We start from the raw sequence: 72,089 nt of genomic DNA, 5'->3' as shown, positions 1-72,089 counted from the left end.
GAACATAGGGATTATTATGCCACACAGTCCTAGAACAAAACAATGCATCACCCGTTGTAAGCCATTTCATTGGCTATACTTATTTTCTTACCGCGTTCACTTCGAATTGACTTGAGTAGCTATTCACACAGTGACGAGAATGGCCATGCTTTACTGGGTCTATCCTATAGGCGATTTATATAAAAAAATATTTTAAAAAATTAAACTAATGCACGAACAATGGTTCCATGGGCGATCCCATGGAAATTGTGTCCGTCTTATTGCAAAATACATCAACATTTAATTTAACCGTGCAGATCGCTAGAACAAACCTCTGATCATATACATTTTGAAAAGTGTTGTGTGACACGGATCGCCATTGTCGCTTGGTGTCTGCTTTCTTCTTCGAAAAGAGATCGTTTCGTCTTGACTATAAAAATTTAATTTGACTAAGTTTTACGCACTACTTGAACTCATACATTTCACGTTGTAGGTGTAAGCCGTCGTTCTCAGTTTTCTGGAAGTTCGGTTTTGCGTTTCTCGGATGTGATACTATTTTTTATGGACCGAGCGAAATTTCTTTTGGCGTGAATCAGGACTCGTGGTTTTGTGGTATAAATGGAGAGCATTGATGAAAGCTCAGTTATGTCTTCGAAATTGCTGACACGGATCAAAGCTAACACTTCAGGTTTTGTGTGAGGCGATACGGTACATCATTGCCTTTTACTTCCTCAATGAAATCGTTTCATCTTATTGCAAAATTACATTTGACTAGGTTTCATACGCAGCAGGTCCCTGTATATAAGGAGAGTGTCTTAGCGTCAGAGTATTCATTCCGCTCTCAAACGATCACGAAGATGGAAGAGTCAGCACAGATCGACCTGCTGGTCAAATATTTGCTAAAAGTCATACGAAAGCATAATTCACAGGCGAAAGTGGCAACAAAATTACTCTTTTGGTCGTTGATTTGATGAGAGTCATACGAAAGTGTGTGCTAATGAAGTTTGCTATATCTGCAAAGGTAAATGGGTATTTGTCTCCAAAATACCTGCTTCGTCTAAGAAAGAGAGACAAAAGTCAAGATACCTAATATCGTTGTCAGGGGAAAGGACACTGGAATTCAGAGTGCCCTACGAGAAAAGAGAAGAAAAAAAAACAAGACGAAACAGAGAAGAGGGATTCAGAAGAAGAAGAAGAAATTGAAGATGATGAAGAACTTGTGCCAGTAAAGACATGGAAATGGAAAAATTGACAATGTGAGCCGATGCGTTGGCCCTGATGTGAAATTTCATACTACCTTCTAAAAGAGAATAGACCAGAAAGAAAACGTAAGTGTCTCTTGGTCTTGACATTGTATAATAAGGATGGCGTGTTTTGTTTTTACTCACACTTTATGAAATTGTGCTCTTTCACCTCTCTATCCCTCTGGATCATGTTTTAGTTAGAATTGAAATGGAAGGATGTTTTCCTTCACGCACGCTCTTTAGGCATGCAAGTCGGTAAACAATAGTCAGTCTATTCATCCATCATTTTGTGTCTTGATGTTTCCTAAACCACACACTGATGCCATAAAATAACGGGTTAAATGGGTTTTGTAGTGCTGGGAGTGGGGTGGGGTGGGGTGGGGTGTAGGTGTTTGGCAGAGTTGGTCATTGCAGGTGAGGGCTTAGGTGCTTTCAAAAAACTTTTTCTTCTTCACTCTGTGTTGATGGAATATAATGGGTTATTTTCTTCACTCTCTGTTGATAGTATATATATAAAGGGTTATTTCTTCACTCCGTGTGGATAGTGTATAATGGTTTTCTTCTTCCCTCTGTGGTGTGCGTGTGTGTGTGTGTGTGTGTGTGTGTGTGTGTGTGTGTGTGTGTGTTAGCGTACGTTGTGTAGATCGTATATTTGGTTGTTTTTTCTTCTTTCTCCCGAGTGTGGATAGTATATTTGGGGTTTGTATGCGTTCGCGTACGTTTGTGTGGATAGTTTATTTGGGGTTTGTATGCGTTCGCGTACGTTTGTGTGGATAGTTTATTTGGGGTTTGTATTATCTCCCTTCTGTGTTGATAGTATATTTGGATTTTGTTTTTTCCTCTTCCCTGTGTGTGTGTGTGTGTGTGTGTGTTCGCGTACGTTGTGTAGATCGTATATTTGGTTGGTTTTTTTTTCTTCCTCCCGAGTGTGGATAGTATATTTGGGGTTTGTTTTTTCCTCTTCTCTGTGTGTGTGTGTGTGTTCGCGTACGTTGTGTAGATCGTATATTTGGTTGTTTTTTTTTCTTCCTCCCGAGTGTGGATAGTATATTTGGGGTTTGTTTTTTCCTCTTCTCTGTGTGTGTGTGTGTGTGTGTGTGTGTGTGTGTGTGTGTGTTCGCGTACGTTGTGTAGATCGTATATTTGGTTGTTTTTTTTTCTTCCTCCCGAGTGTGGATAATATATTTGGGATTTGTTTTTTCCTCTTCTCTGTGTCTGTGTGTGTGTGTGTGTGTGTGTTCGCGTACGTTGTGTAGATCGTATATGTGGTTGTTTTTTTTTCTTCCTCCCGAGTGTGGATAATATATTTGGGGTTTGTTTTTTCCTCTTCTCTGTGTGTGTGTGTGTGTGTGTGTCTGCGCGCGTATGTTGTGTGTGTGTGTGTGTGTGTGTATTGGTCTCTGTTTGTCCCTATAAAACTCACTTTTCCCCTATCAGATACACTCTACCTACCTACCTACAGTAGCGCGTATTCAGGTCAACCACTTGCAACACTATAGCCATTCATCCCCTAGTGTTCAGTACAGTGACGTCACTGAGGCTGGAAATTTTGAGACTATAAATATCGACTTGGGGATTTCCACATTTTGTAGCTATACATATATACTAGAATTCATAAACAGGAACGTCACTCAAGCTGAGGCTATAAAAAGATAGTGGGATTTTCCAAAGGAAAAACCCACAAGTTGGAGCTATAAATAGATAGTGGGATTTCATAGGAATTTCAGCTGATTATAGATACATAGGTATTTATCCACGATCGTCACAGAAGTTGATATTGTAAGTAGTTACTAATTTTATCCATTTTAGTCTAAACCATTGTAACTTAATTTTCGGGGATATGTTTATTTTCCTTTAAATTCTGGGACAATTTCGTCATTTTAACGTTACTTTTAGTCACATCCATTTTGTCGTTGAGCATTTCCTTGATTATAGCTATTTATAGCATCATTACAATTATGCAAATTTTTGAACACCCCAGCAAGATTTCAGGTCTTCGTAATGCTTTATATATAAATCCCACGCTTGTACTAGTGTATGTATGTTTCTGTCTCTGTTGTGTTTGACCCTCTACCATCATTGTCCCTAGATAGTCCCACCATGTTCAATTCCCCTTGACGCTATACAGACCCACCATGTTCAATTTCCATATGTTAAATTCCCCTAGTCCCTAGATAGACCCACACTTTATTCCCCCATGTTCAATTCCCCTTGTCCCTAGACAAGCCCAAACTCTATTCCTCATGTTAATTTCCCTTGTCCCTAGACAGACCCAAACTCTATGTTAAATTCCCATTGTCCCTAAAGTGACCCACGATTTTTCTCCATGTTAAATTTCCATTGTCCCTAATCTGTCCCAGGGGTCTCTGTAATGCTAAGTCCCATTTTCCCTAATGTATCCCACTTAACTACTGACGCTATACAGGCCTAGGGTGATTAATGTTAAATTTACATAGACCCTATACCAGCCCAAGATTTTTGTCCATGTTAATTCCCATAGACCCTATATCGGCTCAGGGGTTTTGTCCATGTTAAATTTACATAGACCCTATAGTGGCCCAGGGGTGTTTTTAATGCTAATTCCCATAGACCCTATACCGTCCCACTTCACTACTGATATAGCATGCTTTAATTCGTATCTCTCTAGCGGAAATCAGCGGATAATTATTGGCACCATTACCTCTGATTACGAACTTCTTTCATGGGGTATATCTCCAGAATCTATTTTCAGACCAATGCTAGTTTTATTAGTTTATTGACCTTTCTTTTGATTAGCAAAACAAATGTGTTAACGATCCTTTGGCTAATGGTCACCACGATTGGCCCAGGTGTCGATGTGGTTCAAGGAAACTTGTAAACAACCCTGTCATGACTCTAGATCTTAAACTATGCAACAGAAAGAAGTAGGAAAAAAAAACCATCTCTAGTAAAATCAACAAATGATTTATTTCTCTAAGTTATAAAGTGAAAATTTAAGAGATACAGTATTGTGAATTAAATCCCAATTAATCCTAAAAGTCATAATATAAGTCCTAAAACAACGAATGTTCCGAATGGGTTAGAATAGTATTGGATGTCATGATGTACCACAATAATCTTGAATGTCCATATGTACCAATATTACTGACTGTCCTGATGTAATACACTGATTCCATCCAAAATGTTTTTGAATGTATTTAAAGTAATTTCAAAATAGTGCTTTAATCCAAAAGTCAATAAGCACTTTGTAATTCCAAAGATTAATGTAAATAAATAATCTCTCTCAAATAATATCCTAACACAACTGTAAATCTGACCAATGGATTCCGAAAGACTAATATAAAACAGGAATGAATAAATTTAACAAGTTTTCAGTCATATCGCTACGATGTCTGCAGTGTGGCAGTTATAAATATGTCGGCACTGGGGCATCATGTTGTTTTTGTTGTGGGGTTTAACGTCATTTTTCAGCACACGATAGGCTATGCATGGCGCCCAGTATTAATGGTGGATGAAGAACCCGGAAAAATCCCGGAAGAACCACCGACCCACGAGAAGCTACAGGCAAGCTTTCTCACCTACCCACATTAGCCGTATCCTAGACTCGAACCCACGCAGACAGAGGTGAGATGGCAGTGATCCGTAATAGAGAGCGCTTTAGACCACTCGGCCGCTCGGGGACCCCTGGGGCATCATGCTTCAGGCGTTATCACCCAGTCACATTATCCTGACACCAGGCCGACCAGCCCTAACACTAACCTCTTAATATTGAGCGCCAAGCGAGGTAGCTGCTAGTATCATTTTTATAAGTCTTTGGTAAGACTTGTCCTTGGTTCGAACCCACGGCCTCCTGAATCTGAAGCTGTAACCACTTAGTCCACCGGATCGGCCTTGTAAGCACGAATCGTTACATTTACGGAATTTTTAGTGTATATTTTACTGATACGGATATGAAATAAACTTCGGTAATGATAATTTCTTATTGACTTTCCATTTATTACATATACATATTTGTTTCTTATAAGTCTTGAAACTATTCCCCGAAATACAATTCATATTGTAATAATATTGTGCATAATTCCTACATTTATGGAAGTTGTTATCTTATGGGTTGAATATATCCAAACAAATTTAAAATGAATTGTTTTACATGCAGGTACTATTTTTATATTTAGAATTTTCTGACATTTACAGATTAAAGATGTGCCTGTTATGTAATAAATTCCCGTAAATACAGTTTGATTTATTTTCAAAGTGTACAGTTTTAGGATGGAAGATGTTCCCTTATATGTAATAAACTCCCATAATGTATTATATTTACACTGTTATGTTTACGTGAATTTATCACATTAACGGAATATCTTTAAATAGTTAATGTAAAAACGTCGATTAAGACATAATACGAAATCAACATTACACCACTACCTTTGTCGGTTGAAAGCTGAAAGGGGAAATATAATGTTAAAAATATCCATAGGTATGACATGGTGGGTAATCATTGGGACAAGGGGAAATGAACATTAGGCAGCCATTTTTGTAGCATTATGAGGCGAAGAGTAAATCCTGTGCTAAAAGTGTCCATAGGTTAGACATGTATAACAGTTGGATGTCAAGATGGTAAATGATATATTAAAATGTATATAGGTTTAACATTAAGGATACCAGTAGTGAAGGGGGGCACTTTACGGACAATGGGAATTAGCATTAAAAACACCCTTGGGGCACTTTACGGACAATGGAAAATTAACATGGAGAAAAATCGTGGGGCACTTTACGGACAAGGGGATTTAACATGGGAATAAATCGTGGGTCACTTTACGGACAAGGGAATTTAACATGGGAATAAATCGTGGGTCACTCTACGGACAAGGGGAATTTAACATGGGATTTTTTTTTTTTTAAAAAAATTTTAAAAAAAATTTTAAAATTTAAATTTAAATTTAGGCAATTCAAAGACTATCTCTTTTCGAGATATATGGCTGGCCCTGAAAAGGGCCTTTGGGTTTTATGTTAATGTATTCATTAACATAAATGGCACCGCATTGGTTTTCTTCTTGTCCTTAGGCTGCGTCTTACTGTTGGTCCGTACATCAGCACTCTTTTCAGGCATCCTTGTCTTTCGACGTAGATCCTACGTATCCACAGGCTGGTGTTTGTCCTGTGGACAACGGTCCACTTGGCTCGGACATACATGAGCATGTCCGTCCGGAACATCATGGAAGACACAAGGGTGGATGACTCAACTGTGGTCCACATCTTGAAGCGACGAGAACAGGTGAATCAATGCAGTGAACGGCGCTTATTTATAGGCGGAGGAAGGATTGAAACGGATTGAGTTCATTTACCAATCCTAACACGCGTTACAGAATTCAGTCAGCTCGCATCCAATCCGAAGAGAGCAGTCTGTGACGTCACGTAGTCAATATAGATTCGCTAGCGCTTGTGTGCAGTCAATCTATGCGACAGTGATTCAACATGACGGAAACTCAGAAAACGATCCAGTGGGGTGCACCAGCAGGGGAGACTGCCCAAGGGAACCCGGACTTACTTTCAGAAGAGGTGAATTGGGATTTTGTGGATTTTCTCTCCTCGCAAGAATTTGTTCCGGAACCTTCGTTACTTTCTTCATTACCGCAAGTGGAGAATTTTAGACAGAGACAGAAAGAAGAATTGGAGAAATTTATACAACGACAAAAGGAAGCGGAACAGACTTTTCTCCTACAGCAACAGCAACAAGAAGAAGAGGTAAGAAAAAAACAACAGCAACAACAGCAAGAAGAAGTAGCAGCAAAGAAACAAGAGGGTGAAAATCAAACGGTCACGGTACTGTTGGACATTTTAGCGGAGTTAAGAAGTCTGAAACAAATGTATCAGACTTCTTTATCACGACCGAAGAGAATACGACCTTCCCGAGCCAAACATGTCAACCCTGTGACTAAGCCTACCGTACCACCCTTAGTGATTTCAACCCAATCATTATCATCATCAACATTACGCAGTCCAGAAGTAGGCCTTGGCCGTGGCAAAGGCTTAAGGCAGTTAAAATTGATTGCTTAAACTCACCCCTACACCATGAAGAAAAAAGGCCCTTTTCAGGGCCACCCACATTTCTCGAAAAGAAATACAATTTCAATTTGCCAATAACTCAAAAAAACTCACCCATGTTACCCTTATAGTACGTGTCTGTGTATGAGTGTGTGAGTGTAGCTTCTTATTTTAAAATCACAACTCAAAGACACTTACCTTATATCATTCATTTATTCTTTTCTCCATTTTTTTACAATCCAATTCACAATTTATAACACAACACTTTAATAATAAGTTCATTAATTTCTTCTTTTCTCCTTGTTTAGTCTCTCTGTTTTTTGAATTTCTTCACCGTCACACTCTTTTCCTCTTCTTCCTCCTCGCTTTCTTCCCTTCTTCTTTTTTTCTCCTGTTTCTTTTTCTTCACCTGTCTTCTTTCTTCCTCAGAAGAATCCCTCTCTTCCTCTGAAGAATCCCTCTCTTCTTCTGAAGAATTCCTCTTTTCTTCTGACTCCTCTTGTTTCTTTTTGGGGCAATCTGGAGACCAATGTCCTTTTTCTTGACAATAATAACAGGTATCTTCACTTTTGTCTATTTTAGTCCCTGTTTTTTTTCTTTTTTGACGGTCTGGACACTCTGAAGACCAATGCCCTTTCTTCTGACAGATATAGCAAGTATCTTGACTTTTATCTCTAAAGGAAGGAGAGTAGTCCGTAGGCTGGTCTGAAGAGAATTTTCTAATGACCCCTCGCAAAGCTCTGACGAAACGTTCCATCTGGTCAGTCTCTTCCATCGTTGTGCTCGGCTTGAGAGTGAAATGAATAGTGAAAGGACAAGACACACACCCTTTTATATACGCTGGTCTGCCAGGACTATAAAGTAGTTTATGGTGTTTGAACTTGAGTCATTTGACTTTTTGCTTTCAAGATGAAACGATCCCATTCATTCGAGAAGAAAGAAGAAGAAAGTAAGAGGCAGAAACGTGATCTATCGCCTCGTACCAGGGCTGAAATCTTGGCACAAATTCATGCCAGTGATTTTGAAGAGGACATGAGTGAACCAGAATCCAAACCCTCTAAACCAAGTTCACCACCCTTTGTCAACCCTGAAAAGTACTATTCCATTCGAGAGACGGAAAAGCGCTCCTCTAGAAAATTTAGAACCACGGCTTACAAATACACGGTGAAGTTTAAAGATTTCAAGTCCGAAGTACCGTTAGAGAAAGCAGAAGTGTTCATCACTGAGGTGTGGGATTCTTTGCTCACTGCACTCAAGCGACAATGTCAACCCAAAGAAGACGATCGTTTGAGACTTTCCATACAACACGACGGTTTGAAATCCCCTGTTTGGATCGAGTTTAGCACCCCTGCAGAATTAACTGCTTCCAAAGTCATGGACAAGATTCAACACGTACAACAATCTAATGATCAGTTTGACATCACCGATGGTAAAGCCACACTGGACATGACCCACGTCTCTCCTCCTCAAGGGACAGGACGCAAAAAGATGTTATTGGTGGACGACCTTCGCAACACCAAAAAGAGTCTCGTCCGAATTAGCAACCCTCATGACCAGATGTGTTTAGCCCGTGCCATCGTGGTGGGACGAACCTATGCCAACAAGAACGACACGGTAGAATGGAAAAGAACCTGGGACACTATTCAACGTTCCCATCGAGCCAAACAAGGAAACGAAGCAGAACTCCTGTTGCAACAAGCTGGCCTGTCCAAAGACACACCCTGTGGCATTCCTGAGATGCAAAAATTGCAAGATGTCCTAGCTCCACGATATACCTTGAAAGTGCACCCTCAAGAAGTGCGCGGACCTCTATTGTTTCGAGGGCAAGACTTTAAGGACGGAAAATACATTCATGTCTATTATCACGATGAACATTTCGATACCATTACCAGTATCACCGGATTCCTGAAATACAGTTATTACTGTGAGAAATGTGACCATGGTTATAACAATCGAGAGCAACACAAGCATTGTGGATCGAAATGCACAGGATGTTTGGCCTCTTCACCCTGTCTGAGCGAAGAACCAGTGCCTTGTTCCACTTGTCTGCGCACGTTTGTCAGCCCTACCTGTTACCAACAACATCTGAAAACGCAAGGTTCACAGAAGAAATGCGCTTGTCAACTGCTGAGATTGTGCTCTACGTGTGAACAAGTCATACGTACCAATAATACCAAGGCACACGTATGTCGAGGAAAGAAAAAATGTCACATTTGTCACCACATCGTGGACTTGGAACACCAATGTTACGTGCAAAAATACCAACCCCCACCAGAGAAAGAGGACGGTCACAAGAAGAAAGGCAATTTCATCTTTTTCGATTTCGAATGCATGCAAGAAACTGGCATTCACATTCCTAATTTTTGCGTGGCTCATCGAGCGTGCGAGAAGTGCATTCAAGAACCTATCTTCAGTCATTGCCCTCACTGCAGCAAGATACCCGGAGGGCGTGAAAAAATCTTTCGGGGACCGAACACGTTAGCCGATTTTGCCCAATGGGCCTTAGACCCCGTCGACAAGACGTGGAGCCAAGAGGACATCGAACGTTACGGAGATTGTCATCGTCATGCCACGGTGATGGCTCACAATTTCTCCGGATACGATGGACAGTTTCTTCTCAGATACTATACGGAACATGGCACCGAACGTCCTAAAGTGACTTTGAACGGAGCCAAAATCATTTTCATGCAAGTGGGACAAGTGCAGTTTAAAGATTCGATGAGCTATTTGGCCATGCCTTTGAGTCGAATGCCTAAAACGTTTGGAATGACAGAAATGGCTAAAGGGTACTTTCCACACTTTTTCAATACGGAAGCCAATCAACACGCCGTTCTACCCCATTTGCCTGAGGCTCACTATTACGACCCCGACAACATGCGTACCGAACAACGAGAAGCTTTCTACGCTTGGTACCAGGCTCACGCCTCGGACCCCTTCGACTTTCAGGAAGAAATGCTAAAGTATTGTCGTTCGGACGTGGACATTTTACGACGTTGCTGTGGAAAATTTCGAGAACTGTTCATGGAACACGGAGGGGTCGATCCTTTGAAAGAAGCTTGCACCATTGCCAAAGCGTGTTCCTTAGTGTATCGACAACGATTCATGCCTGAAAAGACCGTGGCTGTCATCAGTCCTCAAACGACCCACTTTGTCAAACGTCAATACTCGGTCAAAGCCCTACGTTGGTTACATTACTTGTGCGACAAGGAAGACAAGTGGATTCAGCATGCCCGCAACGGAGGGGGCGAAAAGACCATCGGAACGTATTCGGTCGATGGCTGGGACTTAGAAAACCCCAAGATCGTGTACGAGTTTAACGGTTGCTTATTTCATGGATGTCCCGTCTGTTACCCTGACCGTGGCACTAAAAATCAGTTTTTGCAACGAACCATGGAAGACTTGTACCAGGACACTTGTCAGCGGCGCCTAAAGTTGGAACAGCAAGGATACCAAGTGGTGGAAATGTGGGAACACGAGTACGATCACCGTATGAAAACCGATCCCGAGTTTAAACGCCTTGTGGAAAGTTACCAGTTCGTGGACCCGCTGAACCCGAGGGATAGTTTGTACGGAGGAAGGACCAATGCCACCTGTTTGCTGTACCAAGCCGACGAAGAGAAAGGAGAAGAAATCAAATACTTGGACGTGTGTTCGCTGTATCCCTACGTGTGCAAATATTGTCGTTTTCCCGTAGGGCACCCACAATTGCTGACGGAACACATCGACCTGAAAAACATTCGACAATACGAAGGCTTGATCAAGTGCAAAGTTTTGCCTCCCACGAACCTCTACCATCCCGTCTTACCTCACCATTGTCAAGGCAAACTGATGTTTCCCTTGTGCCGTACTTGTGCCGAAACGTGCAACCAAGACCAACCTTGTCAGCACAGCCAGGAAGAACGGGCCTTGACGGGAACCTGGGTCAGCGTGGAATTGTTCAAAGCTCTGGACATGGGATACCAACTGTTAGAAGTGTACGAAATTTGCCACTTTCCCAAGACACAACAGTACCGCAAGGGTGACCCCACGCAGAAAGGCATTTTCGCAGACTACGTGGATGCCTTTTTGAAACTGAAGCAAGAAGCCAGCGGCTATCCTTCCTGGTGTCACACTCCCCAAGACCAAATAAAATTCAAAGAGAAATATTACGAACAAGAAGGTATCACTTTGGACCACATCGAGAAAAACGAAGGCAGGCGATCGTTTGCCAAAGTGATGTTAAATTGCTTGTGGGGTAAAATGGCACAACGACCGTGTTTACCCAAGACGGAATATTTGACAGAACCTTCCCGCTACTTCCAGATGATTCACGACAAAACCAAATACATGAAACACGTGGACGTCGTTCGAGAGAATTTGATCTTGGTCAATTACGAAGAAGATCTGGACTTTGTACAAGACGACCCTTTTGGAAATGTCATCATTGCGGCTTACGTGACAGCCCATGCTCGCTTAAAATTGTACGAAGCTTTAGAACTGTTAGAAGAACGCGTCCTGTACTTTGACACGGACAGTTGCATTTACATCCATCACCCGATTCAACATCACCCTAACATCGAAGGAGACCGTTTAGGAGCCTGGACAGACGAGCATCCCGACGATAAGATTCTAAGTTTCGTCAGTGGCGGTCCCAAAAATTACGGCTACGAATACCGGGACAAACAAGGAGAAGTGCACACGACGTGCAAAGTGAAAGGACTGACTCTGAATTATCGTACCAGTCGAGTGGTCAACTTTGGGGTATTGAAAGAAGCCTTGCAATCGGGAGAGGATGGAAACTTTAAAGTGACCACTCACCAACCGAACAAGATTGTACGTTTACCCACTCACCACATCGTCAGTCGGCCCTTGGAAAAAGTCTATCAAATCGTGTACCAGAAGCGAGTTCGACTTCCCAATCATTTCACCTTACCGTATGGACACGTTGGTATAAAACATTGGTTGTAAGAGGATAGTTACCCCACCAGAAAGATGACTTCGCCACAGCAAGAATCGAGTGAGAAACCCGATGAGAACTCCAAGTTCAAACCCTACCATTTTCCAGTCTTCTTACCTGACTATTGTGATTGTGCCCGTCGATTGGACACGTTTCAGAAATGGCCTACGGATAGGGAAGGATTACCTTCTTCGCATGTTTTAGCTAGAACAGGATTTGTCTACTTGGGACCTAAGTCAGGATTGGGATACGAGGTACAGTGTTTCGCTTGCGGACTGAAGTTACGAATGGATCTATGTATCTATAAAGATTCAGCTATTCTGGAGCATACTCGATGGTCTCCGCACTGCCCTTACCTTTCTATGGCCTTTCCACCCATTACACTACGGTACAATGTTGACGGTACCTTAGAGACGGTACCTTCCAGAACAGGACATAAAAAACTTAAAAAAGGAAAGATGTACAAGTTGGAGACTGCATTGAGACTAGTATAAAAAGGGGGCTATGGTCAAGATCGATAGTTCATTGTGACTACCAAGACCGAGCGAACAAGATGAATACTTTGAAAAAGACATCGTTTCAGTTTGGGGATTGTAAAAAAGTTGTATCTTCCTCTAGTGTGACTAATACTGGATGGATAAGACCCATGCATTGCGACGGAAAATGTCCGGAAGGAAACTGCGATTGTCCATGTGGTTACCATTGTAATTGCGTAACGGAGTTTGCAGACGAGTGCGATTGTGAGCCTTGCGATGGGACCGATGCTGTACGTTGTGACCTGAGCGATGCCGTAAAGCATCATGGGAACTTTAGTGCTCCTACCCCTGTCATGGAAAGTGATGCTGTGCGTGTCAGACCTGTGGGATGCGAAAGTGATGCTGCTCGTCCTCTTGGACATTTTACTGGGTTTCGTTTTAAAGGGGAATGTCCACCTTCACGTCTACCCCCTTACGGATGTCATCCAGCCCTGAGCAAACTCCTGTTCCTGTCACCCAACCCTCATCGAAACGAACCTGTGAAAGACGAATATTCGTTCCCTGTGCGTTTGTCGGAATACTGCGACTTTGAAAATCGTCTTCAATCGTTCAAAGGAAAATGGCCAAAGTATCTGGGAGGACCGACCCCCGAAGAATTAGCCAGAGCCGGATTTTTCTACTTGGGCGAAGGAGATAAAGTCAAGTGCTTCAGTTGCGGTGTGTCACTTCACCACTGGGAACCGCAAGATTCGGCCTTCGTTGAACATGCTCGATGGTCACCGAATTGTCATTACTTACCTTTAGTGGGACCGAGACATTGAAGTAACTTCTTACCATAATCATTTGTTCATGGATACTTTACAAGAGAACATTTGTGCTTTGCCTGTGGAGTTGAGAGAACGCATTTACCGAGAGCTGGTCAAAATACAAGTGAAACGTAAAGAACAATTGCATCCGATACGTCACCGGTGTTTGAACCACTGGTACCTGAAGGCTATACAAGGACTGATTCAATTGAAAGTGTTCCATTGGACAGACATTGATCAACGACCTTCTGGTTATAAAAAGGAATGGTTTGGTATGGACGATTGTAGTTACTACATTGTAAACGTATTGCATCGAATTCCAGAGGAAGAGTTAACGAATTACAAACTTTTTGAACACAATGTCAACTTGGTGAAAGAGGAAACTTCTGAACGAATTGTAATGTGTAGATTAGTGACTCAACGATTTAAATTCGACACTGAAGTGAAACCATGTTTGTGCAAAGAGTACATTTCTTGTGTCAGACCAAAGAGGATTTAGTATGACCTATTCATGGATACTTTACAAGAGAACATTCGTGCTTTGCCTGTGGAGTTGAGAGAACGCATTTACCGAGAGCTGGTGAAAATACAAGTGAAACGTAAAGAACAATTGCATCCGATACGTCACCAGATCTTTAACCACTGGTACTTGAATGGTATAAGAGAACTGATTCGTCAGAAATTCTTTCAATGGTCAGACATTGTTCAACACTTTGAGGTCGCTAATGATCGACATGTTCATAATTATGGTTACTTCGAGATTCACCTACAGCAATACATTGAGGAAGACAAGTTAAAGGATTACCAACATATTTTACGTGGAATCTACTTAGAGGAAGAGGAAACACCTAAACGAACTCTGACGTTTCGGTTACAGTATGCAAGATTTAGATTCCCTACTGGAGAACGAAGATCTCTGGCTAGAAAGTACGTCTATTGCATCCGAAAAAAAGAGAATATAAAAAGAGGCTGCCATGCCACGGTTTATGTCACATGTCATCCAACAGATTCCGTGGAAGGAACTCAATGACCATATTCAAACCGTGGATCATTACCATCAATTATTACAAGAACTGTATCCATTCAATTTTGGACGACAAGTGGTGTGTGTCTTAGTGACTTGTTTTTTGGGATTTCGTTTACCAGCCGATTCTTTGTGGACTCTTTACGATCAGTACTTACCACCTCCATGGCCTTAAATGGTCACGAAAAACTCCTCTTGCTCAAAGCCTTGCGTTTTCATCTGGATACTTCTCGACCTCTACGGGAAAAAAAGATTCGTCAACTTTTAGCGACCCAAGACGTGTATGACGATGTGTGTGTAGCTTGTGACTTACATCCCCATTGGACAGATGTCCGTGCCTGGAAAGAATGGGATTTTGAGGCTTGGACCCAAGAAGTGGCCCAGTATGCACGAGAGTTGTTCAAGGAAAAAAGTTACTTTTCAACCCGTGTTAGTGACGGTGCCAGAAGAACCCGTCACCCAGGACAGGACTGTCGTGGACAGACCTGAAAGACCCTTTCGGGAGGACACTTGTGTGACCTTACCCCCTGTTGAACTGGTTAGAACATTACCCAAAAGATGTGATTGTTGTACAGACACTTGTGTTTATTCCACGTTCATCGTTATCATGTGCCTTTTATCCTTGTACTTAAGCCTTTGGCTTTTATGTATTTTTGTCTTTCGTATTCATGTTTGAAAAAAAAACATTCAATAAACGTGTTCTGAAAAAGTATATAAACTCTTGTCTTGTTTGTTTTCGTGTCACAAGTGACATTTCTCACACCATGGCTACCTCTGCTGTCTCTGCTCCCTCTTCCTCTACTGTCAAAGTCATCGACGAACACTTAGATCGTGCCAGTTGGGAGGCTTTGTATCTTCGCCATCCCTTTAACATGCTCATTGCTGGACCTAGCGGTTCAGGCAAAACCGAATTCGTCAAACGTTTGATCGAACATAAACATCATTTGATCGATCGGCCCCCTCAACGGATCGTGTGGTGTTACAAAGAGTGGCAATCGGCGTACAGCCTCTTGCGTGAAAGTCAAGGCGATTCCATCGTGTTTGTGGAAGGCATTCCTAAAGAAGACGATGGCATCGTCTCTGACTCCCGTCTAACCCATTTGGTCATTTTCGACGACATGTTAGGAGAAGACGAAGAAGAAATTAAATTGTGGTTTACGCGCAAAGGGCATCACCGTAATGCCAGTGTCGTTTACATCACCCAAAATTTGTTTCAACAAAGTAAAGCCCATCGCACCATCAGTCTCAATGCGCATTACGTAGTCTTGTTTAAAAGCCCTCGAGATAAATCGCAAGTGCAAGTCTTAGCCAAACAGTTAGGAACGCCTTGGCTGACTCAGGCGTACGACGATGCCACTCAAACGCCACACGCCTATTTACTCGTCGATTTGAAACCTACGACCCCCGAGGATTTGCGATTTCGTACCCACTTGTTTCACCACTGGTGCCAAGACGGAGGGCCTGTCCTGTACACGTCTCCGTCCTCGACTTCATTTCACTCCTCCCATGAAAAAAATCTATAAAAACCTCAGACCCTTTTTCGTCTGTCTCACACAGTGTGAACATGACGTCCCTTCAGTCGCATCTTCCCGTCAAATTGATTCGTGCCTTGTATGGCATCAGTCGAGAAAAAGATCCACAAACACGAGCCCGTGTCTTAGAAGCTAGTCTCAAAGAAGTCTTACGATGGTTCACGGTGACGGCACGTCAATTACTCCAAGGAATCATTCAGATTCCTCATCAAACCCAACGCTTTTTCGATCGAAACAAAGTCGCTTTAGTCCAACTGGCCGATCCCCGCATCGACACTCAAACCAAAAAACAAATCATTTTGAAACCTGGAGGGAGCGGTACTCTAGGAGGGGTCATCATTCGCTCACTCTTAAGATGGGATCCTAATGCCCCCAAAGTTATCCCCAAGACAAAAGTCCAACGAAGCCCCAAGAAGAAAAAGAAAAAGACCAAGTCCCCAAGAAGAACTTCTCCAGTGGCGGGACCCTCCTCTTACCAGACACCACCACCATCACCCCGGAAAAAGAAAAGAAGCCCCAAGAAAAAGAAACAGAGAAAAAGTCCCCAGAAAAAGAAAAGTCCACAGAAGAAAACTAGTCGCAAGAGAGGCACTTCGGCCAGGACGCAACCTTACACTCGCAAGCCACGACCTGCCACAACGTCTCCGGCAGCCTCACGTTTGTCCACTTCTCCGTTGATGTCACCAGGAACTGAAGAGTACTTGGAGACGTTGATTACACCAAGAACTTCTCCGTTGATGACCCCCAAAAGAACTTCCCCAGTGGCAGGACCTTCCAATTTAGCGGCAGTGGCTGCTGCTCACAAAGTACCTTCTCCCAAAATCAAAGTTCAAGAAAGATCGGGCATGTTACAAAGTTTACTGGATTTGTCCAAGCAAGAACTGGCTCGATTTAGTCCGTTACGTACCCCTGCACGACGTGTCATGCCTGTCCTCAAACTGATAAAACGTAAAGACAATCAGTGGCGACGCGTTCCAGTATAAAAAAGGCCTGTGACCGAGTAGGGTATCAGTGTTTTTAGGTGCTCCTAAAGACTCAAAGATGTCACCCTCCAGAAAACCCCAAGGAAAGAAAAGAAAAGGACTACCACCACGTTTAGCCAAACATGGGGACCTGTTATCTGTCCTGTCCAAAGCTTCTCCACCCCTACGAAAAAAACTCATTCAAACAGCCTCCAAAGAGGTCATCGATACCGTGTGCGAATGTTGTTTGAACGTTTTGAAAGGCACGATCCCTTTGTCCAAACACCAGAAACAATGCTTAGGCAAACATCGTCACGTTCTTCGGAAAATGGTTCAAAAGAAAATTCCCATTCGTCAAAAAAAGAAGATGTTGGTCCAACGTGGAGGTATTTTACCTCTCTTGTTAGGCCCCATACTGAAAGGAGTCTTGGGAACCATGTTGGGAGGACTGATGGGAGCAAGATAAAAAGGCCTTCGGAAGTCCCAAGATCTCAGAATTCACCCCTGACAACCCCATGGAAGGACGAAAACTAGCTTTAGTGCCTTACAAACGATGGATGGAATACCATCGGTGGCAAGAACAACGCACCCCGCATTTACCTCCCAATCCCAATTTGAGCGAAATGTCCCAGTTACAACACGAATTGCAATCCTTGCTGGATCGCCAAGATTTGTCCGAAACAGAAAAATCGCAAAAGTACGGTCAACTCTTGCAAAGACTGCAACTCTTTCACCAGAAAGCTTTAGACGAAACAGCTTTACCCACTCTGAAAGATTTTAAGACTTTGATGAAAAGTCCAGCACCATCACCAGTACCAGTACCAGTACCACCAGTACCCGTGACCAAGACAGAAAAAGGAAAAGAAGAAGAAGAAGAAGGGTTTCAAACTCCACCAGAAAAAGTACGCAAGTTAACAACACCACCTACCTCCAGAATTGGATGGATTAAAAAGATGATGGCCACCCCTTCTTCCTCACAAGAGAAAAAGAAAGTGAAGACAGAAGTGAAGACAGAAGTGAAACAAGAACCGATATCCCCTGCTCAGACATCCTCCTCCTCTTCGACACCTATTGCTGGCCGCACACGCAAAGCCTTGCAATCCAAGAAAGTACCCCAAGAGAAAAAGAGTAGCCTCTTCCAAGAGTGGGTGCCTTATTAAGACACCAATCATCACAAAAAATGGAAAAAGTCTTAGCTAGCATTTACTACGATCCCTCGCATCCTGCAGGTTACGCAGGAGTTCAAAAATTGTATCGTGCTGCCAAAACGCGACTGAAAAGTCTCCGTTTACCTCAAGTGCAACGATGGTTACAAGAACAAGCTACCTACACTTTACACAAACCCATTCGACGCAAGTTTGCCAGAAGTCGCACCCGAGTGGAAGGTATCGATCATCAATGGCAAGCCGATTTAGCCGATGTCTCTCATTTGGCCAGCTACAATCGTGGTTACAAATATTTGTTTTGTGTCATCGACGTCTTTTCCAAATTTGCCTGGGTCGTACCCTTGACTTCCAAATCGAGCAGCGAGTTAGTGCGAGCCCTGCAACGGGTGTTGAAACAAAGCGGTCGTCGCCCTCTTCGATGGCAAACGGACAAAGGCACCGAATTTCTGAATCAAGCTTTCCAAAAAGAATTAAAGAAACGTGACATTCATTTTTTTACCACCGAGAATCCCGAAACCAAAGCCAGCATCGTGGAACGTTTTCAACGCACTTTGAAAGAACGCATGTGGAAATATTTTACGTATCACCACACTCTGAAGTACATCGACATCTTACCGCACCTGGTGCAAGCGTACAACCAATCTTACCATCGAAGCATCGGACGTGCCCCGCAAGACGTGACTCCCGACAACGAAGTGCTGGTGTTCGAGCGCCTGTTCGGTACGTCCCCGACGAGGGCTGTCCCCAAGAAAAGTGGAGAGTTGACCGTAGGAGATTGGGTGCGCATTGGCAAAACCAAACGCACTTTCGACAAAGGTTACTTACCTAACTGGACGACCGAACTGTTTCGCGTCACTGGACGAGTGCATGGCCGTCATCCTGCCGTCTATAAATTGGAAGACATGAACGGAGAAGTACTCAAAGGAACGTTTTATTTGCCCGAGTTACAACGTGTCACCAAAAAAGAAGACGACGTGTACGACATCGAAAGCATTCTCGAACGCAGAACCCGTAAAGTGGGCAAACGACGTGTCAAAGAAGTCAAAGTACGTTGGAAAGGATATCCACCCAGTTTCGATTCTTGGATCGACGCTTCGCAAGTCATCGACTATAAAAAGAAGAAGTGACCATCATGCCCTTTCACACATCAGACGCAGCTACGTCGACCAGTCCTTCTTCCCCTAGTTCTTCTGTGCAAGATTTACAAAAACAACCCTTGTGGGTGTGGTGTGGAGAACGTGTGCCTAAAACGCAAATCGTCTTTTTCTGCCAAATCTTCGTGGTGTATTGTGTCATCGGGGCAGCCATCGCCAATTTGAGTTTGCAACAAGGAGACAAACAATTGTGGACCATTTTATTGAGCAGTTGCATCGGTTACCTGCTTCCCAATCCCTCCCTGAAATTCTCCTCGAACGGGAACGTTGTGTCCAGTGCCAGTGTCAGTCACCACTCCAATAACAACCACAACCAGAACCCCATTTTGGGCGGAGACACGCCTCTGACATCCACTAATATTCCCTCGGACAGTCACAGAACTCTGGAATTATGAGTCACCAAAACCAATTTTACTTAACCTTACCCAGTGACAGTTCCATGGAGGTGTTTCCCAACAACACGTTGTGCTGTTACACGGCCAAATTACCTCAAGCCATCCCCTTAGATCACGAAGCCCATTGGGAAGTGGCTTTAGTGGAAATGATTCACCCGACCCAAGTTCACAATGTCATTCCCAATCAAAATAAATTCGATGTGGAAGTTCATGACGAGCCATTGCAAGAGTACTTGGATAAGAATGTCAAATATGACAATAAAACCTATAATGAGAAAACTAAAACGTGGACCTACCACTTTGTGATTCTCCCAGGCTATTATTTCAGTGGTCATCATTTGGTCAGCGCCATAGCCTCCAGGTTTAATGGCGTGTTTGGGAAAGCTTTTGACATTGTCAAGAACAAAAGTGTCACCCTGGAGTACCACAAAGTAGCTCGTCGCTTCTTGATGAAATTTGAGCGAAGTAAAATCGTGTCCATTGAATTTTGTCCTGAATTGTTTGACATGTTGGGCGGTAACATGGAGCTGAGGAAGAAATTAGAACAAAAAACACCACCCGAATTACCCATCATTTACGACAACGTGACTTTTGGCCAGTATTTTAATAGCCCGGTAGAACTGAACCAAGGACTGAATTTGATCTTTGTGTATTCCGATGTGGTGGAATACAACGTGGTGGGACACACCTCCGTGCCGTTACTGCGTGTCATTCCTTTCAAAGTGGATTCTGCCACGAACGCTGACGAGGAAGGTGGAAACACTTACCACGTCCACCGCGAATTTGTCCATCCTCACTATTTGCCTGTCAGCAAGTCGTATTTGGACACGGTCAACATTACTATAAAAGGAGATTTGGGACAAAATATTCCATTCACCAAAGGAAAAGTCACGGTGAAACTCCATTTTCGAAAACGGTTCTCTCACGACTCGTAAGTCATGTATCCAGTGTACCGAGGGGTGGCTCGACAGCGAGGACACGGTTTAGGAGACATGTTAAAATCGGCCTTTCGTTCGGTGGCCCCAGTGTTGAAACCGATGGTCACACGCGGATTGCACGCCTTGAAAGATGCGGCACTGACACAAGGCAAAGAATTTCTCCAAAATGTCATCATCGACAAACAAAACCCTAAAGAAGCCTTCATGAGGGCTGGCAAAAATGTCTTGCTGCAAACGGGCAAAGACATTTTAGGCCGACGAGACACACCTATAAATGCCCTGCACGCTACCGAGTCAAGCATTCAGCAAGGACAAGGCAGAAAGAGACGACGAAGAAGAAAACACCCTTTCACCAGACTTCAAGCGAGAAAGGCCAAGAAAAGAAGAACCGTTCGAGACTTAGACGTTTTCGATTATTGAAACACAGCAACAACAAAAAATGATGCACCGAGAGTCTTGCGCTTGTTCCAAGACGGAACTGGATCTGTTTGCCATGCCCCCCACCATGATGACCATGCAAGAATCCCAATGGGTGGAATTTAATCCCATCTCCTCATTGACCGATTCCGCTCCCATCGAGTTTGAAATCAAGGGGCAGCCCGAAGATTACATCGATCTGAATAGCAGTTACTTGTACTTGAAAGTCCAAGTTCTAAAAAAAGATGATAAAGGAGTAGAAGACGATGATAATATAGCTCCCGTCAACAATTTCATGCATTCCTTGTTCAGCTCAGTGGATTTGTACTTGAATAACAAACTGGTCAGCAGCAGCATGGATACATACCCTTACCGTGCCTACCTGGAAAATCTCTTGACGTACGGAACAGATGCCAAGACAAGTCATCTCAATGCCTGTGTGCTGTGGGTAGATGACGAAGCGAAGAAGTTGGACACAACAGATGGAAGCAATCCCGGCTTTGAGGCAAGAGAAGAGAAAATCTTAGACAAGAGGAGTTTAGAACTGATGGATCGTTTGCATTTGGACATGTGGTTGCAAGAGAAATATTTGCTGAACGGGGTGAATGTCCGCTTGAGACTGAACCGTAGCAGTACCACTTTCCATTTGCAGGCTGCTGATCTTGCTAAGGCTCCTAAAAGCATAATCCAAGAAGCCAAACTCTACGTACGACGCGTAGAAGTGTTACCTAAAGTGGCAAACGAAATCAGTCAGACGTTGAGCAGAACGACCGCCAAGTATCCCATCCGACGCGTGGAAGTGAAAACGTTCACCATTCCCGCTAACCTGCAATCCATAACCCAAGATCATCTGTTTCAAGGACAGTTACCCAAGCGTTTAATCCTTGGTATGGTCGATAATGCAGCCTTCAACGGAGCTATCGCTCAAAATCCTTTCAACTTTCAACACTTCGGTGTGAAGAAAATCGAAGTCAGTCGTGATGGCAAGACCTTGTGTACCCGACCTTTCGAACCTGACTTTACTGACAAGAACAAAAATTACTTGAGATCGTACTTGTCCCTGTACGAAGCCACGGGTCAGTTAGGAACCAACACCAGTCACGGCATTGAGTATGACGATTATGCAGAAGGCTATGCTTTGTGGGCTTTCGATTTCACTCCAGACCAAGGCAGCGACGAGGGACATTTCCACCCTATAAAATCTGGCCAGATTCGTGTGGAACTTCAGTTTGCAGATAAACTAACAAAGACAGTGAACGTCATCCTGTATGCAGAATTCGATAATACCATAGAAATCAACAGTTTGAGAGAAGTCATTCTAGATTATTAGAAAGCCATGGAAGACTGTTATCCCTCTTTACCTAGTGGAGAAACTTTGGAGATGGAATGTAAGGAGACCGTGGAAGGAGAAGAATCTCAAGACAAAGACGAAGAAGTTTTGATGAAGTCGAGATGGCCAGAACAAGAAGCCCATTTAGTCTCCTGTTTTGCCAAACACTTGGTCGACAAAATGACGGAATTGATCAAGAAAAATTGCTATGGATGTCAAAACGATCATCCCAGTCAAATTCAACACGATAAATGCCTGATGTTAAGTCAAGAAGAAAAATTGGACGAGTATCTGGACGAAGCTTGGAGTCTCATCTCGAACGAAGACGTGTTGCACCAGTGGTATAAAGACTTGCGTGAACATTCTTGTCCACCATTAACCACTCAAGAGATCCATCGTATCGAAGCTCTCCTGAATCAGAGTGAGGAAACAGAACGAATAACCGTTTATTCCTCAGACATTTTCAAGCAAAAAGTCAGGATCGAATTGACAACGTATTATTACCTGTGAAGAAGAAAAAAACAAACACAAAACAATGGATACCTGGGAACTTTATTACCTTTTGAACCACAGTTCGTATACGTCTTCTTGGAATCCCGTCGTCTGTGCTAAAGATGAACTCCCTCATCGCAAACCTAAAGACCATCAAGCTTACGTGATCAACACGGACGACAGTCATCTCCCAGGAACCCACTGGGTAGCCGTCTACTTTCCTCAAGAAGGATGTGTGGAATATTTCGATTCGTATGGATTGCCCCCTTTGGAAGACGATATCATCGACTTTATGAGAAGAAATGCTCAAACCACCCGATTCAATAATGTGAAATTACAAGGCACAGATTCCTTGGTGTGTGGACAGTACTGTGTGTATTTTCTGCATCATCGGAGCCTGGGCTATTCCTTAGAACATTTAGTGACTCATTTCGATCCTCGTTCTTCTGCTAGAAATGATGTGAAAGTAGATCGATGGTTTTGTGACCATTATGTTTATCTTTTGTCTCAAGCTAGGAAACGTAGTGTCCATCAATGGCCTAATGATTTCCAACAGTGGAAATCACAATTTCATTCACAACGTTGTCAGCCCTGTTTAAAGTAGATTGTGAATTGAGAAAAAAATGTTTGTGATTTGAAAAAAAATTGTTTGATGTTATAGTGTTGGATTATTATTAAAAATGTTAGAGTTGTTGTTTAGTGTTAAGTGATTTTTGAATAAAAAATGTTGTGTTTTGAAAAAATGCTTTTGTCTTTTGTTTAGCTATAAGAATGTTGAATTGATGCTCTTTCATTTCTTACTATCCCTCTCATGACAATCACTGAACGTTGCGAATCGAAAACCGTGTGGGGGATGTTTTCCTTCACGTCCGCGCTTTCACTTTAAGAACCGGGGTTGTTTCCAGTCTAACCATCCATTGTCGACTCATCCTCCTACGAAGATGTGCTCCAAACTAGCTAAGCTCAACGAAGCCTACGTGAATTTGCATAGGGTCAGACACAGTCTGATACCGAAGCCAGAAGAAATAGAGAATGTGAGAATGTTAAAAATCACTGAAGACCTGATAGAAGAGCTCTTCAGAGAAGAAATGAACAAGGAGAAAGAAGAATGGACAGAGAAGTACAGACTTCAGAGACAGCAGCAACAGCAGCAACAACAACAGCAGCAGCAGCAACAACCTGAAGCTGACAGAGGCTTTGTCGATTGTCGTATCGACACCAAAGAATTCTTCTTCTCTTTCCGAAGAAGCAGACCTATTGCCAGAAAGTCTATCCTCAGAGGACATCGCATTCTTAGAAACTAAAAAGAATGCCATAGCAAACAAAAAAACAGCCCTTTTCAGGGCTACCCAATACTCTAGAAAAGAAATAACGATCGATTTGCCAATGTGTGTAGGTAGAGTAGTGTGAAAATAAACACTAACTCTTTTTAAAAATGTGAGGGTATGTGTTGGTGTGTTTGTGTTTGTAAGAGCTCAAGTAAGTTGGTGTGGATAGTAGATTAAAATGATATCTTTTCTTAGTGTTTGAGGTGTATATTTGGAGTTAGATTGAATTGCTTTGCGTATGTGGATAGTCTATTGAAGTGATGGGTAGCATAAAAAAGTGAGCGAGTGTTTCTTTTAGGTCCGCGCGTTGTTGATGTTTTTTGGTCATGATCTAGGTAAGATGAATTTTATGTTTTTTAGGGGATGTTTTCCTTCACGTACGCGCTTTGAGTATAAATTGAAACTCGTTCGGCAGTCCAGCTACCCTTGTTGATTGATCAACATAGCCAGAAGAATGAACACGAGACTTGAGAAACTGTTGGAGCTTCATGTGCATCTGGAATATGCCAGGCGCATATTAAATGAACTGGCCGCGGAAGCCATTGTAGAGGAGGGAAGGGTAAGAGAGGAGGAAAGAAGAAAGAAAGAAGAGGAGGAGAGAAGATATAAAGAAGAAGAAGAAAGAAGATATAAAGAGGAAAGAAGAAACAAAGAAGAGGAGGAGGAAAAGGAAAGAAGAAATTTCAAAATCCCAGAGAGCGAAAATTGGGATTCTGAAGCGACATATCCTGCCTCTGCTCTCTGCCCCCAAAAGGTAAAAAGTAACTGGGGGATAAGATGTGTATGTGGCGCCAGGCCTGGAAGGTGCCACCATTAACCAGGTGTCCATGAAGTTCCAAACAAAAACAGCCCTTTTCAGGGCTACCCAATACTCTAGAAAAGAAATAACTATTAATTTGCCAATGTGTAGGTAGAGTAGTGTGTATATAAACACTAACTCTTATTTTAGATAGTGTGAGGGTATGAGTTTGTGTGTTTGTGTGTTTGTGTTTGTAAGAGCTCAGGTATGTTAGTGTGAATAGTAGATTATGGGTTTCTTAGCGTATGTGAAGAGTATAGTTAGGGTTTCATTATATGAAATGAGAAAGTAGGGGGATGTTTTCCTTCACGTACGCGCGATGTTGGGTCATGATCTAGGTAAGATCCATTTTATGTTTTAGAGGGATGTTTTCCTTCACGTTCGCGCTTTTCGTATAAGAACCCACAGTGCTCGTTGTTCAAACCATTCTGCAAAGAATACAAAGAAGATGGCTTCTAACCAAATGGACAAAATGGAAAAATTGCAAAACGTCCTCGACAATTTAGGAATGATAGAGCAAATGTTGGTTAACCTAAACGAGGATCACTATTCATATAGTCCCCATCGAGTGAAGATGGAGATAAACAATTTACGAAAAATGAAGGTAATCATCAGTGATCTGTTGAAAGAAATAAAGGAGGAGAAGGAGGATGAAGAGGAAAAGATAAGAATAAGAACATGGAACGAAAAAATTGAAAAAGAAGAGGAAAATGAGAAGAGGAAGAAAGAAGAAGAGGAGGAAGAGAAGAAAGAAGAGAAGGAGAAAAAAAAGAAGAGAAAGAGTGTTGGAGATAAAATAAGAACTTGGTGGAGGAAAAGAAGAAATTAGAAGAAGAAGAAAACCCAAAGGCCCTTTTCAGGGCCAGCCATATATCTCGAAAAGAGATAGTCTTTGAATTGCCTAAATTTAAATTTAAATTTTAAAATTTTTTTAAAAATTTTTTTAAAAAAAAAAAAATCCCATGTTAAATTCCCCTTGTCCGTAGAGTGACCCACGATTTATTCCCATGTTAAATTCCCTTGTCCGTAAAGTGACCCACGATTTATTCCCATGTTAAATCCCCTTGTCCGTAAAGTGCCCCACGATTTTTCTCCATGTTAATTTTCCATTGTCCGTAAAGTGCCCCAAGGGTGTTTTTAATGCTAATTCCCATTGTCCGTAAAGTGCCCCCCTTCACTACTGATACCTATTCGACATTTTTTGCCGTCGAGAGCATATAATTGTTACAAGTTGTTTTACCTCAGATGGATACCCTATTTGGGCCTCTATATCTTCTAATGGGAAAGGCAATGCTAAAACTGCCCTTACTATTCCGACTGACCGCCAAGCACTAATCTACTGACCACAGAGGATAAGATGTAAAGGAAGGATATAACAATACGGAGAGAGAGAGTCCATACTTTTTCGAAACCCAAAAATAAATTTTCATAGCTCGCATAGTTCTCGTGAAAAAGAGAAAATACTAAAACATTGCCAAATGAAACAAAAGAACCCGAATTCCTTCGTTATAAAACGTGCGCATGTGTGTGTGTGTGTGAATCTAATCCATGCTTAAAAACAAATTAGGACATGGAGACAATTTTCTTTTGCATATACTCGTAAAAAAATCACAATGTAACTTCAATAACGCTGCACTAATTTCCATATTTTCCTTTCGTACTGTCTTTGTTTTCCAAATTTCTTCACTAGCATGGGTTATTCTTCCGAGTCAGTACATGATGTAATATGAATCAAAAACTGCGAAAATCTAGTATTCCTTCACTATTTTGACCATATCCTTCTAATCGGCACTGTTCCTTCTATTTCCCAGTCCTAGAGTATTGGTGTCACTAAAATGGCTACCTACTGTTGAAATTGTACAAAGTTATAACGAGAAATGGAATATGGGTCCAGAATGCCATATTTATAACTAAATAGTATAGGCTCAATGTTAAATTCCAATTATAGGCCAATCAGACCGGTATCATTGCCATGTTACATAAAGTTTTACTAGCCTTCAAAAACAAATATGTTGCACATTCATATCACAAATTGTTGTCGTTTATGAGTCAGCACATTCATCACTTGTCGTTGGAACACCTGGACCTATACATAAAGTCTTTGATCGAACTGCACTTTACCGGTGGGCGATCATGGCTCTGTTCCACCCATCCTTGGCGGTTATAGATCTGTTGCTGTAATTCTCTCTAATAAGATGCTGTCGTTGGAAGGGGTGGGCGTTCGAACGAGAGCCATCGATCCGCCTGTAGAAAACCTGCAATAGTTGTAGTTATTGTAACTGAACAGCATAATGCAAAATAATATCATCACGAAGTCAGCTTGCGAAAGTCAAAAGAACAATACCAAACGATTGCGCTGTTATACTGAGGCCTACCGTATCGCTTAGAAAGTACGTATAATATACGAAATACCATTTGCCACCAAAGTGGATTTACATGAGTTTAGCAGCCAGGTTGTTGTTAAAGTCCACCCGAGCAAGTTTGTGGTTTTCCAAGATCACGAAGAACCTGACCAAAGTAAACAAAATGGAGGGAACCAGACACACTGGTGTATCGGTTGCTTTGATCAAATATACTGCTATTTCAGAGTGAGACAATAGGTGGATGTAAAGATCGCAGATGTCCCCCAACCAAGTGTAATATCTTTGTGGAACCAAACTTAACTGTTTAGTATTATTGATGTTTGATAAAGCTTTAACTTTTTAAATATGGAACGTTTACATGAAGCTTTCTTGTTCGTATTAAGGACTTCATCGGCAGACTGATCTATTAGTTACTGACTGCTAACATCACCTGATGGAATAGTGAGCGATGTTAGCAGATTGTTCCAAATATACGGCAGATTGTAATGGCCCCGTCCCTATTCAGCGCCGGTCCCTCAGGTGATGTTAACAGTTATAGTCTGATAATACAAACCCGTTTGTTTGTACTCCCCTACCGATTTAAATAATGGAAATCTTTAATGTGATAAAAAGTGCAAGGAACTTAGTCAATTCATTCATTGATTTATAGTTTCTACCTGACTCTGAGTAGAATGGCCCTAACACCGATATCTTATGCGCGTTTCATGCTTAACGGAAGTTTTCAGTGCAATAGACGGACATGCTCGGATCCATCTCCAGTTTCTGGAGAAGTCCATTTCAGCAAAGGGGTGTATCGCTACTACAGATGTACATACACAAGTCGTCTGCTTCCGATATTTACAATGTCGAATCAAGTAAAGGAAAATGACAACTACGCTTTTCATGTGGATTTAACAAGCGGTTTAATTTCTATGTTCATGTATGCAGAGGGATATAATTCCAAACTCTCAACGTTTTGTAATTTACGCAATTATTCAGCATTTGCCGAACAGGATGAACTACGTCATTATGTTGTCTGATGGAAATAAACTAGCATATAGTGTACGCAATATGGCGATGTGTCAGTATGTAAAGTCCGTTAAGCATGAAATGTTGCAGGGGATGCCGGCATTACTGTCATTCTGGTCACAGCCAAGTTAGAAATTATGAATCAATGATTCAGTTGACTTAGTTCTGTGCACTTTTTATCACATTAAACATTTCGTTTTTGAAATCGGGAGGGGGTACAAACAAACGGGGATGTAGAGTCAGACTATAGTAGCGAATTGATGAGTCTGCTGATGAAGCCCTTAGTACGAGGACGAAAGCTTCAGGTTAGCTTTCCATATATATTGTGTATGTGATTTAAAAGTTAAAAACGAGATCAAATATCAAATGTCCGACTTGTTGTCAGTTATATTGACAATGGTTTTAATAAACCTGTACACCACATAGTAAAAGTGCGCTAGTCCGGATCATACTTGTTTATCGTAACCGGAAATAATGGCAGGTGCATTAAAAGTGATGTTAATAAATGATCAGCGGTATCATAATTTGCAAAAACAAGTATCACATATGGACAAAAGCGTCATTGGAGTTCGTACTGAACTTTATTCACTTACAGTATCTGCATAATTAATCGCCCGAGTTGAAATTGAATTTGAAGGAATCGACATCTATTCGGGTGCGTACTCGATCGTCTTTGTCGTTTCTGTTAGATTTATAATTACATATTGTTATGTATACCTATATATATTGCGTGATCAACCTTTGTCCATGCGTGTAGATTGTACTTTAAGATAATGGTCTTTTGTAAACAACATGCTTACATAGCTAACTCTTGTCGATGACTGTAAGTTTTAAATAAGATATTGACATAGCTTTTTGACTTCAGAATAATCTGGAAACAGACTTGTTTACAATTTTATTGGAATTTTCCATGATAATGATTAACATTTAGGTCAAATGAAAATGTGTTTACAAAGGGACTTGGTAAACAAATAATTCATTCCTGTTTTATATCAATTTGTTGGAATCCATTATAAGAGCTTGCAGTTGTGTTCAGATACAGTTCGAGAGGAAATATTTATTTAAATTATTCACTGGAATTACTAAGTGTTCATTGACTTTGGATTGACACATTATTTTGAAATTATTGAGAGCTCGTTTAAATAAATTACGGCTTACATCATAATTGTACACGAGGATAGTCAATATTGTTGGAATTCACTCGGAACATTCTATATTTTTGGACTTTCGATAGGACATTTTGGATTATTTCGGATTTAATTCACAATATTGTTAAGTGCCTCTTAAATTCTGACTTTGTAACTTAGAGAAATAATTTATTTGTTGATTTTATTTAAACAGTTGGATGCATTTTCTTTATGTTACTTAATTTAAGACTTAAAGTCGTAACAATATAAGTGATAAATTCTAACAGCGATGATGAGGTTGCAGAATTTGCGGACGAATGGTGTTTATAAGGTGATAGTGGATGCTGGTATCGATAGCAATTTTGTTCCACTCGTCCAAGAATACCTATTTTCAAGTGGTGTTACGAGACCATCGTATACGCTCAAATATTATTTATGCGAGGGCAAGATAGAAATTGACGGTTGGAGCCACACTGGTCATATTTCACCTCCAAATCGAGGCCAGCTTACAACTATTGCATTAGAGCGCGAAAACACCAGGCAAAAAAAAAAAAAAAAAAAAGGAGACGTCTCAGTAGTAAATGGGGCCACCCTAGGGACAATGGGACTTAGCATTAAAAACACCCCTGGGCCACTCTAGGGACAATGGAAATTTAACATGGAGAAAAAAGCTGGGCCACTCTAGGGACAATGGGAATTTAACATAGAGTTTGGGCTTGTCTAGGGACAAGGGGAATTGAACATGGGAATAGAGTTTGGGTTTGTCTAGGGACAAGAGGAATTGAATATGGGATTTTATTTTTAAAAAAAGTTTTTTTAAATTTAAATTTAAATTTAAATTTAAAAAAGGGTAGGCAATGGAAAGGCTATCTCTTTTCGAGAAATATGGCTGGCCCTGAAAAGGGCCTTTGGGTTTTCTTCTTCTTCTGCTTCTAATTTCTTCTTTTTCTCCACCAACTTCTTATTTTATCTCCAACACTCTTTCTCTTCTTTTCTTTCTTTTTTTTCTCCTCCTCTTCTTTCTTCTTCTCTTCCTCCTCTTCTTTCTTCCTCTTTTCATTTTCTTCTTCTTTTTCAATTTTTTCATTCCATGCTCTCATCCTTATCCTTTCCTCTTCATCCTCCTTCTCCTCCTTTATCTCTTTCATTACACCACTTATCTTGTCCTTTGCCTTTCTCAAGTTATTAATTTCCATCTTTACACGATGGGGACGATAGGAATAATGGTCTTCAACGAGTCTTATTAACATCTGTTCCATCATTCCTAAGTTGTCTAAAACGTCTTGCAATGTTTGTATTTTGTCCATTTGGTTAGAAGCCATCTTCTTTGTAGAATGTTTTGAACGACGAATACTGTGGGTTCTTATAGTGAAAGCGCGGACGTGAAGGAAAACATCCCCTACTTTTCTCATTTCATATAATAAAACCCAAACTATACTCTCCACATACGCTAAGAAACAATAAACAAAATCCATAATCTACTATCCACACAATCGTACGTGATCTGTTACAAAACCCAAACTATACTCTCCACATACGCTAAGAAACAATAAACAAAATCCATAATCTACTATCCACACAATCGTACGTGAGCGGTTACAAAACCCAAACTATACTCTCCACATACGCTAAGAAACAATAAACAAAATCCATAATCTACTATCCACACAATCGTACGTGAGCAGTTACAAACACAAACACACAAACACATACCCTCGCACTATGAAAAAAGAGTTAGTGTTTATAATCACACTACTCTACCTACACACACACACACACACACACGCACACACACACACACACACACACACATTGGCAAATCGATAGTTATTTCTTTTCTAGAGTATTGGGTAGCCCTTAAAAGGGCTGTTTTTTTTTTAACTCCAGATGCACCTATCTAATGGTTGCACCTTCCTGGCCTGGCGCCACACACGCATCTTCTTCCCCAGTCTCCTTTCACCTTTCTTCTGGGGAGCGCAGAGGGAGGATGATTCGCTTCAACACCCCAATACTCTGTCTCGGGAATATTGTACGACATCCTCTCTTCTAGTTTCTTTTCCTCCTCTTCCCTCTGTCTTCTCTCCTCCTCTTCGTTCTTCATTCTTTCCTCTTCTACTATAGCCTCCGCGGCCAGTTCATTTAACAGGCGCCTGACATATTCCAGATGTATCTGGAGTTCAAGAAGTTTGCTTATTCTGCTATTCATTCTTGTGTTGATCAATCAACAAGGGTAGCTAGACTGCCCAGCGAGTTTCAATTTATAGTGAAAGCGCGGACGTGATGGAAAACATCCCCCTAAAACATAAAATTGATCTTACCTAGATCATAACCAAAAAACAACAACGCGCGGACCTAAAAGAAACACTCACTCACTTTTTTATGCTACCCATCACTATTTTAAAAATTTTTTTATAAGTCACTTCAATAGACTATCCACATACGCAAAGCAATCCAATCTAACCCCAAATTTACACCTCAAACACAAAAAAAGACATCATTTTAATCTACTATCCATACCAACTTACTTAACCACTTACAAACACAAACACATACCCTCACATTTTTTTAAAAAAGAGTTAGTGTTTATTTTCACACTACTCTACCTACACACATTGGCAAATGGATTGTTATTTCTTTTCTAGAGTATTGGGTAGCCCTGAAAAGGGCTGTTTTTTTGTTTGCTATGGCATTCTTTTTTAGTTTCTAAGAATGCGATGTCCTCTGAGGATAGACTTTCTGGCGATAGGTCTGCTTCTTCGAAAAGAGAAGAAGAACTCTTTGGTGTCGATACGACAATCGACAAAGCCTCTGTCAGCTTCAGGTTGCTGCTGCTGTTGTTGTTGTTGCTGCTGTTGCTGCTGTCTCTGAAGTCTGTACTTCTCTGTCCATTCTTCTTTTTCCCTGTTCATTTCTTCTCTGAAGAGCTCTTCTATCAGGTCTTCAGTGATTTTTAACATTCTCACATTCTCTATTTCTTCTGGCTTCGGTATCAGATTGTGTCTGACCCTATGCAAATTCACGTAGGCTTCGTTGAGCTTAGCTAGTTTGGAGCACATCTTCGTAGGAGGATGAGTCGACAATGGATGGTTAGACTGGAAACAACCCCGGTTCTTAAAGTCAAAGCGCGGACGTGAAGGAAAACATCCCCCACACGGTTTTTGAGTCGCAACGTTTAGTGAGTGTCATGAGAGGGATAGTAAGAAATGAAAGAGCATCAATCCAACATTCTTATAGCTAAACAAACCACAAAGGCATTTTTTTCAAAACACAACATTTTTTATTCAAAAATCACTTAACACTAAACAACAACTCTAACATTTTTAACAATAATCCAACAATATAACATCAAACAATTTTTTCAAAACACAACATTTTTTATTCAAAAATCACTTAACACTAAACAACAACAACTCTAACATTTTTTAACAATAATCCAACACTAAAAGTTTCTCCACTAGGTAAAGAGGGATAACAGTCTTCCATGGTTTCTAGTAATCTAGGATGACTTCTCTCAAACTGTTGATTTCTATGGTATTATCGAATTCTGCATACAGGATGACGTTCACCGTTTCATCAGGGTCTCGGTCTTTAAACTGAATTTCCACACGAATCTGGCCGGATTTTATAGGGTGGAAATGTCCCTCGTCGCTGCCTTGGTCTGGAGTGAAATCGAAAGCCCACAAAGCGTAGCCTCCTGCATAATCCTCGTACGTAATACCGTGACTGGTATTGGTTCCTAACTGTCCGGTGGCATCGTACAGGGACAAGTACGATCTCAAGTAATTCTTCTTGGTAAAGTCAGGTTCGAAAGGTCGGGTACACAAGGTCTTGCCATCGCGACTGACTTCGATTTTGGACACGCCAAAGTGTTGAAAGTAGAAAGGATTTTTTTCGGCAGCTCCGTTGAAGGCTGTATTCTCGACGATACCAACGATCAAACGTTTGGGTAACTGTCCTTGGAACAGATGATCTTCGATCATGGATCGCTGTCCCTTGGGAATGGTGAAGGTTTTCACTTCCACGCGTCGTATGGGATACTTGGCAGTCGTTCTGCTCAACGTCTGACTGATGTCGTTTCCCACTTTAGGTAACACTTCCACACGGCGTACGTAGAGTCTGGCTTCTAGGATTTTGGTTTTGTAACCGTCACTGTCAGCCATCAAATGGAAAGCGGCACTGCTACGATTCAGTCTCAGGCGGACATCCACCCCGTTCAGCAAATACTTTTCTTGCAACCACATGTCCAAATGCAAACGATCCATCAGTTCTAAACTTGTGTCGGCTCCCGTGATTCTCTTTCTTCGTTCTAGAAATCCATCATTGTTGTCTTTCTTTTCATCAGTTTCCAATATTTCAAACTTGGTAGGTTCGTCAGCTTCCCATACCACACAGGCATTGAGATGAGTGTTCTTGGCATCTATTCCGTACGTCAAGAGATTTTCCAGGTAGGCACGATAAGGGTAAGTATCCATGCTGCTACTGACCAGTTTGTTATTCAAGTACAAGTCCACTCCACTGAACAAGGAATGCATGAAATTGTTGACGGGAGCTACTGCTTCATCGTCTATAGCACCTCCAGTCTTATCTAGAATTTTGACTTTCAGGTACAAGTAACTGCTATTCAGATCGATGTAATCTTCGGGCTGTCCTTTGATTTCAAACTCGATGGGAGCGGAATCGGTCAGTGAGGAGACGGGGTGAAATTCCACCCACTGGGATTCTTGCATCGTCATCATCGTGGGGGGCATGGCAAACAGATCCAGTTCCGTCTTGGAACAAGCGCAAGATTCTCGGTGCATCATTTTTTTGTCTCTTTTCTCAATAATCGAAAACGTCTAAGTCTCGAACGGTTCTTCTTTTCTTGGCCTTTATAGCTTGAAGTCTGGTGAAAGGGTGTTTTCTTCGTCGTTCGTCTCTTTCTGCCTTGTCCTTGCTGAATGCCTGACTCGGTAGCGTGCAGGGCATTTATAGGTGTTTCTCGGTGACCCAAAATCTCTTTGCCCGTTTGCAGCAAGACATTTTTGCCTGCCCTCATGAAGGCTTCTTTAGGGTTTTGTTTGTCGATGATGACATTTTGGAGAAATTCTTTGCCTTGCGTCAGTGCCGCATCTTTCAAGGCGTGCAATCCGCATGTCACCATCGGTTTCAACACCGGGGCCACCGAACGAAAGGCCGATTTTAACATATCTCCTAAACCGTGTCCTCGCTGTCGAGCAACCCCTCGGTACACTGGATACATGACTTACGAATCGTGAGAAAACCGTTTTCGAAAATGGAGTTTCACCGTGACTTTTCCTTTGGTGAATGGAATATTTTGTCCCAAATCTCCTTTTATAGTAATGTTGACCGTGTCCAAATACGAATTACTGACAGGCAAATAGTGAGGATGTACAAATTCGCGGTGGACGTGGTAAGTGTTTCCACCTTCCTCGTCAGTGTTCGTGGCAGAATCCACTTCGAAAGGAATGACACGCAGTAACGGTACGGAGGTGTGTCCCACCACGTTATACTCCACCACATCGGAGTACACAAACATCAAATTCAGTCCTTGGTTCAGTTCTACCGGGGCACGAAATAACTTGCAAAAAGACTCGTTGTCGTAAACGATGGGTAATTCACTTTTCTTCATCATGCTCATTCTCAGGTTCATGTCTCCGCCCAACATGTCATACAATTCAGGACAAAATAAAATGGACAGGATTTTACTCCGTTCAAATTTCATCAAGAAGCGACGAGCTGTTTTGTGGTACTCCATGGTGACACTTTTGTTAACATGCTCCAAAGCTTTCAGAAACACGGCATTAAACCTGGAGGCTATGGTGCTGACCAAATGTTGACCACTAAAATAATAGCCTGTGGAAATGAACAAGTGATAGGTGGTGTACTTTTGTGTACGGGTTTTCTTGTCATATTTGACATTGTTATCCATCCACTGTTGCAATTGTTCGTCATGAACTTCCACATCAAAAAAATTTTGATTGGGAAGGACATTGAGGACTTGGGTCGGGTGAATCATTTCTACTAAAGCCACTTCCCAATGGGCTTCGTGATCTAAGGGGATGGCTTGAGGTAATTTGGCCGTGTAACAGCACAACGTGTTCTTGGGAAACACCTCCATGGAACTGTCACTGGGTAAGGTTAAGTAAAATTGGTTTTGGTGACTCATAATTCCAGAGTTCTGTGGCTGTCCGAGGGGTTAGTGGACGTCAGAGGCGTGTCTCCGCCCAAAATGGGGTTCTGGTTGTGGTTGGAGTGGTGACTGGCACTGGCACTGGACACAAGGTTCCCGTGGTTCCCGTTCGAGGTGAATTTCAGGGAGGGATTAGGAAGCAGGTAACCGATGCAACTGCTCAATAAAATGGTCCACAATTGTTTGTCTCCTTGTTGCAAACTCAAATTGGCAATGGCTGCCCCGATGACACAATACACCACGAAGATTTGGCAGAAAAAGACGATTTGGGTTTTAGGCACACGTTCTCCACACCACACCCACAAGGGTTGTTTTTGTAAATCTTGCACAGAAGAACTGGGTGAAGGAGGAGTGGTCGACGTAGCTGCGTCTGTGTGAAAAGGCATGATGGTCACTTCTTTTTATAGTCGATGACTTGCGAAGCGTCGATCCAAGAATCAAAACTGGGTGGATATCCTTTCCAACGTACTTTGACTTCTTTGACACATCGTTTGCCCACTTTATGGGTTCTGCGTTCGAGAATGCTTTCGATGTCGTACACGTCGTCTTCTTTTTTGGTGACACGTTGTAACTCGGGCAAATAAAACGTTCCTTTGAGTACTTCTCCGTTCATGTCTTCCAATTTATAGACGGCAGGATGACGGCCATGCACTCGTCCAGTGACGCGAAACAATTCGGTCGTCCAGTTAGGTAAGTAACCTTTGTCAAAAGTGCGTTTGGTTTTGCCAATGCGCACCCAATCTCCTACGGCCAACATTCCACTTTTCTCGGGGACAGCCCTCGTCGGGGACGTACCAAACAGACGCTCGAACACCAGCACTTCGTTGTCGGGAGTCACGTCTTGCGGGGCACGTCCGATGCTTCGATGGTAAGATTGGTTGTACGCTTGCACCAGGTGTGGTAAGATGTCGATGTACTTCAGAGTGTGGTAATGCGTAAAATATTTCCACATGCGTTCTTTCAAAGTGCGTTGAAAACGTTCCACGATGCTGGCTTTGGTTTCGGGATTCTCGGTGGTAAAAAAATGAATGTCACGTTTCTTTAATTCTTTTTGGAAAGCTTGGTTCAGAAATTCGGTGCCTTTGTCCGTTTGCCATCGAAGAGGGTGACGACCGCTTTGTTTCAACACCCGTTGCAGGGCTCGCACTAACTCGCTGCTCGATTTGGAAGTCAAGGGCACGACCCAGGCAAATTTGGAAAAGACGTCGATGACACAAAAGAAATATTTGTAGCCACGATTGTAGCTGGCCAAATGAGAGACATTGGCTAAATCAGCTTGCCATTGATGATCGATGCCTTCCACTCGGGTACGACTTCTGGCAAACTTGCGTCGAATGGGTTTGTGTAAAGTGTAGGTAGCTTGTTCTTGTAACCATCGTTGCACTTGAGGTAAACGGAGACTTTTCAGTCGAGTTTTGGCAGCACGATACAATTTTTGAACTCCTGCGTAACCTGCAGGATGCGAGGGATCGTAGTAAATGCTGGCTAAGACTTTTTCCATTTTTATTTTTTGTGTTAATAAGACACTCACTCTTGGAGGATGCTACTCTTTTTCTCTTGGGGTACTTTCTTGGATTGCAATGCTTTGCGTGTGCGGCCGGCAATAGGTGTCGAAGACAAGGATGCCTGAGCGGGGGAAAATCGGTTCTTGTTTCACTTCTGTCTTCACTTCTGTCTTCACTTTCTTTTTCTCTTGTGATGAAGAAGGGGAGGCCATCATCTTTTTAATCCATCCAATTCTGGAGGTAGGTGGTGTTGTTAACTTGCGTACTTTTTCTGGTGGAGTTTGAAACCCTTCCTCTTCTTCTTCTCCTTTTTCTGTCTTGGTCACTGGTACTGGTGGTACTGGTACTGGTACTGGTACTGGTGATGGTGCTGGACTTTTCATCAAGGTCTTAAAATCTTTCAGAGTGGGTAGAGCTGTTTCGTCTAAAGCTTTCTGGTGAAAGAGTTGCAGTCGTTGCAAGAGTTGACCGTACTTTTGCGATTTTTCTGTTTCGGACAAATCTTGGCGATCCATCAAGGACTGCAATTCGTGTTGTAACTGGGACATCTCGCTCAAATTGGGGTTGGGAGGTAAATGCGGGGTGCGTTGTTTTTGCCACCGATGGTATTCCATCCATCGTTTGTAAGGCACTAAAGCTAGTTTTCGTCCTTCCATGGGGTTGTCAGGGGTCGATTCTGAGATCTTGGGACTTCCGAGGCCTTTTTATCTTGCTTCCACCAGTCCTCCCAACATGGTTCCCAAGACTCCTTTCAGTATGGGACCTAACAAGAGAGGCAAAATGCTTCCACGTTGCACTAACATCTTCTTTTTTTGACGAATGGGAATTTTCTTTCGAACCATTTGGCGAAGAACGTGACGATGCTTGCTTAAGCATTGTTTCTGGTGTTTGGACAAAGGGATCGTGCCTTTCAAAACGTTCAAACAACATTCGCACACGGTATCGATGATCTCTTTGGAGGCTGTTTGAATGAGTTTTTTTCGTAGGGGTGGAGAAGCTTTGGACAGGACAGATAACATGTCCCCATGTTTGGCTAAACGTGGTGGCAGTCCTTTCCTTTTCTTTCCTTGGGGTTTTCTGGAGGGTGACATCTTTGAGTCTTCAGGAGCACCAAAAAAACACTGATACCCTACTTGGTCACAGGTCTTTTTTATACTGGAACGCGTCGCCACTGATTGTCTTGACGTCGTATCAGTTTGAGGACAGGCATGACACGTCGTGCAGGGGTACGCAACGGACTAAATCGAGCCAGCTCTTGCTTGGACAAATCCAGTAAACTTTGTAACATGCCCGATCTTTCATGGACTTTGATTTTGGGAGAAGGTACTTTGTGAGCAGCAGCCACTGCCACTAAATTGGAGGGTCCTGCCACTGGGGAAGTTCTTTTGGGGGTCATTAACGGAGAAGTTCTTGGTGTGATCAACGTCTCCAAGTACGCTTCAGTTCCTGGTGTCATCAACGGAGAAGTGGATAAACGTGAGGATGCCGGAGACGCAGTCACTGCCGTGGCAGGTCGTGGTTTGCGAGTGTAAGGTTGCGTCCTGGCCGAAGTGCCTCTCTTGCGACTAGTTTTCTTCTGTGGACTTTTCTTTTTCTGGGGACTTTTTCTCTCTTTCTTTTTCTGGGGGCTTCTTTTCTTTTTCCGGGGTGGTGGTGTCTGGTCAGAGGAGGGTCCTGCCACAGGAGAAGTTCTCCTTGGGGACCTGGTCTTTTTCTTCTTGGGGCTTCGTTGGACTTTTGTCTTGGGGATAACTTTGGGGGCATTAGGATCCCATCTTAAAAGTGAGCGAATGATGACCCCTCCTAGAGTACCGCTCCCTCCAGGTTTCAAAATGATTTGTTTTTTGGTTTGAGTGTCGATGCGGGGATCGGCCAGTTGGACCAAAGCGACTTTGTTTCGATCGAAAAAGCGTTTGGTTTGATGAGGAATCTGAATGATTCCTTGGAGTAATTGACGTGCCGTCACCGTGAACCATCGTAAGACTTCTCTGAGACTAGCTTCTAAGACACGAGCTCGTGTTTGTGGATCTTTTTCTCGACTGATGCCATACAAGGCACGAATCAATTTGACGGGAAGATGCGACTGAAGGGACGTCATGTTCACACTGTGTGAGACAGACGAAAAAGGGTCTGAGGTTTTTATAGATTTTTTTATGGGGAGTGAAATGAAGTCGAGGACGGAGACGTGTACAGGACAGGCCCTCCGTCTTGGCACCAGTGGTGAAACAAGTGGGTACGAAATCGCAAATCCTCGGGAGTCGTAGGTTTCAAATCGACGAGTAAATAGGCGTGTGGCGTTTGAGTAGCATCGTCGTACGCCTGAGTCAGCCAAGGCGTTCCTAACTGTTTGGCTAAGACTTGCACTTGCGATTTATCTCGAGGGCTTTTAAACAAGACCACGTAATGCGCATTGAGACTGATGGTGCGATGGGCTTTACTTTGTTGAAACAAATTTTGGGTGATGTAAACGACACTGGCATTACGGTGATGCCCTTTGCGCGTGAACCACAGTTTAATTTCTTCTTCGTCTTCTCCTAACATGTCGTCGAAAATGACCAAATGGGTTTGACGGGAGTCAGAGACGATGCCGTCGTCTTCTTTAGGAATGCCTTCCACAAACACGATGGAATCGCCTTGACTTTCTCGCAAGAGGTTGTACGCCGATTGCCACTCTTTGTAACACCACACGATGCGTTGAGGTGGCCGATCGATCAAATGATGTTTATGTTCGATCAAACGTTTGACGAATTCGGTTTTGCCTGAACCGCTAGGTCCAGCAATGAGCATGTTAAAGGGATGGCGAAGATACAAAGCCTCCCAACTGGCACGATCTAAGTGCTCGTCGATGACTAAGACAGTAGAGGAAGAGGGAGCAGAGACAGCAGAGGTAGCCATGGTGTGAGAAATGTCACTTGTGACACGAAAAACAAACAAGACAAGAGTTTATATACTTTTTCAGAACACGTTTATTGAATGTTTTTTTTCAAACATGAATACGAAAGACAAAAATACATAAAAGCCAAAGGCTTAAGTACAAGAATAAAAGGCACATGAGAAACATGAACGTGGAATAAAAACAAGTGTCTGTACAACAACCACATGTTTTGGGTAAAGTTCTAACCATTTCTATAGTAGGGGGTAAGGTCACACAAGTGTCCTCCCGAAAGGGTCTTTCAGGCCTGTCCACGACAGTCCTGTCCTGGGTGACGGGTTCTTCTGGCACCGTCACTAACACAGGTTGAAAAGTAACTTTTTTCCTTGAATAACTCTCGTGCATACTGGGCTACCTCTTGTGTCCAAGCCTCAAAACCCTGGTCTCGGTGATGTCCAACATTTGACTCCTAACCAATCTGGTTTCTTCTTCGTCAACGACATGGTAAGTTACTTCAATGAACAATGAACTATCGATCTTGCCTAGGGTTCCTTTTTATATACAGACCAATACCGACGTGACCGTACGGCAACGTAACGTGATTGGGAAGTCGCACTCGCTTCTGGTATACAATTTGATAGACTTTTTCCAAGGGTCGACTGACGATGTGGTGAGTGGGTAAACGTACAATCTTGTTCGGTTGATAGGTGGTCACTTTAAAGTTTCCATCCTCTCCCGATTGCAAGGCTTCTTTCAATACCCCAAAGTTGACCACTCGACTGGTACGATGATTCAGAGTCAGTCCTTTCACTTTGCACGTCGTGTGCACTTCTCCTTGTTTGTCCCGGTATTCGTAGCCGTAACTTTTGGGGCCGCCACTGACGAAACTTAGAATCTTGTCGTCGGGATGCTCGTCTGTCCAGGCTCCTAAACGGTCTCCTTCGATGTCAGGGTGATGTTGAATCGGGTGATGGATGTAAATGCAACTGTCCGTGTCAAAGTACAGGACACGTTCTTCTAACAGTTCTAAAGCTTCGTACAATTTTACGCGAGCATGAGCTGTCACGTAAGCCGCAATGATGACATTTCCAAAAGGGTCGTCTTGTACAAAGTCCAGATCTTCTTCGTAATTGACCAAGATCAAATCCTCTCGAACGACGTCCACGTGTTTCATGTATTTGGTTTTGTCGTGAATCATCTGGAAGTAGCGGGAAGGTTCTGTCAAATATTCCGTCTTGGGTAAACACGGTCGTTGTGCCATTTTACCCCACAAGCAATTTAACATCACTTTGGCAAACGATCGCCTGCCTTCGTTTTTTTCGATGTGGTCTAAAGAGATGCCTTCTTGTTCGTAGTATTTCTCTTTGAATTGTATTTGGTCTTCGGGAGTGTGACACCAGGAAGGATAGCCGCTGGCTTCTTGTTTCAGTTTCAAAAAGGCATCCACGTAGTCGGCGAAAATGCCTTTCTGAGTAGGGTCACCCTTGTGGTACTGTTGTGTCTTGGGAAAGTGGCAAATTTCGTACACTTCTAACAGTTGGTATCCCATGTCCAGAGCTTTGAACAATTCCACGCTGACCCAGGTTCCCGTCAAGGCACGTTCTTCCTGGCTGTGATGGCAAGGTTGGTCCTGGTTGCACGTTTCGGCACAAGTACGGCACAAGGGAAACATCAGTTTGCCTTGACAATGGTGAGGTAAGACGGGATGGTATAGGTTTGTGGGAGGCAAAACTTTACACTTGATCAAGCCTTCGTATTGTCGAATGTTTTTCAGGTCGATGTGTTCCGTCAGCAATCGCGGGTGCCCTACAGGAAAGCGACAATATTTGCACACGTAGGGATACAGCGAACACACATCCAAGTATTTGATTTCTTCTCCTTTCTCTTCGTCGGCTTGGTACAGCAAACAGGTGGCATTGGTCCTTCCTCCGTACAAACTATCCCTCGGGTTCAACGGGTCCATGAACTGGTAACTTTCCACGAGGCGTTTAAACTCGGGATCGGTTTTCATACGGTGATCGTACTCGTGTTCCCACATTTCCACCACTTGGTATCCTTGCTGTTCTAACTTTAGGCGCCGCTGACAAGTGTCCTGGTACAAGTCTTCCATGGTTCGTTGTAAAAACTAATTTTTAGTGCTACGGTCAGGGTAACAGACGGGACATCCGTGAAATAAGCAGCCGTTAAACTCGTACACGATCTTGGGGTTTTCTAAGTCCCAGCCATCGACCGAATACGTTCCGATGGTCTTTTCACCCCCTCCGTTGCGGGCATGCTGAATCCATTTGTCTTCCTTGTCGCACAAGTAATGTAACCAGCGTAGGGCTTTGACCGAGTATTGACGCTTGACATAGTGGGCCGTTTGAGGGCTGATGACAGCCACGGTGTTTTCAGGCATGAATCGTTGTCGATACACTAAGGAACACGCTTTGGCAATGGTGCAAGCTTCTTTCAAAGGATCGACCCCTCCGTGTTCCATGAACAGTTCTCGAAATTTTCCACAGCAACGTCGTAAAATGTCCACGTCGGAACGACAATACTTTAGCATTTCTTCCTGAAAGTCGAAAGGGTCCGAGGCGTGAGCCTGGTACCAAGCGTAGAAAGCTTCTCGTTGTTCGGTACGCATGTTGTCGGGGTCGTAATAGTGAGCCTCAGGCAAATGGGGTAGAACGGCGTGTTGATTGGCTTCCGTATTGAAAAAGTGTGGAAAGTACCCTTTAGCCATTTCTGTCATTCCAAACGTTTTAGGCATTCGGCTCAAAGGCATGGCCAAGTAGCTCATCGAATCTTTAAACTGTACTTGTCCCACTTGCATGAAAATGATTTTGGCTCCGTTCAAAGTGACTTTAGGACGCTCGGTGCCTTGTTCCGTATAGTATCTCAAAAGAAACTGTCCATCGTATCCGGAGAAATTGTGAGCCATCACTGTGGCATGACGATGACAATCTCCGTAACGTTCGATGTCCTCTTGGCTCCACGTCTTGTCGATGGGGTCTAAGACCCATTGGGCAAAATCGGCTAACGTGTTCGGTCCCCGAAAGATTTTTTCACGTCCTCCAGGAACCTTGCTGCAGTGAGGGCAATGACTGAAGATAGGTTCTTGAATGCACTTCTCGCACGCTCGATGAGCCACGCAGAAATTAGGAATGTGAATGCCGGTCTCTTGCATGCATTCGAAATCGAAAAAGATGAAATTGCCTTTCTTCTTGTGACCGTCCTCTTTCTCTGGTGGGGGTTGGTATTTTTGCACGTAGCATTCGTGTTCCAAGTCCACGATGTGGTGACAAATGTGACATTTTTTCTTTCCTCGACATACGTGTGCCTTGGTACTGTTGGTACGTATGCCTTGTCTACACGTAGGGCACAATCTTAGGAGTTGACAAGCACATTTCTTCTGTGAACCTTGTGTTTTCAAATGTTGTTGGTAACATGTAGGGCTGACAAAAGTGCGCAGACAAGTCGAACAAGGCACTGGTTCTTCGCTCAGACAGGGTGGAGAGGCCAAACATCCTGGTCATTTCCATCCACAATGCTTGTGTTGCTCTCGATTATTATAACCATAGTCACATTTCTCACAGTAATATCTGTATCCCAGGAATCCGGTGATACTGGTAATGGTATCGAAATGGTCATCGTGATGATAAACATGAATGTATTTTCCGTCCTTAAAATCTTGGCCTCGAAACAACAGAGGTCCGCGCATTTCTTGAGGGTGCACTTTCAAGGTGTAGCGTGGAGCTAGGGCATCTTGCAATTTTTGCATCTCAGGAATGCCACAGGGTGTGTCTTTGGACAGGCCAGCTTGTTGCAACAGGAGTTCTGCTTCGTTTCGTTGTTTGGTTCGGTTCGATTTTCGAATGTTCTCCCAGGTTCTTTTCCATTCTACCGTGTCGTTCTTGTTGGCATAGGTTCGTCCCACCACGATGGCACGGGCTAAGCACATCTGTTCTTGAGGGTTGTTAATTCGGACGAGACTTGTTTTGGTGTTGCGAAGGTCGTCCACCAATAACATCTTTTTGCGTCCTGTCCCTTGAGGAAGAGAGACGTGAACCATTTTCAGTGTGGTTTTACCATCGGTGATGTCAAACTGGTCATTAGATTGTTGTACGTGCTGAATCTTGTCCATGACTTTGGAAGGGGTTAGTTCTGCGGGTCTGCTAAACTCGATCCAAACAGGGGATTTCAAACTGTCGTGATCTATGGATAGTGTCAAGCGATCGTCTTCTTTGGGTTGACATTGTCGCTTGAGTGAGGTGAGCAAAGAATCCCACATCTCGGTGATAAACCCTTCTGCTTTCTCCAAGGGTACGTCGGCCTTGAAATCTTTAAACTTCACCGTGTAGGTGTAAGCCGTGGTTCTAAATTTTCTAGAGGAGCGCTTTTCCGTCTCTCGAATGGAATAGTACTTTTCAGGGTTGACTAAGGGTGGTGAACTTGGTTTAGAGGGTTCGGATTCTGGTTCACTCATGTCCTCTTCAAAATCACTGGCATGAATTTGTGCCAAGATTTCAGCCCTGGTACGAGGCGATAGATCACGTTTCTGCCTCTTACTTTCTTCTTCTTCTTCTTTCTTCTCGAATGAATAGGATCGTTTCATCTTGAGTGCAAAACATCAAATGACTCAAGTTTAAACACCATAGACTAATTTATAGTCATGACAAACCAGCGTATATAAAAGGGTGTGTGTCTTGTCCTTTCACTATTCATTTCACTCTCAAACCGAGCACAACGATGGAAGAGACTACCCAGATGGAACGTTTCGTCAGAGCTTTGCGAGGGGTCATTAGAAAATTCTCTTGAGACCAGCCTACGGACTACTCTCCTTCCTTTCGAGATAAAAGTCAGGATACTTGCTATATCTGTCAGAAGAAAGGGCATTGGTCTTCAGAGTGTCCAGACCGTCAAAAAAGAAAAAAAACAGGGGCTAAAAAAGACAAAAGTCAAGATACCTGTTATTATTGTAAAGAAAAAGGACATTCGTCTCCAGATTGCCCAAAAAAGAAACAAGAGGAGTCAGAAGAAAAGAGGGATTCTTCAGAAGAAGAGAGGGATTCTTCGGAAGAAGAGAGGGATTCTTCGAAAGAAGAGAGGGATTCTTCAGAGGAAGAAGAGGAAGAAAGAAGACAATTCTATTTAAAAGAGGCAAAGAAACATGAGAAGAAAAGAAAAAGGGAAGAAAATGAGGAAAAAACGGTGAAGATTTTCAAAAAACAGAGAGACTAAATAATGAGAAAGAAGAAGTGTACGAACTTTTTAAAGTGTTCTGTGGTGAATTGTGAATTGGATTGTAAAAAATGGATAAAAGAATACATGAATGATATAAGGTAAGTGTCTTTGAGTTTTGATTTTAAAATAAGAAGCTACACTCACGCACTCATACACAGACACGTACTATAAGGGTAAAATGGGTGGGTTTTTTTTTTTTTTTTTTTTTTTTGAGTTATTGGCAAATTGAAATTGTATTTCTTTTCGAGAAATGTGGGTGGCCCTGAAAAGGGCCTTTTTTCTTTATGGTGTAGGAGTGAGTTTAACCAATCAACTTTAACTGCCTTAAGCCTTTGCCACGGCCAAGGCCTACTTCTGATGATTGGGTTGAAATCACTAAGGGTGGTACGACAGGCTTAGTCACAGGGTTGGCGTGTTTAGCTCGGGAAGGTCGTATTCTCTTCGGTCGTGATAAAGAAGTCTGATACATTTGTTTCAGACTTCTTAACTCCGCTAAAATGTCCAACAGTACCGTAGCCGTTTGGTTTTCACCCTCTTGTTTATTTGCTGCTACTTCTTCTTGCTGTTGTTGCTGTTGTTTTTTTCTTACCTCTTCTTGTTGCTGTTGCTGTTGCTGTAGGAGAAAAGCTTGTTCCGCTTCCTTTTGTCGTTGCATAAATTTCTCCAATTCTTCTTTCTGTCTCTGTCTAAAATTCTCCACTTGCGGTAATGACGAAGGTTCCGGAACAAATTCTTGCGAGGTAAGAAAATCCACAAAATCCCAATGTACCTCTTCTGAAAGTAAGTCCGGGTTCCCTTGGGCGGTCTCCCCTGCTGGTGCACCCCAATGGATCGTTTTCTGAATTTCCGTCATGTTGAATCACTGTCGCATCGATTGACTGCACACAAGCGCTAGCGAATCTATATAGACCAACTGACGTCACAGACTAATCTCTTCGGATTGGATGCGGGCTGACTGAATTTTGTAACGCGTGTTTGGATTGGAGAATGAACTCAATCCGTTTCAATCCTACCTCTACCTATAAATAAGCGCAGTTCAGTGCATTGATTCACCTGTTCTCGTCGCTTCAAGATGTGGACCGATGTCCAATCTTCTACGCTTGTGTCTTCCATGATGTATGTATGTCCGATCCAAGTGGACCGTTGTCCACAGGACAAACACCAGTCTGTGGATACGTAGGATCTACGTAGAAAGACAAGGATGCCTGAAAAGAGTCCTGATTTACGGTCCTACAGTGAAACGTAGCCTAAGGACAAGAAGAAGACCAATGCGGTACCCTTTATGTTAATGGATACATTAACATAAACCCAAAGGCCCTTTTCAGGGCCAGCCATATTTCTCGAAAAGAGATAGCCTTTCCATTGCCTACCCTTTTTTAAATTTAAATTTAAATTTAAATTTAAAAAAAACTTTTTTTTAAAAAAAAAATCCCATATTCAGTTCCCCTTGTCCCTAGACAAACCCAAACTCTATTCCCATGTTCAATTCCCCTTGTCCCTAGACAAGCCCAAACTCTATGTTAAATTCCCATTGTCCCTAGAGTGGCCCAGCGTTTTTCTCCATGTTAAATTTCCATTGTCCCTAGAGTGGCCCAGGGGTGTTTTTAATGCTAAGTCCCATTGTCCCTAGGGTGGCCCCATTTACTACTCGTCTCCGTCAGGCGTAAAATCAGCCAAAGACTATTTCTATAACGATGAAGTAAAATTCACCGCTGAATCCACCCCGGTTACATTTACCAACGAATATGTTAAACCATGTTAACAATATGCTAATATGTTTTCTTCTCAAATATTCTGACATTTCTTACTTCAGTGATAGTTTTTCAATGACTCGAGGTCCTAGTCATCGATTTATTAAAAGTCAAGTATTTCTTATGCAAAATTATTGAAAAATAATCCAATGGACTTCCTCTGTTGGAAACGTATTTTGGAATTGACGCAAAACCGGTCACTCGGTCTCTTGTATCGCTGTGTACTGTCACGCAATTTCTGTAGAAAGAATTTAACACTAGGGATTCTAAATTGTTGAATTGTTTCAAGTTGACGCCCAACAACACTATATATTTTAAAAAGTGTTTCCTTCTTTCTTTACAACCTTAAAGAATTAATTCAATAAGTCTTCAGCTAATGGAAAAGTTGATACTTCTTATCGTTACAGTTCAAAATTGTATTACATGATTTATTTTTTGTCGACATTCGTTCCTTTCGTCTTCCAACAGTTTTGGTTCGTAATTTAGTTTTACCGGATGTGACGTTGGGGAAGTTCTTTAAAAAAAAATACCGCGGAACCGGCACGTGAGCAGGAAATAAGGACAAAGGTCTATATATTTATCGAAAATCAAATAGATCTCATGGTGTGTAAATTTGTAAGTAAACCTGAATCTGCTTTAGAGGTTTCTTCATGCGTATCCGATAAGTTATCGTATTCGCTTGCCTGTAATTATACACACTTTTCAACAATGAAGGGATTAGGTTTCGGTTTAATTTAAGTTCGTCCAGTGCTTGGCCCATATGCGGGCATAAGTCGCAATGTGGTTGACTGTGTACATTTCATATGGACATCACTTTATACAAGCTAAAAAGAGGTTTAAAGAACAATCGATGTCCTAGTCCGAGTTTCTTCTGATCCTTGCCACCCCGTTTTTGCATTTGGACATTTACATTGGTGTGTAGGGTCTGAGTCCACTACTTGTAGAAAATTCGGAATTCGCAGACACCATTTGGTGTCGGCATAGGTTAGCCGCTTACTAGCCGGCTTTGCAAACTTGAATGGCCTTTCGTCGAGATATACTTGCATGAAATTTATAGGAATATGATTTATTTTCTCAGAAATTGCGAGTAAAACATTTGTTATATCTTTAATCCGCTGAAAGACGAGATGAAACTACAGCATTAATGAAGTTTGACTTGGAACTCGCCATTTGCATTCCTAGTCACATGACTACACAAATCTCACAACCTACATGTTAATGGGTGCATAGAAACATCAGAACACACTGAAATGCTGGGATGCAATAAAAAAAACACAAAAACGCAGTTGTATCGTATATACCATAGCAAATACTGCAGACACGATTTTTCTCTATTTTAAGCAGAATTCCACTTTTATCCTGACTTTAATCTGATTTTTCTTGATATACACCTCTCCCTCAATAACTCGTGCACAACGGGGTCCATAAAAACATAGACTGCACTATAAGCAAGGTATGAGGGACCTCGAAAAATTGGAAAAAAATCGCTTTGATATCAAGAAAACCGTGGGGGGTGGGGTGGAAGCCACGTTAGGGAACTGGGCTGTTTTTAGTACTAATATTAGTACCCTTACTCGTACCTCGTGGACAGGGTACTAACATGAGCATATATGTGTCTATGGAACAAACGCATGTGATTCACACCCGACGCTATTTTAGCCTAATAATAACACTTTAAACATATTCCATGCATATAATCCAATAAATTGAGTAGTCCTCTTATTTAATACCAGAAGTATCGAAAAGCATTGTAGAAATATTTGTAAAATCTTGTTTACCATTTTTAGCCGATATTTTTGTTTAGATCGTCTCAGCCTCATTTGTTTGTGTGCCAAATAAGGACATTGACGCCTTATTGGGATATGTAAACAAATCGTAGTAAAAATATTGTCTGGCAAGCATTACATATTAAAGGGGCCACGGCGAGAGTCTCGCGTTATCTGTCATGGCTGACAGGATAAGGTTAGAGTAACCATTCCAATTTATTTTTCTAATGAAGTTGTTCGTTATTCTGTTTAAATAACATTTATTTTCAGAATGTCCAACATATGAAAGATCGTTCCAATTAGTAGTTAAAACAACCATCACATGTATGTGAAAAATATATCTATTACGTCGCTGCTTTTTGTTGTTTAGTCTAGTGCCCGTATATGTGTTTAATATTATCCTGCCAAATCAGGAGTCCACAGGGCAGGGAACTAGACTAACTGTTGATAACTGCCAAACAAGATTCCTTTTTTAAATTAAAAATACAACATTTATTTCGCATGGCAATTGTCTGCATCAAAACTCAATTTTTGTATTGTTCAGTTAGTACAATATTGAAGTTGTAATTTCATTGGAAGTAATAATGAAATTTCTTATCATCCTTGAGGATATCTCTTAAGTGCCAAGAAATCTCTGAAACCCGCTTGCCCACAATGGAACGTATCTGTGAAATCAAGCTCTTTATATTGTGAAGTATTCATTTCGCTTGGCTGCCTTGTTATCTTTGTTCACAGTTATCAAAGAGTCGGTTTATTTAAGGTAGTTTATGTAACATACACAATAACGTTTATAAGTGTTCAGTTGATTAAATGGAGTGGGTTCACCTGACATACGACCTGGGCAGCTAGATATTAAATTTGTTGGATTTTCCCTCCTTGTAACTTTTCTTTTATTCCATCTTCTTTATTTGATAAAACAAAGGAGGCCAGCTTTTAATTCAGTGCAACAATAAAACAGATACTTCTGAAAGTCAGTTGTCAAAACACAGTAGGCACTTAATTAGGTTTTCAGAGAAATGCCTGCAGACATAGCTGTTGCAGTAGATTGATGCATTTCATGTTTAATTTCATGAGGACACATTGCATATATGATGATTACACTTAAAATGAACTAGAAGACAAGAATTAGAACACAAATTTAAATTGAAAAAAATTATTTAATTTTTATTTATTAAAGTATTGCCTTTACTCGGCATAAGTGACATTTTCATTGATCAAAATTTTCTTACATATCGTTAATTGCGGTGTACTTGTAATGTCGTTTGGAAAGAAAATGTAAAAAATTGTATGACCTATTTTTAAATTTGATATTTCATAGTGTTGATTAAAATATCCAGGTCCTATCTACCGTTTTTGACGATAAAATGAGCAATACATCAGATTTTCTGTTACCAATTTTGATTGCGATTTTCTTCATGTTCAGCAGATAGGGATCAATGTTTGGAGTATTTTCTGGTTTTAAAAAATGGGATCCATGCCTGACCCCACGTTATAAGCGGGTTCGTGAGTTATCGAGGGAGTGGTGTAGTCAGTTTTTTATATCATCTCCAATATGATTTTTTAAAAACAGTGTCCAGTCCAATTCCACAATGATCCTTGTAAAATATTAGTTAGCACATGACTCTCATAAAGAGTATTCTGATTGATCAAAAGTTTAAATTCATCCAATGAATCTTCGTGTAATGGAAACTGATGGCAATGGAAAGAAGAAGTATGCTTGTAAAATATGGCATCCTGAGTTGTTGAGAGAGCATGACAAAATGTTTAGATAAAGGTTTAAAAACCATATGGAAATGGCTGGAGCGAAAATTTGATGGAAATTTAGTTGGTCAGTTCTTAAGAAAACTGAATGCTAGAGGAGTTGCATTTTGTAACCTGTGCAAGAAAGATCAGAATTCAGTAATTGCAGTTGGAAGTGTTTGGAACAGCACTTACAAAAGAAGCTGCTTACAGAAAAATCAAATCTTAGAAGGCATCTGGAAAAAGTGCAGTTAATTACTATAGACCTTTTTCAGGAAATCGAATCTGGGTTTTTCCACTCCAATATTTAACGCATGCACAATCATCATAGGAAAGCTTTTAAGCAATTGTCATAAACATAGTGTATGTTCATGAAGAAAGTTTCAAACAAATTTTTAAAGGTGTGATATCTGTATACCCTTCACAGAAATAGAGTTTAAAAATCATGAGTACACCACTCCCTTGATAACTCTAGCACATCGGGGTCCAGAAACATCGACTGCACTATAAGTGAGGCACGAGTTATCGAGGGACCTATAAAATAAGCCCAAAACCAATAAAGTGATCGACAACATAAAGGAAAAATAAGGGGGTTTATAGGTAGATTATAGTGTTGAATACTCACTTTATAATCGTGCTGAGATTAACTGTGAATAAATATCTCTTCATAACGGTGTACTTTGTTCACTATTTCCTCATAAAGCAACATTAATTTCAGGATAAATCACAGTATATTGAGGCGATCATCGAAAACATTATTTCACGTGGTTTCCGTTCGCTTAACATGTGTACCACTTCACACATTGTGTACTACGTCACTAATTTTTATGTTGAATTGGTACATTCTAGTTTTATTGTTTGATCCAAATTAGACGTTTTTTTGTATACAAAAGATTGACTCTTTTCGAGAAACAGTGTCAATCGAACGATAGATTTGATTGCGATAGAAGTAAAATGGAAAACAAAAAACAAGGGTTAATCAGTACTAACATGAATTTAATGGGTCTACAAATTTAGAACAACGTAAATTAGAACAAGTTAATACTTACTGTTTGTGCCACGCTTGACAAATATCAATTCACTTTTTGAAAAAATCAGTTAATTTTTTTGTGTTACTCCTAGGTGTCTCTGCCGCCGAGCAAAATCCCTCAGATTTCTCAACTGCATGAGCTTTACGTAGTCAACATTTTGGGTCTCCAGCCACCTTATGGCAATATCAAAAGATTTGATTGCTTCCTGTGCAGAGGGGGGAGGTGGTGCAACATCTGTGTCAGCATCACTTTTCAACACTTGTGGTACTCCAGTTAAAATCATCTTCTGCTGAAAATTTGTTCGTTATAGAATTATTGTTTCATCTGACATGTATTCAGCTATGGGTCAATCATTGTCAACACAAATCCACTCCTCCATATCATCAAGAGAAACGCCCATCTCAGGACCATGAGTCTGTACGAATTTCTCCCAAACAGCCTCAGCATTAATGACATCAGTTTCACTGAAACCTTCAGAGTCACTATCAGCATCGCTGTCTCTGTTACTGTTTTGCTTTACGTCAAAGGCAGCTCCAAGACCCTTAATCCAGCACCCCAGGTCTCTTGTAATCGATTTTTTAATGCAGCAAACATTTCCCCAAAGTTGTTGATCAAAACAAAGCCGGCATGTAATTAGGTTCTCACAGAAGTACTTATGGGTTTCGATGTGATGGTCGGTTGACTCTTTTCATGTTTTCAATGAACAGAATATGTTGCGATTATAATGTTTACAGTGAAACGGAATTAAAGGATTAGAACGTGACTTTCACACAGGAAGACATTTAATTGGTGTTTATTTCATTCTCTGTTGCCACCTGTTAGCGTGTACCAGAAGTTTTCTTTGATCGCTATTTCACCAGACTGTTTATTTTCAGTATACTGACAACTATTTGTCATAAAAACTTCCATAATATATGACATCTTTAAACAGAGGTCTCGCTAGGATTTTAAAACTGGGTCTTTCTGCCTCTGAATTCAATCACTAAATATCAGTACATTTTCTCACCCGGCCACCAGTCAAAGCCTTTGAACTAGCTGCCTAGCTATTGCATCATGTTTTTATTTTTTATTTTTTATGTACTCTTATAAAATGGCAACATGTATCTACATCAAGGAGTCTTTCACTCACCGAATTCTGTCATTGTACAGGGATGGTCCTGGCTTTTAAAAAGCTGTCGCCAAAAAAATCGCCAACCTCAATATTTTGTCGCCAATTTTCAAAAAGTGTCGCCAGAACAAGTAGTGTACATTTTTCCAAGTGTTAATTTAGTCTATTAACGTAACAGGCAATGAAAATTACAAAAGATGGGTTAGTTAATACTGTAATTACAACAGGCATTAACAAAATGTTACAAAGTGTTACATTAAGATCCGTCGCGATTTTAGGGCTGCCCCCTTTTTGAATGCAGTTTCAAAGTCTAATTTTTCACATCTGTACATGCTGATTCTCATTAAATTCTCGAGAGATGAGATGCAGAGTTTATTTATGATGTCAGTTTTTATGAAGTTCATCTTACTGAATCCACTTTCACAGTCTACAGTGCTGACAGATGACACCAGTAGTCTGTCTCCAGCCCCCCCCCCCCCACGCACCCTTATGGCTAGCTTCACAAAGCTTGTAGTGAATTGCTTCCTAAATCCCAAGAATGATCACTGAATGCTGTATTTTCTCGACAAGCAAACTAGGATCTCCATTCTCACGAATGAAACTTACACGAGTCAACACCTGGCAATATTGGACCGTATATATAAGCATAAATTCACACCCAATTTAGGGATTCTTTCACTCCTGTATTTTGAGAAATAAATAATTATTATTAATTATGCAAAACTGTTTTTGTTTTTTTTTTTGCTGTCTCTTGCTGCGGAGTTTAAGTCTCTGCAGCCGTAACACGGATTGATGGCAAAAGGAAAAGATCAATGAGTAAAATTCTGCACTGGCGACAGATATAATTGTGATTGAGATTTTTTCCCTTTGCTTTGTATTTATACACAGTAGTCGGTACTTCAAAGGTTATCAGTTTTCTATGAAGGTTCAGCAAAACTATTGTATTGGTATATGTAAAAAAATAACAGAAGGATTAGCCATTCAATTAATTATATCTGTTCTATTCGCGTCCTCAGAAGTCGGTCAGTTGTAGGTATAGTTCGGTAGCATGATTGACTGTATCACACCATACAGTACTCAGCCCAGATGTTAGCATAAGCAGATTATGATGTAACAATGCACTGTAAAGATGGGGTTGTCAATACGAACAAAGGATCGTTTGTGTAACAGATTGATTCCAATGCATTGCTTAGTGAAGTTTGTGGCTTCCTTTCGTTCTCCCTTTTAATTTATCCAGTCCAAATCCATGATTGTATGTACAAATTAAATAACCAAAAAGTCTGTCGCCAAAGAAATCGCCAGATGTGATATTTTTGTCGCCAATAAGAAAAAAAAAATCGCAATTTGCGACATTGGCGAAGCCCAGGACGATCCCTGTTGTAAATATCAGCACAGCTAACTGACCAACACATTTTCCCACAAAGCAGGTGGCTGAAACAGGACTGGCATATCTTTTGAATTTTCTTGCTCACCTATTACATGCGTATGGAGGACACCCACCTCAGTGATTTTCTGCGTCCCAGATAAAAAATTGGCGTCCAAGTACGTGTAATTAAGCGTTTTCGAGATCTGGAATTTTTTCTTATATAGAACATGCAAATTTCAAAATATGGATTCTATTTTTACGGGCATTAATCACCATTTTCGATGATAAAACGAGCAATGTATCAAGGTTTAAATTACCAACTCTTATCTTAAATTTTTCACATTCAGCATATTTTAAAGATATTTTAAGTACATTTTCTCTGGAAAAAGTCATGAGCTAAGACGGACACTACGTTATAAGCGGGATCACGAGTTATCCGGGCGCGAGTTATCGAGGGAGCGGTGTACATAGTTCTGTAACCTGCCTAGAACAGAAAAGTAGATATGAGCACAAAAAGCATCAGAGAGGACCAAAGCAGCGGAGAGGATTTGTGGGCCCGATGAAAAATTATCCAATAGGCCCAAATGAATCACATATTAAAACAACGGTGGAACCCCAGACCATTGATTTCCCGAGGAATTTGTTCTACTATGTACGCGGTCCTGGATAGGGCTTACAAAGTTGTATGATCCATTTCTGAAAGGAATGGGGTGGGTGGACGATTATCGTTTGTGACCTTAATTACAATTTATTCAAATCTACATGTATTTAGATGACTCTTCAAGACTATATACTTGCGAAAACATGAGGACTTACAAATCTCTTTGTTGCATATAATTAATTTCATAGTGGATGGATTCATACAGGTAAACACAGCATCATCAATGCCAGCGTAATCAGATCTCAAGCCCAATCCGAGAAGCCACACGAGTTACACGTAGCAACTGGCCATTTCAGTTCTTATACTTATGAGCTGGCATGTTATTATTTACTACTATCTGCAGCCATCTATAATGACAAGTGTTCTATTCTTTTTTCTTTTTTTTTTGGAAGGGTGCTCACCCCGGTTGATCTTTTCAGACCATTGGGGGAGGCCTCCTGCTCTGTTTTTGGTTATGTTGTGCTGTGTTCTTTTTACTTATTTTATGTTTTACCATCTTCTGTACATGTATAATTGGATATATATATATATATATATATATATATATATATATATATATATATATATATATATATATATATATATATAAAAATGTACTTTGCATTTTTTTTTAATTTTTGAAATTGAATAATTGATGGTACTATTCAAGGCTTTCATCATCTTCTAGGATGAAAGTTCTATTCATGTAAGATGCGGCTATGGGATAGGATTGGCCAACTAAAATAGTATCTGAAAATGATCTTTAGGCAGAAAGATTTCTTGTATAAGAGAATGAATGTATGAATGTAGCCCTCTGTCAGAATATGTGTACTGCATGTGACCAATACAGGCACCAGCTTGAAAGAAAAAAGGCTGTCATTGATAAGGAAAAGAAACGATTGCACATTGAGCCAAAAAAGTAAGTGGTGACAAAAAGGAAGGCTAAAGAAATCTTTGTCAAAACTGCAAAAAGAGCTAGACTGGCATATTCATTGTCCTGAATACCACACTTCCTTTTTATGTGAATCAAGAAACTTGTTCATTATTCGTTATATTTATTCCAACAATTTTCAGACCATGTTGGTTTTGATTATCAATATATATTGTATATGCCTGTCTTGTGAGCTCTGTAAAGTTTTGGCCATTTCTGTAGACAAAAATGTTTTTTGACTAGTTCCATCTTCATTGCTGCAGTGAATTATCCTTAAATGTTTGTTGCAATGTGTGTTTATTTTCTTTTCTTCAGAATTGAACTTAACTTTGATGTTTATTATAACTTTTCAAGTTAGCCAATACTTTCTTAACCTTTTCCTGCCTTAATTCCCAATAAAAAAAAACCCCGTCATTTGCAAATTTCTTGTACATGTTTTTGGGTATAGTAGCAGGCCTATCAACTTTTTCTTGCTGCATTAATTTATTTTTTCTGGCCATTTCTTCCGTTCACTTTCCTGTTGTATTAATCGTTTGAAGTGCAAGTATTTCCTCAGCAGTCGTGAATAACTATTTGTTTTTATTTTTATTACGTTGAGAATTCATCTAAGACAGCTGTCACAGGCAGCATCATTTCACGAAATGACACTTAATTACAAAATTTCAGTTTTTGATGCCCATCTTAACCTGTTGTGTTATAGCATGGCCCGTCTGTTGTCGTTAACTTTTGTTTGTTTTATATTTGCAGAGAACTTTGACGATGCTGAATCCAAGGGGTTACATCATTCATGGGATATTGCTGAGCTGTGTTGCTATGGTTACAAGAGCAGGGAACCACCTATTCAATGATACGTGTCAGACAGTTTTGATCAAAGAGAACCCTACCAACAGAACAGCAAAAGTTGAATGCAGCAAGTATGACAAAGTTTTTGATCCGAAGCATCAAAATGGAAGTTATCTCTTTGATAAGGACACACAGAACTGGACAGGGGAGATATTTGCTTGCCTTTGTAGCTGTCATCTGCCACTTGACCTAGAAAATGGACAGATTATGTTGAAAAATCAAAGTATAATTCTTCAAGGGCCAATAAATAGAAGTATAATTCTTCATGGGGAGATGCTTGATTATAGCTGTAATGATGGCTATGAAAAGAACGACAGGAAAATTGTATGTTATGATGGCCTGCTAATGGCTGTTTCAGACTACTTCGAAAAACAGCACGTAAATATTTCCTTTCGCCAGAAAAGCATCCCAGAATCCTTTGCAAGATCTGAAGTCTTTCATCTAGTGGTAAGTAAGGCAGAGAATTTGTCAGTCTCGGAGATTGAAGTTAGAAGCAAGCAAAAAGTATTTGGTGTTCAAAATGACACTTTCTTATTTTACTACATGTTTAATGGGGATGGCTACACGCAAGGGTTTATTGATGTTGAAATGGAGAGAGAACTGCTGTGTACAAAAATTACTCCTGCATCTGGAACTGGGAACTTGATTGAGATAATTTTACCCCTTGTTGTCGTCGTCATTCTTGTGATATCCTCTCTTGCAGTTGCACTTCTTATAATAAAGAAAAGACGCTTGCAAGAATCGATGGAAACAAAACCGAAGAACCAATTGGAGAAGGATATCAAAGAGGAAGAAAAACAGCCCATGCAGAAATTGGAGGGAAATGGAGTGGATGAGGGTTAGAGCTTTGAGATAAAATTGATCCATTATTAGAAGTGTTATCTGTTAACCATCTATCACTTTAAAGAGCCGTGGAAATGTGAAATGTTAAATGATCAGTAGTAGCTGAACAAGTGTTTACCAAACCTAGTAATGCAAATTTAGATGCATTAAATTGAACTGCTTGAAACTATAGTACTTTTATTCTGATTTTTGTGTAGCTTTCATGCCCTACATATGAGTCATGTTATGACTGCTATTTTTAAGTTAGCCCATTATAGAGTGTGCTACAGCAGTTTCCTCTAACACTGTTATTATCAATGAAACCATGTTAATGCTAGAAATGGAAAAAGTGGCTTCTATTAGGTCCAAAGGTATGGTCATTTATGAGAAGGAAAACTTATTGGTAATATGGGTGAAATGATTAATCAATATATTGATGCCTGGATACATTTTCCTTATTGAGCTCCATATCGATAAAAAAGATGAAAATTTGATTCAAAAAGTTACTTACCCTATACATTAATACTGGCCACCATGTATAGCCTATCTTGTGCTGAAAAATGGTGTTAAACCCTACAACAACAACAACAACAACTTACCCTACACAAGTTACTTTCCTCAGCAGTCGTGAATGATTATTTGTTGTTTGTCTTTTGTCTTAATGTTGAGAATTCATCTAAGACAGCTGTCACAGGCATATGTACACATTTCTGTCAGATTAACAAAAAAGACCTATTGATTGCACCACTTGTCCCGTATGCGTGACATTTTCAAAGGACTCCATTTGAGTATCAATACATAAAGTAGTTCATATTGTATGGCAGTAAATGCTGTAACGGTATTTAAAGTAACTCAAGACATTTCTCAGACAATGATTTTACACAATATTATCAAATCGATATTTCATAATGACTACTACTTAAGTACAGTTGATTTATACTTGGGCTTTTACAGTATCAGTAGACAATTTTTAAAAATGCAGAAAAAGTATGTCAGCCCTTAAAGAGTCTGCAAAAGCTGTTTTCATTTTGTAAGAAACGGACCTGTGATGAAAATGACAGTAATGCAATGTAAGGACTTAAGTGAAAACAAAGGGAACCTAACCTCAAATTGTGCATCTAATATTTTCTCTTTTGACCAACTTTATTTTGTAATTTCTCGTGATGTATTTAACCACATAAAATCCCTCTATATCTGGATGGTGGTAGTGATGATGGTCACAATGACAACCGTTGTTATTTTCTCAATATTGATATTTAGTGCTTCTCTTCATTTAGTATTCATGCAGGAGGTTGAGGGTTCGAACCCTGGCCAAATCATACCAAAGACTTATAAAAATGGTACTAACAGTTGTCTTGCTAGGTGCTCAGCATTCAAGTAGTTAGTGTTAGGACTGGATGGCCTGGTGTCAGGATAATGTGACTGGGTGGGACTTCATGCTACAGGTCTGCAGCATGATTCCCCAGTGATAGACATCACTATAAACTGTCAAACATCGTAGCGATATGACTGAAAAAATCATTAAAGCTACATTAAAAATACAGATCTCACACACCCACACACACACACTCATTTAGTCTTCTATTTTGAATACCTTTATAGCTTGAAAAAATTTCTGCTCTGATTTATTGCAGCCGATAAAAATGTCCATAATATAAGTTGAAAAGAATACGTATTGATATACCTTTTAATAAGATTTTAAAAAAAAACTATTACAGCTGGGTCACTACCTTAAATGCGTGTTCCACTTGACTGTTGATATTTGAGCATCAGTACATAAAGCTTGCATGAGTTTGTCTTAACAATAGTTAACATCTGTCTCCAGCTCTCTAGGAATTGTTCATGTACCAATATTTTTCATCTTCTCTACACAGCGCACATTATATCAATCCTTTATTCCTTTGGGATAGGACCACTCTGGTGGCCTTTTAGTTAGAGCATCTGCCTTGGATGCGGGTGGTTGCTGGTTTGAACCCAACCCAAGTCATGCCAAAGACTGGTAAAAATGGTACTAACAGCTCCCTCGCTAGGTACTCAGCATTAAGAGGTTAGTGTTAGGACTGGTCGGCCTGGTGTCAGGATAATGTAATTGGGTGGGACATCATGCTACATGTCTGTGGCATGATGTCGACATAACTATAAACTGCCACGCTGCAGACATCATGGCAATATGACTGAAAAATTGTTAAAGCTGTGTTAAAACCCAAATCACACATACACATACACTCCATAGGGACAACTCTTGACAATTAATACTGATTATAAACTAAGGTATTGATTTTGAATTAGTTCTTTGCACATATGCTGCTTCATGTATTTTTTCCATTCCTTGTTCATTTTGTTAAACGATGGTAATTTATATCAATATATAATACACAGTGTAATGCAAACTTTAATTATGCAAGTTTCACTTATGTGAATGAAAATGCTATTTAAACACGGAGAATATGAAAAAAAAGTGTTGAATCTCCTTTTAAAAAAAAATAGATAGTAATGTGCATTTTGTTATACAATTGCTTTGGGCAGTTACTGAAAAAAAGTTTAAGCAAATTAAGTAAGGGACTCCCCAAAATAATATGGGGACTTCTGAGTTTCAGGAGTGAAGAGTCTAGGACTCTACATCTTGAAACTCAAGAGTCCTGTTTGAAATCACATCTCCATGCTAATTATTTTATCCCATTAGCTGTTCAGCCACTGATAACATATATGAACATTAAAGGAGACATTCTAAACTTGTTCCTGATATATTTTTTAAAACTTATATGATAACATTTCACCATTGTTTAATATCTTGCCCACTTCGATTGAATTTGACGGCTACACTTCTGGTATGTCACAGAATGAAATTTGTTACGTAGTTTTGATGGCTGGTTTGTTCAAGACCAGGGTAAAATAACCACTAAACAGAACTATCTGTAGCTTGTTCACTGCATGACACATCATACTCATTGCATCCTAGCTATCCAAATACATACACAGCAACTTCTTGGAAAAATGGTTATTAAATGAGCTGTAAAGTATTTAAGTTGTACCTTGGAATTAAATTTGGAATGTCTCCTTTTAATCGGTGATTAATGGTGGCATCAGGATTAAATAAAAGTTTACACAGAATTGGTGACAAGCAGATACCAAACTGCATGAGTTGTATACACCTTGTAAATTTATGAAAAGTGAGTGGCTGTTGTCAATAATTTCCTTTTTCACTGACAGAAACAAGTGACTGTCAGTTTTGCATATGCAGTAAGTTTAAAGTACAATATGATCGATTGGTTGTGAATCATCTCCGCTCCAACAATAGTCCCCAATCTAGATAAGATTTTGTATGCGCGAGTTAACTACACAATTTCTTGTGTTTGAAGATAAGACTGTAATGCCTTCCAAATTTAAGCGAGGACATGAATTGAGATGTTTTTAAGGATTTGCTCAGTGAAAAACAAAGTGCAAGGTGACCAAGATGAGTCTGGTCAAATGGGGCGGCCTAAAATGACCTAAAAGGTTGAATTAAAACCATTAACAGATTGTATGAAAGTATTCTTTTTTATCTTGTCAATGATGAGAAGGGCAATACTAGTTTACATCTTTAACCTGCATAATGGAAATGCAACTAAGATGGCAACTCGTAAAACAACAGCACCACCCTACCACTGACAGACCACCAAAAGATGAAAAAAGACCATGAAGTTGATATGTGTATTGATAAGATATTGTATTATAGTCCTGATGTTGTGAATCGTATCATAATGTAGTCTCAGTATCATGAGTCATATCAATACATGGCACAGATGTATAATTTCACCCCAAGTTGCAAATACCAGTCCCTATTTTGTTCAAAGAATTTAAATACATATCACAGACACTTGCGTTGTGAATTTGTTAATTTCTGTAATATATGATCACTTTTCCAGCATTATATGCTTTCGGTCAGTCCATTGTACTTGTCGAGTCTGACTTTAAGGTTTTCTAGTTTCCTTGTTTGCTTAAATAATCATGATCACTCCACTGTCGATGAAAGTTAAGGGTCATCTGTTTAGTATGTATGCGAAAAATCGGCCATTTTCACACTCATTGCATGGTGTATTTTCCACCCCCCATGTGCTTTTGCTTAGAACTCCACCTCTACCATTTCATAGTTTTATAATTTTACCAGCATGATCAGCAGTCATGTCCTTCGCTGCCAAATCAGTTTTGTCACATGTACCCTTTATATGGTGTTTAGCTGACCTCTTGGTCACGTGGTCTGTTTGGGCACTGATAGTGCCACATACTGAGCATGTTTGTTTCTGATTTTTACTGTTTGAAAGTGATGGACAGTACAGGTCAAAGAAAAATTATATCAGCACTTTTGCAGATATATCCTGTCTATTGACATCAAGAAATGATGCAAGTTTTTTTGCATTTTTTTTATCTCCATGATGCTTTTCATTTTTAAAATTGGTAGGGGGTACAAACAAACATGAAGATATGTGAATACCATAGATTGTTGATGGCTTAGACAAATAGATTTTACTCGTAGCTTTAATATAGTTTGTGTTATTGAGAGCATATGTACTACTATTTTACCCTCTCCCCCTCCCCCCCCACACCATGTACACACATATGCAAACTTCAAACCCCTGCCTTGCATGCATATATACTAAATAGACGGACCCTTACATTACTTGATGAAGAAATTGTAGTAACCCATGACATAGTCTAACTTGGAAATGACTTACTCAAAATATGTGTAGAAAAGTTCTATTGATCCCAGTAATACAATTGCCTGTATTTAGAACCTACTTGCTATAAAGGCCACTTTTATATTTTTTGTTTGTTATATACAGGCTTTATTATTCTGTTACTTTTGTCTGAAACTGCCAATATTCTACAGCTTAAAAAACAACTTGGAAGCTGTGGGTTGAAATTTTTGCTTATTCGTGTTATGGAGATGACATGGTTTTGATGCAGTTAAACTTTGTGTATATTATACATGTATATTCAGTTTTGGTTTTGTCTTGCCTGCATATGGATGATGAGTTACAGGTACAGTAAAATCTGTTTTAAAGACCACTGCTATGTGAGACCACCTGTCTTGAAAGACCATATTCTCCATGCACAGATTTGTTGATTATATAGTTGTTTGACCTGTTATGAGAGATCACCTGTCTTGAGAGACCATACATTTATGGGAAGAAGGCAGGTCTTTCAAGAGAGGTTCTACGGTATTTCTTTTTAGAAGGCAATGACTGTAAATGTTTAAGGTTTGTGTTCAAGTTTTTTGAAAGTTATTTTGGGTGGGTGGGTACATCAGTTCAGTGATGCAGGTTAGACTTAATGTTCTACGGAAACGCTTGCTTTATCATGAGATGTACAGGTATATATACTGCCATCTGAATGCTTAGATGTAATAGTGAATACAATCAAAATCGGTGTTCTATTGTAGATTGAATATAATTAAAATCAGTTTTTTGTTGTAATTTGAATAAAATAAGAATAGATGTTCTATTGTAGATTGAATATAATCAAAATCAGTTTTCTGTTGTAATTTGAATAAAATAAGAATAGATGTTCTATTGTAGATTGAATATAATTAAAATCAGTTTTCCGTTGTAAATTGAATAAAATAAGAATAGATGTTCTATTGTAGATTGAATATAATTAAAATCAGTTTTCTGTTGTAATTTGAATAAAATAAGAATAGATGTTCTATTGTAGATTGAATATAATTAAAATCAGTTTTCCGTTGTAAATTGAATAAAATAAGAATAGATGTTCTATTGTAGATTGAATATAATTAAAATCAGTTTTCCGTTGTAAATTGAATAAAATAAGAATAGATGTTCTATTGTAGATTGAATATAATTAAAATCAGTTTTCGGTTGTAAATTGAATAAAATAAGAATAGACATTCTATTGTAGATTGAATATAATTAAAATCAGTTTTCGGTTGTAAATTGAATAAAATAAAGAATATATGTTCTATTGTAGATTGAATATAATTAAAATCAGTTTTCCGTTGTAAATTGAATAAAATAAGAATAGATGTTCTATTGTAGATTGAATATAATTAAAATCAGTTTTCGGTTGTAAATTGAATAAAATAAGAATAGACGTTCTATTGTAGATTGAATATAATTAAAATCAGTTTTCGGTTGTAAATTGAATAAAATAAAGAATATATGTTCTATTGTAGATTGAATATAATTAAAATCAGTTTTACGTTGTAAATTGAATAAAATAAGAATAGACGTTCTATTGTAGATTGAATATAATTAAAATCAGTTTTCGGTTGTAAATTGAATAAAATAAAGAATATATGTTCTATTGTAGATTGAATATAATTAAAATCAGTTTTCCGTTGTAAATTGAATAAAATAAGAATAGATGTTCTATTGTAGATTGAATATAATTAAAATCAGTTTTCCGTTGTAAATTGAATAAAATAAGAATAGATGTTCTATTGTAGATTGAATATAATCAAAATCGTTATGTTCTAGGTTGAATGAAAAAAGATCAATGTCCTGTTGTAGAGTAATAATGAAACTAGTCGTAAAGCTTTATACATTTAATCAGTTAAGAACAGTTACATAGGTTATTTTTCAATTACATTCCATCTCGAATGAGAAGAAAAATGGAGTTACGTTGTCATAATTGATGGCAATTTTTTATCAGGTTGTCTTTGCTACAGTTGATTTTCAGTATTTTGATTTAATTACTCCTGCCTATTGTAGTTTTATTTTGTATTTTACTTGTAATTTTCTATGTAAATTCAATTTTTTTAAATGGTATTTTGATTTTATTCTTCTTGCCTATTCTGACTTTTTAATTCTTTTATCAGTATTGCATAATTCTCTGTAAATATTTCGTTTTTAAATATTTTATGGAACCAGTGACATTTTAGTTTCAATATGTTTTTATCGTATCAATAGAAATTAATCCTTTTTGTTGTAATTGTCTGAAATGGATGAATTTAACTATTGTGTTCAGTTGTTCATCAAATGCATGCATTTAGCTGGGCAGTAATTCCAGTTTTGAAGGAAGATGTAGGAAACATGCCTTCAGAATGCAAATATTTGTTCTTTTTTATGTAAAAAATTTTTTGGGCTACTTACATGAAATATTTACGTGCCCAACAGTGCTTTTTAAATTGCCCAAGCTGGTTTGGCTTGGGTATTTTCATCCCCTGTGTATAAGTCAACCAAACTGTAAGCATTGTAGATTCATAGACCATAAAAATGCCTTGGGAGATCATTGTACATGCTGCTGATACTGCTCGTTACTTTAAAAGAAACAGATATGGTGACACATTATATGGTGACTTAGATATGGTAACACATTGTAGTGACTTAGGTTTGGTGACACATTTTGTGGTGGTTTAGATATGGTGTCACATTGTGTGGTGGCTTAGATATGGTGATACATTGAATAGTGGTACATTGTGGTGGTTTAGATGGTGGCACATTGTGTGATGGCTTAGATATGGTGGCTTCTTGTGTGGTGGTTTAGATATAGTGGCACATTGTGTGGTGGTTTATATATGGTGGCACATTGTGTGATGGCTTAGATATGGTGGCACATTGGTGTCCACACTATTTATTCAACGTATGATTTAAATATGTAGTGTCACAGTAGTATTCACTCTACTTATGATTTCAAGATACATTGTATGGATGGCACATTATTGGTGGCTTGCATCTGATGGCATATCAGTGTTCACACTTCATTCTACTTGTGATTTCAAGATACAGTGTATGGATGGCACATTATTGGTGGCTTGCATCTGATGGCATATCAGTGTTCACACTTCATTCTACTTGTGATTTCAAGAGATGCCAGCACATTGTGTGAGTGCTTAGATATTGTGGCATGTAAGTGTCCATACTACTCACAATGCACATGATTTCTTGATATGGCAGCATATTGTTCTGTGGCACATTAGTGCCCACGCTGTTCACTGTATATAAGATTTCAAGATATGGTAAAAACCGCTCCTGTGGCCTATTGGTAAGAGCATCTGCCTCAGATGCGGGAAATCATGAGTTTGATCCCTGGCCACGTCATACCAAAGACTTACAAAAATGGTACTAACAGCTATCTTGCTTGGCGCTCAGCATTAAGAGGTTAGTGTTAGAACTGGTCGGCTTGTGTTAGGATAATGTGTGGGACATCATGCTACATGTCTGTGGCATGATGCCCGTGATAGACATCACTATAATTTGCCACACTGCAAACATCGTAGTGATATGAATGAAAAATTGTTAAAGCTAAGTTAAAATTCCAAATCACACACACACACACTCACACACAAGATATGGTAACACATCATACAGAGGCTTATATATGGTGGCAGATCAGTGTCATCATGGTTCACTCATATGAATTCAAACAGTGGGAGCACATAGTATGGTGGCAGATCAGGTTCTACACTGTTTCAGTTTGGTATGCATTATACAGAGGGGAAATTATGTTGGCTTGTTTGATGTTGTGTTAAAGTTATGCTGCAAATGGTATGATACAATTTTCCTTAGAAACTCATGCCCTATTTTGACATTTAAACCCTGAAACTATCTAAAATTTGTGGTTTGTCAAGGTGTGTTGCAAGAAAATATAAAATAATTTATCTTGCAAAACATGCGAAGGGCAAGTGATTTTTGAAATATCACTTGCCCATATAAAACGTACTTGCTCTGAAGAGTTTTTATCGTCTACACAGTTTCTAAAAATAAATTTAAAAAAAGACAAACCCATGGGCAAGAAGATGCACAGGCAGAGCACCTGTTATGATTTTTAATGATGATGGTCCCAAGAGATGGGTTACCTCGTTTATGAAACAGTGTATCCATATTTGTGTAGTCTGGCATTGATCATTTAAGGCATGAATTTAGATAATTTTTCAATGCTACTTGAATGAATTATACAGATTTGGCTTTACTTCCAAATGAATCAGACTTAGTTATAATTCTTAAAGTAAAATAAAACATCATTTAAAAAACAATGAGATCTTACAAGATAGAAGCAGCAATGCCATTAGAGTAAATTTGTGCATCATGCATTTCTTGCAAGTATTGTTGTGTATCAGGTACACATTTGTAATTAGATCTTAAACATTTGCATTTTACAGTATTATTTTTCACAATCAGTCCATATTTTGGCTTTAAGCCTTGTATTTAAATTTTGTCATTGTGCAGATTGTTCGTGTACATAGTGGAAGAAAGACATGGCCAATGTTCTGTTGATAACATGCTGTTCAATGGAGTCTTCAAATGTTGAGGTTGCCTTATAGTGGGTACATTATATGGCGAAAAATTCAACCAGTATAATTGCATCTATGGCCATACATGTATTTTATAAGAACATTATTATATTGAGGTATTTGTAAGTGTGTTGATTTGAAATGGTAACCTTTGCACTGACACCACTCAAACAATGCAAACTCAGCCAATTCAGAATTCTATTGTAAAGTGTACAATATGGACAGTTTGAAGAGCTTTAATTTAGTACGTGTCACTAGAGGTAAAACACAATAGTAAAGTCCTCTCTGGCCTCAGTGTATGGATTATGTTTAGAGATTCATATGCATTTTAAATCGTGCCACACAGGGATGTGATCCCATGTTTTGATTGATTTAGTTAAGACTTTGTCTGTTTTCAGCAAATGGGAACAGATTCCAGTTGTATTCCTTAATGAATTTAGAAATCCAGTGATCTCTGGTATGCATTTTATTTTGCTGAATGGCATAATACTTTTGAATTAGTTTTGATCAAATGTATTTTTAAAAAAAAACTTTTGATAATTTTTTTCCAATAAAGTGTTCTAGTTGCTTGCAATAAATGTATAGATTTATACACATGTATCTGTCTTTTTATTATGGTTTTTGACTTTGTCATTTACCAGAGTTGAGATGCAGCAGTGTCAATACAACAGAGATCTGTTGAGCTACTAGTGAAAATCCATATGAATGTGAAGTTTTAAACAGATTGATGTAAATCCATACAAAAGTGATATTTTTAGTTCTAAGGGACCAACCGTTTAATTTAGGGTTGTGGGGGTGTTTTGCAGCAAAAGAAATCTGGCCCTGAAATAGCAAGAAAAACCCCATTTTACTCTGATGAATAGCAATTAAATGGTTGGTCCCTTAGTATTATATCCACACAAAAGCAATTAAATGGTTAGTCCCTTAGTGTATTATATCCATACAAAAGCAATTAAATGGAAGGGGCCCCAAGTGGCCGAGTGGTCTAAAGCGCTCTCCGTTACGTTTCATTGCCATCTCACCTCTGTCTGCGTGGGTTCGAGTCTCCGATTCGGCCAGTGTGGGTATGTGAGAAAGCTTGCCAGTAGCTTCTCGTGGGTCGGTGGTTCTTCCCGGGGTTTTCCCTTGTTCTTCCTCAACCATTAATACTGGCCGCCATGTATAGCCTATCGTGTGCTGAAAAATGGCGTTAGACCCTACAACAACAACAACAGCAATTAAATGGTTGGTCCCTTGATGTATATCCATACAAAAGCAATTAAATGGTTGGTCCCTTAGTGTATATCCATACAAAAGTGAGTTATTTAGCTGTTGGTTTAAAATCGCATTATTTTAGCGAGTTAAGTAATCATTTATTATAAACTGTTACATACAATCCCCATGCGGCACCCGCGCATAGGAGGGGGGATTTGCCTCCACTCCAGGATTTCATCTCTAGACATGTTTTGGCCAACTGACCACTTCTTGTTTGGCCAGCCGCCCCCACTGACAATAATTCTACTGGTGCCCCTGAATCCCAATCCCCAATTTATATCGAGACTCCCTGCTGAAAGTACCCTTGGTCCAGCACCATCATTTTAGATGCACCTATTTGTGCGATATTTCATTTCCATGGTAACAAAACTCCTGAGTTTGGTCAATTTTGAGTATCAAAATGCAATGTTTGACATGTACCAATTTTGTTTTAACTACCTTAACAATTAGAAAATTGTGCTCTGACAGCGGAAAAACAGGTATAGACAGATATGCATGTAGCAATATGTATATTCAAACGGAGGGTATGCATAAGCAGCAGAAAGGGTGAACAGACCCAAGAATTCCGACAAAAAAATAAAAGCTCCATGAAAAAATCATCTCATAGAAAGGTTTAGATTTTTACAAATAAACGCTTCGTGGGATGGTTTTTTTTTTTTTTTTTTTTGTAATGGCCGATTATATTAATAAAACCTTAGTTCGAAATAGTAGCTGAAAAATAAAGTACTCTACGTGTTTATTTATTTTTGTTTATTTTTTGACGACCAACGTTGATAGGCGCCCTTTCTGCTGCTATATTAATTAAAAAATTGCTATATAAAAATAATGGACATCCAGAATCTTATACTGCAAGAATAGCACGAGAAAGACTAGAAGGAATCAAGAATTTTCTTCCTGTCGGGGATTCTTTCAGAAAAAATCAAGCGCAGCAAGAAGCACAAGTTGAGTACGAAGAAGACACTAAAAAACTTTTTAAACCCGTCACTGCAGCTACTGAGAAAGTTTCAACGGCTGTTGAAAAAACTATATGGGGAGATATTGCGGAGGAAGATGAGAGGAGGAAAAAAGGTATTTTTCCGGTATTAGAACAAAACTGCGGCACAAACTAAAAAAATAGCAAAAAGAAATAAACGGACAAAGAAGATTTTACGAGATCTTCCAGCGAATATAGCTGCGGTTCAACCTCCACCTGTTGGTGAAGAAATACTTGAAGGTACTGGAAAACTTCGTACTGAAGTCGCCGACGTGCGAAAAGAATATACACCTGAACCCGAACTAGTAGAAGAAAACGTAGAACTGATTGCAAGATTTAAGGAAGGGTTTGTCGAAGATATTAGAAATACTGAAAGAAAAAATTTAACCGAAAAAAATAAGATCTTATATATCTGACAAATCTAAAATTTTAAGACCCCGTCATGAAAAAGTAAGTGATGATAATCTTATTAAATGGATATATCGCGTATATAGAAACAAAAAACAAGCTAGAGATGATGATTTGGAATATAAAAATCTTGATGAAGAAGTAAAAAGATTTTATAGAGAGAGAATGAAACAACTAAAACAAGAACAAGAAGAACTCTCCCAGTATCAACTTCCTCCACCTCTGCAACGAACAGAGCAAGGACAACCTTATTCACCGATGATGTCGAAAATTAAGGAGATGTTTGGAATGACACCACCTAAAAAATCAAAAGAAAAAGAAGTATGGGGGAGTGGTCTGGGAAATAATTTTATTTGTCCTGATAATATCATTAATGACGTATCAAGGTTAGAAGTTCTCATAGGAGGAAAACGTGCCGGAAATAATTCACCAGAAATAATTAATGAAGCAGCTGATATTTGTCGGCGATTATTTCAAGGTGGTATCATGGATATCGGCGTTTACCGAGAACTTATCGATGAACTTGTTGATGACTAGTTGTTAGATAAATAACAAATAAAATAAGATGATCATACATAATAATCATCGTAAATCCATACCGGTCAGAGCAGTAAACTCGCGATTACCAACCTATAGAGCAATTTACGGAGATGGCATTGGTGATGTTATTCAGGGGTTGTTTAGACGGTTAGCCCCAAAAGTAGCGCCTGTTGCAAAACAATTATCGATGAAGGCTATTGATGTTGTTCGTGAAAAAGCTCCAGGTGCAATTGTTAATGTTGCTGGTAGGGCTTTCTCGGCAATCAAAGAAAGACTAGCACGATTATTGCGACGAAAATCACAGCCATCAGTAAAATTACCAAGTACTGAAGTGATGCCAGCAGATATCAGTAAAATAATAAATCAGGCTGCAAATGAAAAACTAGCAGCGTTAGCAGATCAAGGACTCGGTGAATCAGGGAATAATATTTCAAGCATGATATCAGGAAGTGGAGTTTCCAAACCCGGTAATCAACGTGTTAAACGGAAATAATTATAATAAAATGTTCAAGCGTATATCAGACACAGCATTTGATATGGAGGCACCTGTGCTTAAAGATGAGTCTGTGCGTGATTATCAGTTTTATATGAAGCACGAACACCAGATCAACATGGAGGAAGAATTGAACTGCAAGTTCATGACACAAGTAGATACTTTTTACCTGCTGAGGCTTTTCTTGAGGTAGAAGGTACAATTGTAAGAACAACTAATGCTAATTATGGAGATGCAGTAAAGGTGGGTTTTGTCAACAACGGGATCATGGCATTATTTAATAGCGCCACATATATGATCGATGAAAAAATATTGAATCAATTCAGAATGATGCCGACGTTGCTACAACAATAATTGGTCTAGCAAGATATTCTGATGATTATACAAGATCAGCAGGTCCCACAATGATGTTTGTGAAAGATAATTCTGGTCACCCGGAAAGCAATCCGTATGTTATAAGACGACCGAGAAATGTTGCCGATAAGGCTGATGCTGATGTGTGGCCAGTAGTTCGTAGTCCTAATCTAGATTTCAACTTGGGATTTGCAACGCGTAAAAATATGTTGCTAGGAGCCGATAGAAGATTTTCATGTACAATTCCGCTATCGCATATTTTTGGATTTTGTAGAAATGTTAGAAAGGTTATTTTTGGAGCTAGACACACGGTTGTTCTTGTGAGAAAGGGTGATGATAACGATGCTCTGTGGAGACCCGCTGGTGATGCTGGTAAAGTAGTATTATCGAAACTTTCACTGTGCATGCCGGTAATGACTCCAACGATCACAGGAGAACAAAAGTTGATTTCTTTCAAGGACACTGGTGGTAAATCCTTGTTGTCATGGTTAACAACAAGCACGGATAGTATACAAACTGACGTTAACGGTCAGTTTACATGGCATATAGCATCACAACAGAGTGTTTCTGCACCACGGCATATTTTTATTGCCTTTCAGAACTATGATCGATTAGGTAATCAAGAACGTACTCATATGATATTTGATAAACTGGGTGTTACAGATATTTCCTTACGGATAAACGGGCAACAAGAACCAACAGAGAGCATACAACTAAATTATGAACAAGATAGTATAGGACGTGTATATCATCGTTTAATGTCATTCATGGGACGTGATCAAAATGTTGATACTGGGTTGCAAATATCACAACATGATTTTAGAACTTTAAATCTGATTTATTATTTTTCATTGGAGCATCTTGATCTATCAAAACAATCTGTCGTTGATATACATCTTAAAGCAACATTAAATACAGGTGGTGTTGATTATAGAGCAATCGCGGTCATACTCAGCGATAAAGTCATGTTACTTGAAGGTGGTAGTGGTCGAATGAGAGTCGTTGATGCACCAGTGGAAAATATTTAATCATGTAATTTAGAAAAATATATTTTATATAAAAATGTCGTATAGTCATGTTAATGTTACTCTGTCTCCTGTTCAGGTAAAAAGCTTCAATCAAAAACCGCCAACAAATGCGGAACTAAAATATCACTAAAACGAGATCAGATTGGTGGTGGTCCAAACAAATTATCGTTGACAAATAATCAGATTAAACATTTCAATAAAGCCCTAGAATCAAAAACCGGAGTTCAATTCCATCTTTCTCCGAGCGCCATCAAGGATATGGTTAAAACCGGTGGAACATTTCCACTTCTTGCGGCTATTCCAGCGTTAATAGCTGTTGCTGCTCCAGCCGTAGAAAAAGCAGCTGCATTAGGTGCTGTTGGAGCAGCTGCTGGAATGGTTCTAAAGAAATCAACAGGAAAGAGATACAAAATAAGGGACGCGGCCTAAGATTACCGGGATCTCGTTGGGGAAGAGGTCTGAGGCTTCCACGTTAGATACTCCAGCATCAAATTTTGATTTACTTGATGTTGCTAAAAA

At 40.1% G+C, this 72,089-nt stretch overlaps 1 protein-coding gene across 1 annotated transcript; it reads left to right on the top strand.

Annotated features, from left to right (window-relative positions):
• The first annotated feature begins 47,561 nt into the window (after positions 1–47,561).
• Positions 47,562–67,112, top strand: LOC149790447 (uncharacterized). The gene is made up of 2 exons (XM_089972508.1): positions 47,562–47,659; positions 56,374–67,112. Exons 1-2 carry the CDS (start codon positions 47,645–47,647, stop codon positions 57,310–57,312), a joined length of 954 nt encoding a protein of 317 aa, XP_089828634.1. The 5' UTR covers positions 47,562–47,644; the 3' UTR covers positions 57,313–67,112.
• Positions 67,113–72,089: the final 4,977 nt, after the last annotated feature.

Source organism: Sinohyriopsis cumingii, chromosome 10 (genome assembly GCF_028554795.1).
Source record: "Sinohyriopsis cumingii isolate HCF-2022 chromosome 10, ASM2855479v2, whole genome shotgun sequence".
Taxonomy (NCBI): Eukaryota; Metazoa; Mollusca; class Bivalvia; order Unionida; family Unionidae; genus Sinohyriopsis; species Sinohyriopsis cumingii.
The sequence above is the reverse complement of the archived record's forward strand: the minus strand, read 5'-3'. Positions and strand labels throughout refer to the sequence as shown.